Genomic DNA, 71,856 nt, shown 5'->3' on the forward strand with positions numbered 1-71,856 from the left:
GTGCTTGGAGTTAGTTGAGCTTCTTGGATAGGTGGTTTTATAGTTATGATCAAATTTGGAAAATTTTTGGCCATTATTATTTCTTCAAATATTTTTTCTGTCCCCCGTCCTTTCTTTCAGAGACTTCAGTTACTCATGTGTTATGCTGCTTGAGGCTGTCCTAGAGCTAGCTCAGTGATGCTCTTCACGTTTTTGTTTTGTTTTATGCTTTTTTCCTCTCTATTTCATTTTGGATAGTTTCTATTGCTATGCCTTTAAGTTCCTTAGCCTTTTCTTCTGTATTGTCTAAGTGGTGTTAATTCCATCTAGTGTATTTTTCATCTTAGACATGGTAGGGCTTTTTTTATGTTATTGAGGTCATAATAGTTTATAACACTGTGAAATTTCAGTTGTACATTATTATTTGTCAGTCACCATATAAATGTGCCCCTTTACCCCTTATGCCCCCCTAACCCCCTTCTCCTCTGGTAACCACCAATCTGTTCTCTTTGTCCATGTGTTAGTTTATCTTCCAGATATGAGTGAAATCATAGGGTGTGTGTCTTTCTCTGTCTGATTTATTTCACTTAACGCAATACCTTCAAAGTCCATCCATTTTGTTGCAAATGGGATGACTTTGTCTTTTTTCATGGCCGAGTAGTATTCCATTGTGTATATATTTACCACATCTTCTTTATCCATTCATCAGTCACTGGGCACTTGGATTGCTTCCATGGATTGGCTATTCTGAATAATGCCTCAGTGAACATAGGGTTGCATAAGTCTCTGAATTGTTGATTTCAAGTCCTTTGGATAAATACCCAGCAGTGGGATAGCTGGGTCATATGGTATTTCTATTTTCAGTTTTTTGAGGAATCTCCATACTGTTTTCTGTAGTGCCTGTACCAGTTTGCATTCCCATCAGCAGTGTATGAGGGTTCCCTTTTCTCCACATCCTCTCCAACATTTGTTATTTTTTGTCTTGGTGATTATAGCCATGCTAACGGGTGTAGTAAGGTGATAGCTCAGTAGTTTTTTGGTTTATTTTTTTTCTTAAAGATTGGCACCTGAGCTAACGTCTGTTGCCAATCTTTTTTCTTCTCCTCAAAGCCCCCCAGTACATAGTTGTATATCCTAATTATGAGTGCCTCTGGTTGTGCTGTGTGGGACGCCACCTCAGCATGGCCTGATGAGTGATGCCATGTCTGCGCCTAGGGTCTGAACTGGCAAAACCCTGGGCTGCTGAAGCAGAGTGCATGAACTTAACCAGTTGGCCACAGGGCCGGTCCCTCTCAGTGTAGTTTTGATTTGCATTTCCCTGATAATTAGTGATGTTGAACATCTTTTTAAGTGCCTATTCGCCATCTGTATATCTTTTTTGGAAAAGTGTGTGTTCATATCCTCTGCCCATTTTTTGATTGGGTGGCTTTTTTGTTGTTGAGCTGTATGAGTTCTTTATATATTTTGGAGATTAACCCCTTGTAGGATATATGATTTGCAAGTATTTTCTCCCAGTTTGTGTGTTGTCTTTTTGTTTTGTTTCTGGTTTCCTTTGCCTTGCAGAAGCTCTTTAGTCTGATGAAGTCCCCTTTGTTTGTTTTTTCTTCCGTTCCCCTGGCCCGAGTAGACATGGTATTCACAAAGATCCTACTAAGAGCCATGTCAGAGAGTGTACTGCCTATATTTTCTTCTAAGAGTTTTATAGTTTCATGTCTTACCTTCAATCTTCAGTCCACTTTTTTTTTTTCTTCCTTTTTCTCCCCAGAGCCCCCTGGTACGTAGTTGTATATTCTTCGTTGTGGGTCCTTCTAGTTGTGGCATGTGAGACGCTGCTTCAGTGTGGCCTGACGAGCAGTGCCATGTCCGCGCCCAGGATACGAACCAATGAAACACTGGGCCGCCTGCAGCGGACCACACGAACTTAACCACTCGGCCACCAGGCCAGCCCTATTAGTCCACTTTGAGTTAATTTTTGTGTATGGTGAAAGATAATGGTCTACTTTCATTCTTTTGCATGTGGCTGTCCAGTTCTCCCAATACCATTTAGTGAAGAGACTTTCCTTTCTCCATTGTATGTTCTTAGCTCCTTTGTCAAAGATTAGCTGTCCACAGATGTGTGGTTTTATTTCTGGGCTTTCAGTTCTGTTCCATTGATCTATGTGTCTGTTTTTGTACCACTGCCATGCTGTTTTGATTACTATAGCTTTGTAGTATATTCTGAAGTCAGGGATTGTGATGCCTCCAGCTTTCTTCTTTTTTCTCAGGATTGCTTTAGCTATTTGGGGCCTTTTGTTGCCCCATATGAATTTTAGGATTCTTTGTTCTATTTCTGTGAAGAATGTCATTGGGATTCTTTTTTTTATTTTTTTTTTGGAAGATTAGCCCTGAGCTCATGGCTGCTAATCCTCCTCTTTTTGCTGAGGAAGACTGGCCCTGAGCTAACATCTGTGCCCATCTTCCTGTACTTTGTATGTGGGATGCCTACCACAGCATGGCTTGCTGAGCAGTGCCATGTCCACACCCGGGATCCGAACTGGCAAACCCTGGGCTGGCGAAGTGGATTGTGTGAACTTAACTGCTGCACCACTGGGCCGGCCCCTGTCTTTGGGATTCTGATTGGGATTGCATTGAATCTGTAGATTGCTATAGGTAGTATGGACATTTTAACTATGTTTATTTTTCCAATCTGTGTGCATGGAATATCTCCATTTCTTTATGTCATCATCGATTTCTTTCAGTAATGTCTTATAGTTTTCATTGTATAGGTCTTTCACCTCTTTGGTTAAATTTATTCTACATATTTTATTCTTTTCATTGTGATTGTAAATGGGATTGTATTCTTGAGTTCTCTTTCTGCCAGTTTGTTATTAGAGTATAGAAATACAACTCATTTTTCTAAGTTGATTTTGTACCCTGCAACTTCGCTGTATATTATTTCTACTAGTTTTCTGATAGATTCTTTAGGGTTTTCTCTACATAAAATTCATGTTGTCTGCAAACAGCAAGAGTTTTACTTCTTCATTGTCAATTTGGATAACCTTTATTTCTTTTTCTTGCCTAATTATTCTGACCAAAACTTCCAGTACTATGTTGAATAAGATGGTGAGAGAGGACACCCTTGTCTCGTTCCTGTTCTCAGATGGATGGCTTTCAGTTTTCCCCCATTGAGTATGATATTTGACTGTTGGTTTGTCTTATATGGCTTTTATTATACTGAGGTACTTTCCTTCTAAACCCATTTTACTGAGTTTTCTTTTAACATCAGTGAATGTTGGATCCTGTCAAATGCTTTCTGTGTCTGTTGCAATGATCATGTGGTTTTTATTCCTCATTTTGTTAATGTGGTGTATCACATTGATTTGCAGATATTGAGCCATCCCTGCATCCCTGATCCTACTTGATCATGGTGTATGATCCTTTTAATGTATTTCTGTATTCAGTTTGCCAATATTTTGTTGAGGATTTTTGCATCTATGTTTGTCAGTGATATTGGCCTGTAATTTTTCTTCTTTGTGTTGTCCTTCTCTGGTTTTGGTGTCAGGGTGATGTTGGCCTTGTAGAATGTGTTAGGAAGTGTTCTGTCATCTTCAGTTTTTTGGACTAGTTTGAGAAGGACAGGTATTAAGTCTTCTTTGAATGTTTGATAGAATTCTCCAGAGAGGCCATCTGGTCCTGGACTTTGTTTCTTAGGAGGTTTTTGATTACTCTTTCAATCTCTTTACTTATCATTGGTCTGTTCAGATTCTGTATTTCTTCTTGATTCAGTTTTGTGAGGTGGTATGAATCTAAGAATTTATCCATTTCTTCTAGCTTATCCAATTTGTTGGCATATACTTTTTCATAGTATTCTCTTATAATCCTTTGTATTTCTGTGGTATCCATTGTAATTTCTCCTCTTTCATTTCTAATTTATTTGAGCCTCCTCTCTTCTTTTCTTAGTGAGTCTGGCTAAGGGTTTTCAATTTTATCTTCTCCAAGAACCAGCTTCATGTTTCATTGATCCTTTATACTTCTTTTTTTGTTTCAATTTCATTCATTTCTGCTCTCTTTTTTATTATTTCCCTCCATCTGCTGACTTTGGGCTTTATTTGTTCTTCTTTTACTAATTCTGTTAGGTGTAGTTTAAGATTGCTTATTTGAGATTTTTCTTCTTTGTTAAAGTGAGTTTGTTTTGCTATGAATTTCCCTCTTAGGACTGCTTTTGCTGCATCCTGTATGAATTGGTATGGTGTATTTTCATTTTCATTTGTCTCCAGGTATTTTATTATTTCTTCTTTAATTTTTTAAATGATCCATTGGTTGTTTAGTATCCTGTTGTTTAATCTCCACATATTTGTCATTTTTGCAGCTTTTTTCTTGTAGTTGATTTGTAGTTTCATAGCATTGTGGTCAGAAAAGACACTTGATATGATTTCAATATTCTCAAATTTACAGAGGCTTGCCTTGTTTCCCAACATATGGTCTATCTTTGAGAATGTCCCATGTGCACTTGAGAAGAATGTGGATTCTGCTGTCTTTGGATGCAGTGTTCTGTATATCTATTAAGTCCTTCTGGTCTACTTTTTCATTTAAGTCCACTATTTCCATGCTGAGTTTCTATCTGGACGATCTATCCATTGATGAAAGTGTGGTGTTAAGGTCCCCTACTATTATTATGTTGTTGTTAATATCTCCTTTGTCAGTAGTTGCTTCATGTACTTTGGTGCTCCTGTGTTTGGTGCATATATATTCATAAGTGTTATATCTTCTTGGTGGAGTGTCCCTTTTATTGTTATACACTGCCCTTCTTTGTCTTTCTTTACCTGTTTTACCTTGAAGTCTACTTTGTCTAATATAAGTATGGCAACACCTGCTTTCTTTTGTTTGCCATTTGCTTGGAGTATCATCTTCCATCTCTTCACTCTGAGCCCATATTTGTCTTTAGAGCTGAGATGTGTTATCTGGAGGTAGCATATTGTTGGGTCTTGTTTTTTAATCCATCCAGCCACTCTGTGTTTTTTTATTAGAAAATTCAATACATTTACATTTAGAGTGATTATTAATATATGAGTGCTTAATGCTGCCATTTTATCACTTGTTTTCCAGTTATTCTGTATATCCCTTGTTTCTCATCTTGTGTATTTTGGACTACCCATTCCATTTGGCAGTTATCTATTATGGTTTTCTCAGTTTTCTCTTTGTTTATCATTTGTGTCTCTGTTCTGATTATTTGTTTAGTGGTTGCCATGAGCTTTGTATGAAAAATCTTGTGGATGAGATAGTCCATCTTCTGATAGCCTCTTATTTCCTTAGTCTAAGCAGCTTCCATCTCTTTCCTCTTCCACTTCTAAGTTATCATTGTCACAACTTATTCCATTTTCTGTTGTGAGTTTGTGGTGAAAATGACGAGATTATAGTTATTTTTTATGTTTTCCTTCCCTTTATATTTAATGTTATAGTTAAGTGTTTGCTAACCTGTCCTCCTAGAGAATTGCATCTTTCTCATTTGTCTGCCTATTTATCTACTTTCTCAAGGCTTTGCAAACCCTTTCTTTTTTTTGAAGGCCTTCTTGATCATTTCTTCTGTGGGGTTCTTGTGGCGATGAACTCCCTCAGCTTAATTTACATCTTTCTTATGTCTTCCATGTCTCTAATTATTTACGATACCATCTGTGTGAGTTCTGAGTTGGTTTTGATTGATTATCTCATTATTATGGGTTATGTGTTCCTGCCTCTTTACATGCCTGATAATCTTAGGTCAGATGTCAGAATTTTACCTTGTTGGGTGTTGGATATTTTTGTAGTCTTTCTTCTTGAGCTTTGTTCTAGAGTGCACTAAAATTACTTGGAAACAGTTTGGTCCTTTCACTTCTTTTATCATTTCTTAGGTGGGTCTGAAGCAGTGCTCAGTGTAGACCTAATTATTCTTCATTACTGAGGCTTGACCTTCTTGAGTACACTCCCCACTATGCCATGAATTATGAGTTTTTTCAATCTGGCTGATAGGAACAGGCATTGTTCCCAACCAACCCTGGACACTGTTCACTTTCATCCTTTCTGATTGTTCTTTCCTTGGCTTTGGGTAGTTTCCTCACATGCATGTGGTAATCAGTATGCTGCTGAATACTCTAGGGGAACCCTCTGCAGATCTCTTTCTGTACAAGAGTTTTTTCTTTCTGTGTTGCTCTCTCCTCTTTGGGATGTTTTCCTAAAGTTTGGTTACACTAAGCGACTTTTCAGCTCAATGAGTTCACCAGGTTACCCCTCTGTTCCCCTTTCTATGCTGTGGCCTGGAAACACTCTCAAGGCAGTAAACTGGTGCACAAGCTGAGGGCTCACTGCATTTGTTTTCTTTCTTTCAGGAATCGTCCTTCATTGCCTGGTGTCTAGTGTTTTAAACCATTGTTTCATATATTTTGCCTGGTTTTATTTTTGTTTTTGATTATTTTAGTTGAGAGGATAAATTTGGTTCTTGTTACTTGATCTTGACTAGAAGTGAGAGTCCTAGCAATCTGGTTTTAACAAGCCCTCCAAAGAATTCTGATGTTAAAGTTTGAGAACCAAATAGATATATGACTTTTTGTGTGTGAAGAATACTGTCCCTGAGCTAACATCTGTTACCAATCTTCCTCTTTTTGCTTGAGGAAAATTGTTGCTCAGGTAATATCTGTGCCAGTCTTCCTCAGTTTTGTATGCGGCATGCCACCACAGCATGGCTTGATGAGAGGTGTATAGGTCCACAGCCAGGATCTGAACCGGTGAAGCCTGGGCTGCTGAAGTGGAGCATGTGAAGTTAACCACTACACCACTGGTCTGGCCCCAGAGATATATATGTTTAATCTTAGGTGTTTATTACATTAACACTATCAACCATCATTTACCATGAAGACAGGATTACATGAGTCAATAAATCTAAGTTTTGGAGTAAAAAGATTTTTGTAAATAAATTCTCTCATTTCTATGTTTTGTAGCATGGAAGATAGGTCATTAATTGTTAGATGTTTAAAATATTTATACAGTCAGGATAGATGGAGATTTGGTAAAGAGAGAAAGGTTTTGTGAAATAGCCATATTTCATTAATGTTGCTATGGTACATAGAAGCCTTTGACATTTAGCTGTAAGGTATCTAATAATTTCTTCAACTGTGAAACTTTTATAAATGTTAGATGGTATGTACAAATCTTAGTAGGATTAGTGGCCTCAAGCTATGTGCCCACCATAAAACCACTCTGCTTTAAAGCATCCAGAACACCCGAGTACCAGTACTGAAAGTTAGGAATGTGACTGCCGTAAACACTTTCAAGGAAACTAGTCAAGTAGTTGCATTCCTTAGTTTTAAAAAGTTTCCTGCAAGAAACTTTAAAATAGTTTAAGACTTAAGTATAAAATTGCTTAAGTAAGTGATGAAGGGAAGTGAGTAAGTGAATGTTGACTTAGTAAGTCAGGCAGACTTTATACTCTTCCAAGTGTGCAGTGTTTACCAAGATTATTAAAAAACAAACAAAACTCTGACTCCTAGGAAAGATGAGGGCAAAGATCCAGATATATAGACCCTCCCACAAAATCAAATGGAATAAATAAAACTTTTCTTTTTAAAGAAGACTTAATACAAGGCACCAAAGCTAAGGAAAGTTCTTAACTCCATGGCAGAGACTTTGAGTTGCTGAGAGGTAGCAGGTTGGGCCAAACTATCCAAAGACTCTGGGAATTCACATGCCACACCCTTCTGGAAGAGAAAGAATATGGACAAGATTCTTTAGTACTCTTCCTCTATTGCAGATAAATGACAGTGTTCAGTGAACGTGAACTTTAAGCAAGATCAGTGACAAACTAGAGTTAGAGAATGAAGTCTAAATGGAGTTTACAGAGGTTGGGAGGAAATGAGGGCAAAAATTATATTATTGAACAACTAACAAGTGGACTAGAAACAGAACCAAGTCATTTTTGCAGAGAACAAAATGAATGACATGGATTAAATTGTTGAAAGTATTAAATGGGATAACGCACGTTAAGCACAATGCTTGGCCTAAAGTAAGTGCTCAATAACATTCATTGTTGCTGTTAAATATTAGTACTATTTATAGAATGCTTTGAAAATTTCAAAGGAGGTGATAGTTTCCTTAAGAAGTTTGCATTCTTATGGGACAATCAGCAAAAATAATTACATTATTAAACCTAAGGGACTGGAACATAAATATACACATGCATGACTGAAAAGATGTCATTTAAAAAAGTCAGAGATGAGGAAAACATAATACCTAGTGTAGTGTGTTGTTAATGAGCACATGCCTTATTTGGGGCAAGCTTATAACACCTTCCTCAAAGTTGTTAGTATTAAATGAAGTATAGGACTTGGTACATGGTAAGTGACCAATAAACGATAGCAATTTTTTCCTTTGGGGCTGACTTTTCTCATATTTAAAAATAAGGCAGTAGCTATAGGGTTATGGGCATTGACATTAGAAGAAATGGTTTCTTACCCCAGTTGTACTGTTTCTTGGTTATGAGCCCTTAGGCAGGTTCTCTGTGACCCTCATTATCCGTATCTTTACAATAGAGACATTTCGTTCGTTCATCAACATCCTGTTTCATAGCCTCCCTTAGTTACTTAATGTGTAGCATATCTTAAATGGAAATCTGAAAAATCTATTCTAACCTTTCATTCGTTTTCTGTTTTTTTTTTGGTTTAGGTTTTGGAGGCTAGAGATAGACATCAGAATTTTTTCCATTTATTTTGCTTAACTAAACAGAAAACATGAATTAAGATTTGGAAGAAGTTATGAGGAAAGGGACCCATTTTCATTTGTCTTGAGAAATTAAGAATCAATTTGAGAAGACCCTCAGAATCAGGTGAGCATTGTTTTAAGGAATTCTATATAAAACTCAAAACAGACATAAAGGCTACTTAAAGGCTACAAGAATGTTTTGTATCTAGCAAGCTTCCAAAATGCAATTTTAACTTATTCAACTTCTAAGCAAGCCTTTACATGTCTCTCCAATGCAAAGGAAGGTTCTTCTCAAGGGACATCGAGTCTTTAATTCCATTTAAGTTAAATCCTAGCAAAATGTGTGGATCTCTTAGGTAATTGCATAGACTTTAAGTTGTTACAAAATTAAATAGTATTTTGCTTCACGTCCAAAATAAACATTTCTATTAAATTACTTAAAGAGCAGAAAACCACTTGCTTTCCCCTTAAAAATCTCTGGTGTTCTTTCTTTCTTTTTCTTTTTGGAAGATTAATCCTAAACTAACATCTGCTGCCAATCCTCCTCTTTTTGCTGACGCAGACTGGCCCTGAGCTAACATCTGTGCCAATCTTCCTCTACTTTATATGTGGGATGCCTACCACAGCATGGCATGCCAAGTGGTGCCATGTCCACACTCGGGATCCAAACCGGTGAACCCCAGGCTGCTGAAGTGGAATGTGTGTACTTAACTGCTGAGCCACTGGGCTGGCCCCTCTGGTGTTCTTTAAATGTTGTATATTTAATTACATTCAATTTCATCTTAAGAATGTTATTGGAATATTTTGATATTTTTAAAAAGGGCAGATTAAACCTAGTCTACGAAATGGCTTTACCTTATCCACCTGAGTAAAGAAGTTTTTGCTCGTTTGTCCGAGGTCACTCCTGAGAAATTAGAATTTCTGAAGTGTTGTTCTACCAAATGGAGCTTTACTCGGCAGGCCTTCAACAATACAAAATAGCTAACTTTTTTTTTTTTTTTCTGGTGAGTAAGATTGTCCCTGAGCTAACATATGTGCCAATCTTCTGCTATTTTGTATGTGCGACACTGCCACAGCATGGCCTGATAAGCAGTGTGCAGGTTCGTGCCCAGGATCTGAACCCCAGAACCCAGGCTACCAAAGCAGAGCGTGTGAACCCAACCACTACACCACCGGGCCAGCCCCAGCTTACTCTTTTTGAAACTTTGCAGATTTTTCTTTTTCATTCCCATCCTGAAGAATGCACCAGTTGGAATAAGCAACTACAGAACTGCCTAGGACAGCACTATTAGGAAATGAGATTAGATCTTTATCCTGTTAATGAATCTAATTACCGTCTTAATTTATCTTTGTTGTGAATTTATAAAACTGTAGCAAAGCAAAAGCAAAATTGGAATATCTGGCCTATGACCAGTGAGGGGAAGAGACAAAGGGGGATTTAAATTTTTTTTTTTTTTAAATTGACTTTTCCAGTTTTCTCCATTACAAAAAATGCTGTAATGAACATTGTTTGAAGATCTTACAAGTACCACATAGCAAATTTGAGGAAAAATTTTGTTATCATAAATTCCTGGAAGTAGAATTTTTGGATCAAAGAGTATGCACATTGGACAATTTGATAGATCAGTTAAATAAGTTATCTTACATGCACATGATGGAATGCAGCTCTTCAAAAGAATGAGTTAAGGGGCTGGCCTGGTGGCATAGTGGTTAAGTTCACATGCTCTGTTTCAGTGGCCCAGGGTTTGTGGGTTCGCATCCCGAGTGCAGTCCTATGCACCGCTCATCAAGCCACACTGTGGTGGCATCCCACATAAAGTATAGGAATATTGGCACAGATGTTAGCTCAGGGAAAATCTTCCTCAAGCAAAAAGAGGAAGATTGGCAACAGATGTTAGCTCAGTGCCAATCTTCCTCACCAAAAGAAAAAAAAGAGTTAAATTTATAAGTACTGATATTTTTAAATGTCCAGGGTATATTATTAAATTGAAAAAGAAGTTGCTTAGTAGGATAAGATCCCATTAACATATATAGAGAGATGTTAGTATTTCACAGAGGAAAATCTGGAATAATCTATGTCAAACAGTGCTTAACTCATTCATCAAATTCAAAGATTATTTTTAAAATTATATAAGTAGTGCATGAATAAGTTCATCTTGTAAAAATAAATTAATACAAATACACAAACACTTGTACTCAAATCTTCAAAGATTTATTCATAAAAGCTCAAAATTTTAAACTCAAAGCCCATCCATTGGTGAATGGATAAAGAAATCATAGTATATCCAAACAATGGAATACTACTCAGCAATAAAAAAAAAGAATGAACTATTGATAATCACTGTAACATGGATGAATCTCAAAATCATTATGCTAGGAGATAGAAGCCACACACAGAAGATTACGTACTGTATGATTCCATTTACATGAAATTTTGGGTAGAGCAAAGCTATAGTGATTAGAAATCAGTAGTTGGCCAGGGGCTGGAGGTCAGGGAAGAGGATGACTACAAAGGAGTATGAGGGAACTTTTGGGGGTAATAGAAATGATTTTTTTTTTAATTGCTTGCTTCTTTTTTTTTTTAAAGATTGGCACCTGAGCTAACATCTGTTGCCAATCTTTTCTAGGTCCTTTTGGTTGTGCTATGTGGGATGCGGCCTCAGCATGGCTTGACCAGTGGTGCTATGGTCTGCGCCCAGGGTCCGAACTGGAGAAACCCAGGGTACAAAAGTTGAGGGTGGGAACTTAACCGCTCAGCCATGGGGCCTGCCCCAGAAATGATGGATATCATGATTACGGTGTTGGCTACACTCCTGTATAGATTGTTAAAATTCATCAAATTGTACACTTAAAATGGTGGCTTTTATCGCTTGTAAATTATATCTCAATACAGTGGATTTTTAAAAGTACAGGTAGGGGCTAGCCTGGTGGCGCAGCGGTTAAGTGTGAACGTTCTGCTTTGGCGGCCTGGGGTCTGCCGGTTTGGATCCCGGGTGCAGATATGGCATTGCTCATCAAGCCATGCTGTGGTAGGCGTCCCACGTATAAAGCAGAGGAAGATGGGCATGGATGTTAGCTCAGGGCTAGTCTTCCTCAGCAAAAAGAGGAAGATTGGCAGCAGATGTTAGCTCAGGGCTGATCTTCCTCAAAAAAAAAAAAAAGTATAGGTAAAGCTCTCTTTTGACTGTCACTTCAAAACGAGTTCCCTTACTCCCTGGGAAGCTCCTCCCTCTACACAGATTAAACAGGTAACCACTAACTACGACTATTGCAGATTCTACTCCAAAGTTCTTGTTCTGCATTTTTACACACACACCAAGGGAAATCTACATTTTTATATTACTTTACAGTAGTCACTATTTAGCTTCTTCTATTAACTGTACATTGCAAATCTTTTCATTAGAATTTACAGTTCTACATCATTCTACCTCCTGATAGTATACCATAGTACGGATATACCAGTTTATCAGGCCTCCCTCTTATTCCAGGAAATACAATGGAATATGAAAACGGACTAATCTTACCTTTCTAGCACTTTCGGATAAGTGAGGGGGAGGAGGGTTGTCAATAGTAATATTAAATGTGAAATCATACCTACGAAGCGCAGTTACGGTTCTTTGAGCCTTAATTTAGCTAGTCAGGATGTCAATAAAGTATTTTTCACCAGTTAACCTTTAAAGAGAAAATGACATGACTAAGGTAAAGATGGAGGTTGGCGGCGCTACTAATCCTAAGCTGCACCAGCAGTGTGGAGGGAAAAGGTGGGAGGTGGCGAAGATTATGGGGAACTTGCTTTCTTATACCTTTTCTTTTTTTTACAAGAGGTATAGCTTATTTTGTAATCAGAAAAACATTAAGATCAGAAGTATTTCTAAAGTGAGGAAGTGGAAGGACTAAATCTTCCGTGCTTCTTCTGGGAGAGTAGAAGAAAAGCAAGCCTTCGTTGGGGGCTGCACTTCAAGAGCTGCAACAGTCGAAAGTCTCCTAGCTTTGTCGTCTTCACAGGTCAGGGATCTGACAGAGGATTAGACATGTGACCTGGCGTGGAGGTCGAAGGGTGTAGGCCTAGCTGCTTAATCGGTGGCCACAGCCTCTTCGCCTGCACGCTGGCTTTTAACCGCTTATCTCTTGGGAAAGCAGGGCACGCCTGCACCGCCGCGACTAGGGCAAGCGTCCGGCCCGCCGAGTGAAACGCGTCCGTGCGCAGGACCAGGGAAACGCCAACACGCGCTGCGTTTAACACGGGGGCGCCCAAAGGGCGGAAGGAACGGAGGTTCACGGCCTAACCCACAATGCACAGCCCGCCTTTCCGGAAGGAAGGACTACTGCCTCCTGGACGCCTTTACCCTGCGGCAGCGTCACGCTTTGAGTCTGATTGGAGGTGACGAAGCGAGGCATTGTGGGATTCCGACTGTCTCCCAGTACGCATGCGTTCACTGGCCTCGCCCTACTCCAGAAGCCACGTCCGGGAGGCGGCGGCGGCCAGATACGCACGTCAGCGGAGCTGGCCAATCCCTTCCGTGCGCAGGCGCAGTGGTTCGGGCAGCACCGGAAGCGCAGGGGGATGGGGCAACGGTGACGCGATTCTGTCCGCGTTGGAGGGGCCGGGCCGCCGCCAGTCGCCGCGGCTGCCGCGTGACGTGGCACAGCCGAAGCCTTAACACCGGAGCCGGAGCTGCCGCGCCAGTCGTCCAGCAGGTCCTCGCCCCGTTAATTCCTGTCCCGGAGCTTCGTCTGACGCGCCGGCTAGCGAGCCGCCGCTGCAGCCCTCTCTCCCTAGCTCCTCTCCCCTCTCGCTCACTTAGCCAGGAGCTTGAAAGGAGGCGGCCCGGGGACGTCCCAGACCCCGTCTGCTCCTGCCCATCGCAAGTGCCACTACCGCCATGGGCCTCACCATCTCCTCCCTTTTCTCCCGCCTCTTCGGCAAGAAGCAGATGCGCATTTTGATGGGTGAGTAAGGGGCCGAGAGGCGAGGCCAGGCTCCCGTGGGGATCGGCGAAGCCCGGGTGTCTACGCCTGGGGCGGCCTCGGGGCCTGTTTTCTTCTTCGCCCGCTGTGGTGGGGGAGGGGCGGCGGGCAGGGGGTCGGGAGGAATTCTTAAGGGGGAACAATGGGGCGAAGGGGGGCTGCCGGCCCGGATCTGTCGAAGAGGCCGGGGACAGGGCCGGGGACAGATCTCCGCCTCCTGGGTTTGGCTTTCTCTCCTTATCTTGTGGAAAGCCGGACGAGACTGGGCGGAGATCTGGGGGAAGCGAACTCCGGGATCTCGCAGAGCCCGGAAGACACTGGCGAGGCTCGTTCTGAGAGCGCGAGCTGGCTCCCGTCTCCCGCGGGTGTGGGCAGCGGGCGGGCGGGAGGAGAGCGGCTGCAGCCTTCCTCCTCCCCCTTTCCCCCCTTTCCGTTCCGGGTGCGCGCTGCACACTCCAGTGGTGTGTGAGCGAGCGGTCACCGGGAGCCGGGAGCCGGCTGGGGCAGGAAGTGACCGGCCCAGTGCGGTGGCAGGGGAGCGAGGAAGCGCCTAAGGTTTCGGAGGAGTCCGAGTCCTCCGCGCTCACTTCTCTCAACTTTCCTTCGCGCTGAATTCCGCTTCATGTTTTTTTCTTTTCCTTATTAATATCCTTGAAAGCTGAGTTTATCATGAGTATGTTTTTTTGGGCCACTCTCAAAAACTAAATGTATTTGGTTTACTCTCTTTGGTTTTCAAACTAATTTTTATTTGGCTGGCTAAGTTTTAATGAAAACAAACTTTTAGAAACTAGTTTTTTTTTTAAAGCCGATAACAGATTTTCAGTAACTGAACATCGTAACGCTTAATTTTAGGGTAGTTTTGTTAAATGATAATCACAGAGATTTTTTTTTTTTAATTCTTTTGGAAAATAGGCTTAAAAAACCCCCCTGATTTTCAGGGTTGGTTTTGTGCTCAGCTGGGGAAGAAGGGGCTTGTCACTTGGTGATGTAAGCAACCCCTCCCCCATGTAGTGTGCGCAGTGCCTACATCACAGCTGAGCTCCGTGGACCTCAATAATGCTAACAGGAGCCCCTCTAATTTTAAACATTGAAACTTGTTGGTTCATTAGTTTATTTTCTAGAGAGTGGGGAGGAGGTTTTATTTTCGAGTTCCACTACCACTGGAAGTTTCCCAAAGCAAAGTTCAGTAATATTTCAAGGTGTATAAAGATTCAGGGTATAGGTTCCTTTTTCACTTACTTGTTATTCTATCTTCTTCACAATTGATGAAACAATTATTAATGATTCATTCACAAGGATAAAATGTTTTCTCTTTCACAGTTTCTCAGGTTTTATAAATGAGGAAAGAATTTAGGAGGGCAAGCATGTTATTTGAGCTTTAAAAGTGGCCGAAAATTGGCAGTTTAAAAAAGAATCTGAAGTCAGTGGGAGGACTTTGGACTGTGGTAAATGAATTTCCAGCCCCTTCCTTAAAAGACATAACTAGTATGTGGTTGTGTTCCTGGAAATGTAGCATGTTGGCTCTTTTACTTAAGATTTACTGTAAATGAGTTGCTACTTTTCATTTCCTTAGTCTTTTGTGATGGCTGAAAGTTGCAGAGGGAGAAGAGAGGTAGAATTATGCTATAAGCACTTTCCTGTATTTACCGTATTAGGGGAACATTTCTCCCCCTACCCCCTCAAAATAATGATTGAAAGAAAACGGAAGAGAAGTATTTATCTTTGTGCATTTATGCAGGGGATAGAAGTTATGATTTGGAATTATTCTTTTTATGTTAAATGTTTTATTTCTCAAGTTTGCTATTCTTATTTTGCACTTCAATTTCGGAATAATCAGGTTTCCTTGATTAAAAACACTTCAGTCACACGGTCCACTTTTATAGTAACTCATCAAATGAACTCTAACCATATAAAGGGTATGTCCATAGATAGAGAAAGAGGTGATTTGGAAGTTTGGTAATTCTTAAATTTTTTTTGTCTAGCTTTAGGAGTGACTGCATAAATAATAGGTCACACTCTCTTGCTCTCTCTCTCTCTCTTTTTTTTTTTTGAGGAAGATTGGCCCTGAGCTAACATCTCTTGCCAATCTTCCTCTTTTTGCTTGAGGAAGATTGTCACTGAGCTAACATCTGTGCCAGTCGTCCTCTACTTTGTATGTGAGAGGCTGCCACAGCATGGCTTTCAGAGCAGTTGTGTAGATCTGCGCCTGGTGTGCGAACCCTGAGCCACCCAAGCAGAGCATGGGAACTTAACCACTACACCACCAGGCGGGCCCTAGGTCACTCTTACGGTGTCTGCCCCCATTCAAATATTAGAATTGCCAGTTGATGATTGTTTTTTCCATATTAATATTCTCTGGCAACTGTGTGTGCTTCCTTTTGCTTCATAAGGCTTAGATAAAATTTATGCCTTCTTGAGTTAGTGACTTTTTCAGACTGTACCATTTTAAAGTGTTCTTAAAAGGTAGCAGTTAGCTAATGAATCTGGTTTGCCAAATTACTGTGGAGGTGTTTTTAATTTTATTCCTATACTGGCTTTCCCAAAAGTTGAAGAAATTTAAAAAGGTGTTTGAAGTTACAGTTTGTAGTTAACTAATTAAAAAATTAAAAACCAACACAATGTGCCATTAATGTCATTTAAACTGTAGATTGACAGAAATTCTGTAGTAGGGTCTTTTAAAGAAGAAATCACTCATGTCAATGTTATTATTGTGCTTAAGTTCAAAGACAGTCAGTTTTCACCTTAGTTTCTCATGCAGCCCTCTTTTATCCTATTTTAAATCTGATCTCTGTATCTTGATCCATGATAAGATATAATTTTGGTAAATGACTCCCCAAATTTTGTTTATATCTGAAATCACTAATGTATTCTGTAGAGGAATTATTAATTCCACTTTCTTTGAACTTGCAGGTTCTTTCCTGTTGCAAAGCTGAAAAAGCATTGCTTTCTAACTGATTGCGAGTATTAGTTATAGTTCTATATTGCCTTATATGTGACTGTGGTTTTTTGGGACCAGAGAAGTTCAGGAGAAAGGATACTTCATTTGCCAATTTGAAAAATATTATCAGTGTTTTAAATGAGGCTTTAAGCTAGAGTGGCATTTCATACTTTCCATACATTTTCCCTAGCATATTTGGTTAATTCATTTATTATGTAATTTTAAGTGTTTTGTCCTGATTCTAAAAATAGTATGTAATTTTTGTTAAATTTAGAAAACACAAAAAAGAATGAAGTGATAATTACCTGTAATTCCACCATTCCACTGTTATTAATATTTGTTATACTTACTCTCAGCCTTTTAAGAGAAGGCTTTTGTCCCTCCAAATTTTACTTGTGTTAATATAGTTTTGTTCTTTTGTTTGTTTGTTTTGCTGAGGAAAAGTAGCTCTGAGCTAACATCTGTTGCCAATCTTCCTCTACTTTATATGTGGGTTGCTGCCACAGCTTGGCTGCCAACGAGTGGTGTAGGTCCGCACCTGGGAACTGAACCTGGGCTGCTGAAGTGGAACACGCTGAACTTAACCTCTAGGCCACAGGGTCAGCCCCTAAGCGTTTTTTTAATTAAGAAAAAAATTACATGGGGGCCAGCCTGGTGGTGTAGTGATTAGGTTTGTGTGCTCTACTTTGGTGGCCCAGGATTCACAAGTTCAAATCCCAGGTGTGGACCTACAACACCGCTCATCAAGCCATGCTGTGGTGCTGTCCCACATACAAAACAGAGGAAGATTGGCACAGGTGTTAGCTTAGGGCCGATCTTCCTCACCAAAAAAGAAAAAAGAAATTCACATAATCCCAATTTAGTCGTTTTTAATATATTCACAAAGCTGTGTAGCCATCACCACTCTCTAAATTCTAGAACATTTTTTTCAGCTGAGAACAAAACCCCATATCCATTAGCAGTCACTATCCCCTCAGACCCCCCCATTGCAACTGCTCATCTACTTTCTGTTTCCATGAGTTTGTCTATTCAGGATATTTCATATAATGAATTCATACAATATGTGGCCTTTAGTGTCTAGCTTCTTTCACTTAGCGTAATGTTTTCAAGGTTCATCCATATTATAGCATGTGTCAGTACTTCATTTTTATGGCTGAATAGTAATCCCATTCTTAGGATATACCACATTTTGTTTATTCATTCATCAGTTCATGGAAATGTGGTTGTTTCCACTTTTTGGCTCTTAGAAAAAATGCTCCTGTAAACATTTGTGAACCAGTTTTTGTGTGGGCATATGTATTTAAATCTCTTGCATAAATAAATACTTAGTAATGGGATTGTTGGGTCATATGTTAGCTGTGTTTAACATTTTGAGGAGCTGATAAACTGTTCCAAAGCAACTATACCATTTTACATTGCTACCAGCTATGTATGAGGGATCTAATTTCTCCATGAGACCTCTGGTTTTGAATATCTGTCGTACTCCTCTGATTCTGGGGACATTTCTGAACCTCAGATGCTGTAGCTGAAAAATGAAGGGTTATTGTGAAGATTGAATTAGAAAAATGTATGGAATCACTTAGTATTATCCTTGGAACACAGTAAGCACTCAACTTTAAATTATTTTTAAATTACCCTGGGAGCTGGCCCCCTGGCATGGTGGTTAAGTTTGGCATGCTCTGCTTCGGTGGCCTGGGTTTGTGGGTTCAGATCCTGGGCATGGACCTACACTGCTCATCAGCCATACTGTGGTGGCAGCCCGTATATAAAGTAGAGGAAGATTGGCACAGATTAGCTCAGGGCTGATCTTCCTCAAGCAGAATAGATGAAGATTGGCAGCAGATGTTGGCTCAGGGCTAATCTTCCTCAGCAAAAAAAATTATTATGAAGTTGTATTTCAGGCTTTCTTGTAGAAAATTTAAAAGATAAAGGAAAACAAGAAGAAAAATATCCTCTGAAGGTTTACCCATCTAAAAGTATACTTTTTTCCCGTAGTCTTTTTTGTTTCTGCATTTGTTTTTTCTCCAAGTTGAAATAATTGCAATCTGGCTTCTTTAACTTAAGATGTAAAGATTTCTTGCTGCCGTATTTTGGTAGACATACTTTTCAATGTTCGGCAAAGATTTTTGGGATCGTTTTGGTGCTAACACTTTGGTCAAAGTGCAGGTCCAGTAAAGGAGAACAAGTAATTCCAGTATATCTTTGAATACAATGGCTTGTTTATGGGAGTGAAAGGGAGGGAGGACATTACTGCACTGTACAGATTAGAGTCTTATCTTGGCCAGTTGAGAATTGGTTATAGTTTCATTTTGTGGAGAAATCTCATTGCCAGATATTGCAACATTAAGGAAATGCATACTTAAGAAATGACTAAAGTGGCACGAAATTGTTAAGCCAACACAGGTTTGAGTAAAGAACTATCTAAAGAGTTTTAAGTGATGGTATACATTATTTTGTGCGTCTTAAATCTCATAATAGAAATACCTTTAAAAAAAAACTTCTGGTTTGCATTTATACAGCACTATTATTTTGGGTGCAACTCAAAAGATATCTTCGTAATTTTTAGAATTTTGTATGTGGCTGTGAGCCAATTGACTGTTTTCTTAGAATTTTCATTTTAAGAGTAATTTGTGGATGCTTAGAAAACCTATGGCTGCATTATTTTGTCAATGCTTTCTTCTTCTCTCTTTTTTTTTTTTTTCAATAAAAGTAAGTATATAAAATATATTCAGGGGCCGGCCCGGTGGCACAGCGGTTAAGTGCGCATGTTCTGCTTCAGTGGCCTGGGGTTCGCCGGTTTGAATCCTGGGTGCGGACATGGCACCGCTTGGCACGCCATGCTGTGGTAGGCGTCCCACATAGAAAGTAGAGGAAGATGGGCACGGATGTTAGCTCAGGGCCAGTCTCCCTCAGCAAAAAGAGGAGGATTGGCAGCAGTTAGCTCAGGGCTAATCTCCCCCACCCAAAAAATAAATAAATAAAAGGATAAAATATATTCAAGGCTCTTAAGTGATTGTCTTTCTGATAGATAGGTGAGGAGGTCTAGCCAGCCCAACATTGTAATAAAGGAAATGGTGCTACTTGGGAAGTTTTTTCTTTTTTAATAGAGGTAACATTTATTGTGTTAAAAAAAATCCTAACGATATAGAAGTAGAAGAATATTAATTCTGTGTACAAATTTAAAACTTTAATTAAAAGAAAAATTGGATTACCTACATGCTTTTTTATAACTTGGCATGTGAGTAGTTATATAATCATAATTTGTCCTGGATTTCTTCCATTCCTTGTTAATATTTTTGGATTTACATTATGTTTAAATGGTGGTATGAGGTCCAGTTGGAGCTCCAGTGAGGACTTTCATATGCCATAGTTCTCCAGACCTAACTCTGGTGTTTTTTCTTTTTTTTTTTTTTTGAGGAAGATTAGCCCTGAGCTAACTACTGCCAGTCCTTCTCTTTTCGCTGAGGAAGCCTGGCCCTGAGCTAACATCCGTGCCCATCTTCCTCTACTTTCTATGTGGGTTGCCTACCACAGCATGGCATGCCAAGCAGTGCCATGTCCGCACCCGGGATCCAAACTAGCAAACCCCGGGCCGCTGAGAAGCGGAACGTGCGAACTTAACTGCTGCGCCACCCGGCTGGCCCCTCTGGTGTTTTTTCTAATCAACACCTCAGTTTCTGTTCCTCTGACTTGAGCTTAATTGTACTTGGATTTAGTTAAAGGTGAGTTTTGCTTTATTTTAAAATTTGATCAAAATCACCTGAGGAGGACTTATGTTCTCAAGAGACTTAGCTTTTTCAAACAATGAAAAGATCATATCGTTCATCCCTGTTTTCCGTATTTTTACTGAAGATGCCAAACTTTAAGGTTCCTACTTTTGTTTCTTTGTGTATTTTTTAGAATTATGTTTTCTGATCTTTTTTTTTCTTTGAGGAAGATTGGCTCTGTGCTAATGTCTGTGCCCATCTTCCTCTATTTTATATGTGGGATGCCTGCCACAGCATGGCTTGCTGAATGGTGCCTGGGTACGTGACCAGGATCCAAACTGGTGAGCCCCAGGCTGCTGAAGTGGAGCACGCAAACCTAATCTCTATGCCTCTGTGCCATCTCCTGTTTTCTGATCTTTTTAATATTGTTCCATACTCAAAAAATGAAACACTTCCTTGTAACAGTTGGTTTTTCTTATGCCCATGGGTGAGGGTTTAGAGTGGGCTTCTCACTCTGACTACTAAATGTCATAGTTTTTTTGGAAGAATCAACCTGAATCCCAGTATGAAGAAGTGGGGCACAGAATTCGATTAGAGGACACAGGAATAAGAAGGCATAAAATGCCCGCGTTTCCAGGGAGATCTTCAAGCTACATTTTTAGGGTACAGAGCAGAAATGGGTAAAAGGAGTCTGAATTCTCTGTGGCCTTTAGTTCTGTCTTGGACTAACTGATAAAAGTTAAACTTATTTGCATAGGAATGTAAATTAGATAAGTGAGGTGATTTTGTTTTTGTTTTTTGTTTTTTTAAACTTGATAGATTTGGTTTTATGTGCCAAGTCATGCTTTGATTTAAATAGTAAAAAGGCATCCTTGCTGAAATCAATACTCAGTTGAATTGATTTCAAAATCTGTGATAGCATAAATCCAGGTGGCCAAATGTGATGTCCTTAAAACGGTGTTGCATTCAATGGCATTATTAGATATTGACCTTCCATTTATGAAGGCTTTAGCAAACAATATAGAATATGCAGGTTTTGAGAGGTTCATACTTAAAACAAGTGTTTAATTTGCTTTTTGCTATCACTGTAATAAAAGAGGTATACCTTCTTGTTCTAGTATGGATTTTTTTCAAAAACAGGCACATTCCTCCCTACTTGTATCTGCTTCAAAGGAATCATTTTAAGAATTTAGACATTACTGACATTGGAGATGAATATGATAGGGCCATTTTTACAGCCCCAATTAACCACTCTTTTGTTCTCATTTCTGCACAGTTGATGTTGGAATGGATTTAGGTAGGGGTAAAATTGGCCTCACCTCCCTTGCTATATCATGTAACTAGGGCATAGTTATATATCCCCCCCTGAGCATCAGGACTTTTTACCCAAAATTTGCTCTTTATGTAAAAGGAATTTGAGTTTATGAATCTTAAAGATAATTCTTTACTCACTTGTTCTTATGTGTTCTGTGATCGAACTTCTTTTTCTTTTTTTGCTGAGGGAGATTCGCCCAGAGCTAAACATCTATGCCAGTCTTCCTCTGTTTTTTGGTGTGTGGGCCACCAGCACAGAATGGCTGCTAACAGAGCAGTGTAGGTCTGCACCTGGGAGCCAAATCTGGGCCGCCACATCAGAGCACGCTGAACTTAACCACTAGGCCACCAGGGCTGGCCCTGTGATTGAACTTATAATTTGTGTTTTTAAAAATGGTAGTAGTTCATAGAATTAATAAGAATTTAGGTTGGAAGAGATCTTAGATTATTTGAGGCAGTCCTCTTATTTTGTAGTTAATTTCTTTGGCCTCAGTTTCCTAAAGTGAATTGTTTAAAGGCACTTGACTAGTTGGTGGCAGAACACATCTAGAGATTACAGCCTGACTAAGCCAGATACTCTCTTCTTTTCACTATACCTGCTGTCTCTAGGTGTAGAAAGAAAAATGGAAAGGTTTTCTATAGAAAATGTTGCTTTTGGGAATCAGAAATGAGGTAATTTCATTTCTAACTCGTTTGTGCTTTGACCAGTGAACTTTTGCTTTCAAACTATAAATTTGTTGTAAAATTATTCCTTAGTGTGTGCTTTGGGTCTAGATTTAAAAGCTTTAATGTCTCTTTCTAGTTGGATTGGATGCTGCTGGCAAGACGACCATTCTGTATAAACTGAAGTTAGGGGAGATAGTCACCACCATTCCTACCATTGGTAAGAATTTTACTGATGACTTTAATTGATATCATAATATATTGTAAAGTGAAATTGAACACAGTTTAATTTTGAAAGTCTCCTTTTCTTTTTTTAAGGCTTTTTTAAAGAGCAGTTTTAGGTTCACAGAAAAACTGAGAGGAAACAGAGATTTCCCACCAGCCCCCTGCCCCTACACATGCATAGCTTCTCCCGTTATCAGTGTCACTCACTAGAGTGGTACCTTTGTTACGATTGATGAACCTACATTGACATAATCACCCAAAGTCCATAGTTTACCTTAGGGTTCGCTGTTGCTGTTGTACATTCTTTGGTTTTGGACAAATGTGCAATGACATGGATCCATCATTATAATATCTTAAGTTTGTTTATCTAGTAAGACTTTAAAAAAACAGTTCTGAGAGAATTATATAAGAAAGACGTTTATTTTCTTAATGACATTATGCACAACTTTTTTTTTTCTTTGTAGGTTTTAATGTGGAAACAGTAGAGTATAAAAACATTTGTTTCACAGTATGGGATGTTGGTGGTCAAGATAAAATCAGGCCTCTCTGGAGGCATTACTTCCAAAATACCCAGGTAAGCCATGCCATACATTTTTATAACTTTCCTTTATATGTTTCATACTCTGAAGTTTATCATCATCTACTGTTTAACTGGGTGTGTTGGTGTTTACTGTATGAGTTGGCATTCTTATCACTACTTCCATATTCTTCAGTGGACTCTCTCACTCCTGCCTCTGAAGGCTAAATTACCTAGGATGGAAGAGTTACATAGCCATCATAGTAATACTTTAGAAGATTGGGTGCAGGTGGAGGTGGTTCTCAAGATTGAATTAGATGTTTCATCAGTAGTTCTATTGGTTTCATTCTTAGCTTAGAAAATAAGATCTGTATAACTTTCTGTCTTTGTAGGTTTTAATGAATATAAGAAAATTAACAGTCCTTCATTTTGCCCAGTTAAGTGTTTACTTTATTAAAATATATTAAGAAAAAAATATTGAAGTAGATCTGCTTTGTTGATTTGTAAATTTTTAAAATATTATCATGCAATATATATAATACCGGCATGGAAGAGACTTTAGTGATCTTGTAGAGCAAGAGTTCTCAAATCTGGCTGCACGTTAGAATCACCTGGGAAGCTTTAAAAATCCCAAAGGCCTGATCAGAACCCCAGACCACTTGAAGCAGAATCTTTGGGCATATAAACTAGGCTTCAGTAGTGCTTCTCAAACTTTAATATGCATATGAATCACCTGGGTATTTGTTAAACTATAGATAATTCAGTAGGCCTAGCTGAGTAAGGTCTGAGATTCTGCACTTCTGGCAAGTTGTCAGGTTGTGGTGCTGATGCTGCTGGTTCGGGACCATACTTTGAGAAGCAAGGTTCTAGTACCATGTTTTTCAACACCAGCATTGTTGACATTCCGGGCTGAATATTTCTTTCCTGTTGGGTGAGGGGAGGGCTCTTGTTTACATTGTAGGATGTTTAGCAGCATCCTTGGCCTCTACCCCCCAGATGCCAGAAGCAAGCTACCCCCTCAACCCTGTTGCAACAATCACAATGTCTCCACATATTAGAAGATGTCCACTGGAGACAAAATTGCTCTGTCTCGAGAACGAGTGCTCTAGTCTAACTCTTACATATGAAGAAACTGAAGCTTGGAATGACTAGGAGAGCTGGTTCTTCTCCTCCATTTCTGTTTAACCTGATTCCAACTTAGTTGTGTTTTCTACCACGTGAGCGATTTCTCATCAGTTTTTGTTTACTACTGGAGTAGATAAATTTTTTTTCTTAAGTAATGTGTGATATTACAAACATTTCAGGGGGCTGGCCCCGTGCCCGAGTGGTTAAGTTTGTGTGCTCCGCTGTGGCTGCCCAGGGTTTCGTCAGTTCGGATCCTGGGTGTGGACATGGCACCGCTCATCAGGCCACCTTGAGGCAGCGTCCCACATTCCACAACTAGAAGGACCCAAAACTAATAAAATATACAACTGTGTGCTGGGGGGATTTGGGGAGGAAAAAAAGCAGAAAACAGAAGATTGGCAACAGTTGTTAGCTCAGGTGCCAATCTTAAAAAAAAAAAATTTCATATGTTTAAGATTTGCAGATGTCATTCTTGGTCTCCAATTATTATAACATTATATACAAGTGAGGTATATTTGTATGGCAATGAATACCCTAGCTGAGTGGCTGGAACAACCAGATTTAAGTAGTATGTCGGGGGCCGGCCCGGTGGCGCAGCGGTTAAGTGCACACGTTCCGCTTCTTGGCAGCCCGAGGTTCGCCGGTTTGGGTCCCGGGTGCAGACGTGGCACCGCTTGGCAAAAGCCATGCTGTTGTAGGTGTCCCACGTATAAAGTAGAGGAAGATGGGCACAGATTTTAGCTCAGGGCCAGTCTTCCTCAGTAAAAAGAGAAGGATTGGCAATAGTTAGCTCACAGCTAATCTTCCTTAAAAAAGAAAAAAAATTAAGTAGTATGTCATGTTAAGTAAGTGGCATGCTTTTTTATTAAAAATTAGAATATTTCTGTTCATTAGCATAGCTGTGATAGAAAAGATGATATGAGTAACATGCTTTAAAAAACTTTATTATGGAAATTTGCATATATACACAAAAGTAGAATAGCATAATAAACTTGTACATATCTGTTACGGAACTTCAGTTATTAGGATATGACCAGTATTGTTTAATTAATACTCCTGTCTCATGTACTTCACCTTTTGGGTTTATTTTAAAGTAAGTCATAGTCATTTCATTTAGGAAACATACTTTTGAACTATATCTAGGTATGAAGTAAACCTTTGCTAATCTTAAGCTTTATAATTTTTGACTAAGAGTAACCCTGGTCTTATCCTTAGGTTTGTTTAGAGTGCTTTGTAATTTACTTTGAGTTCTTGAGATTATGCCCATTCCTGGCCTCTGTGGATCACCGTAGAGTCAAAATTCCAACTTCTTCCTAAAGAGCTCATGCCTGCTGGCAAAAGCTTTATGTTACGTGGTGTAATCCCAGCCAAGCTCTTACAGCTAGCTGGTCAGTTCTTTTAGCTATAAAATTTAAAAGAAACTAAGTATGCCATTTAACCATGTTTCTTACTTATATTAACAATCCTGGACACAATGCATATTGTAGTAAATTCTTCTTCCCTCATTAGATAATTCCAGTTATTTTGCTGTTTTACATAATTAAGTAAATATTTGGCCTTTACTCTTTTCTTATAATAATAGCCAGGCTTATCTTTGGAATCCTAGCTTTTCTACACTCTTTATTCTAGGCCATCCCAGGAAATGCATAATGTAGAATTTTTCTTTTGGAGGAAGATTAGCCCTGAGCTAACTACTGCCAATCCTCCTCTTTTTGCTGAGGAAGACTGGCCCTGAGCTAACATCCGTGCCCATCTTCCTCTCCTTTATACGTGGGATGCCTACCACAGCATGGCTTTTGCCAAGTGGTGCCATGTCCACACCCGGGATCGGAACTGGTGAACCCTGAGTGCCTGAGAAGCGGAATGTGCAAACTTAACCGCTGCACCACCAGGCTGGCCGCCATAATGTAGAATTTATTCCTAAAATAAATCTCCCACTCAATAATGTTACTTTGGGACTGATAGCATTCTTTTTACATTTTAAAACAATAAAAATGAATTGTTAGTCCAAATAAAGTTAGATCCCTTTTAGAGGCATTACCTCTTCTAAAGGGGTACATCTAAAAAGGAATAGCCTTGGAATAGGAGGGAAAAGAGGATACAGCATTTGCTCAATGCCTGTGATAAGCCAAGCACAATGCTAGATTCTTTTATACCTCTATGATTACATTTAATCTTTAATCTCATAAAAAGTTGGTGGTATTTTTTATTTTATAGAAGAGGAGGCATGTTCAAGGATTAGGTAATTTATGTAACTAATAAGTAGTCCTGAGATGTGAATTTGGATATCTTTCCACTATGCGATACTGGCCATCCTAGCACCAAAAATTTTTTTCAAAGGTTGGGATGTTTCAAATGATGATTTCCAGTAGAGATAAAGGAAATAGGTTCGAAATTTGCTAAACCAAGGGAAGTTATGTCATTTAATGACTAGCCTAAAATAAGTGTTAGGTACCCTGCTAAGGTCAGTGCTGTGGTAATACTAAGGGGTAAATACAAAATGGTGCAGCTCTTTGCCTTCAGCAGTTTTAATTTAGTTAGTTGTATAAATAAGTAATAGTGTAAGAGTTTGTGATAAAGTGACAAATGATCAAAAATACTTCAGTGGTCAGGGTTGTGAGGAGAATAATATTTAGTCACTTTAGTATTAATAGGAATAGATTTTAGCAAAGTTTAAAAAATTAATCTGCCCTCTCTTGCCAATTTAAAGTTCTTTCCCCTTTGAAAGTTTTTAGAAAAGTCTTAATTCAACTAATTCCTCCCCAATTCCATTTCTTTTGTAGAATAGAATTCTAATATTTGTGAATATCTTAATGGTTACTACCTTCCTTTTTGTTAAGAATTTTTTATTTGATCAAGTCAACCTTGAATTTTTCTTGATAAATTTTGCTTAAGACTTCCTTCCCCTGATTTTAGAGTTGGCAGTCAGCATTCTGGAGCAAGGCTGTCTTTTCCAGATGAAGCATATAAAAACTACTGTAGTATGGCCCCTCCTTCTTTTTATTTTTTTATGCTTTGTGCATAGCTTTGACTGAATAGAATAGCTAATTTAGTTAGTAAACTCATGAATCTTGAGGATCTTTACTTTATTCTTTTTCCTTTTGTCCCCATTTTGTGACTCGTTACTTACACTTATCTGCACTTAGACATGCGAGGGCAGAGGGAATGAGAAAGAGATAAAATTTGTTCTTAGCGTAGTTGAGAAAAATGATCAGTTGGTTAAGAGTAAATTTTTTTTTTTAATTTGAAATAACATTGATAAATTACAGTCACAAATAGTGCCTCAGATCTGTTTTTGGTACTTAGAGCCCTGTTTTCTATTTTTTTTAGTAAGGAGACATTTTCTTTCTAAGATTTAACTCTTGATATGGTTTTGCTGCCTATACCTGTGTTTCATATTTAGTGTGTCCTTTAACTGTTATCATTTATTTAAGCAATTTTTCCCCAGGGTCTTATTTTTGTGGTAGATAGCAATGATCGTGAAAGAATTCAGGAAGGAGCAGAAGAGCTGCAGAAAATGGTAAGAATATGTTGAAAATGTATCCTTTCCAAGATGTGTTTTTCTGGGTGACAGTGGTAGTGTTAGTGGCTGGTACATTTTAACTGTGATTAGATTATACAAATGAACTTTTTGGAGTTGGAACCTTGAGGAACTATCATCACAGGTTCTTAAGAATGCTCCTAAAAATCACTTGTAGTGCTTTTTAAAAAGCTCACAGGAGAGTAGCTACTTCAGTAAGTTGGGAGGAAGGCCCAGCTTGATTTTAGAATGCTCTTTGGGTGATTCTGATGCATATCTCTGGTTGAGGATGTTTGTATTAGTCCAGTCTTTTATTTTGTAGATATAAAATCTATAGTTTTGAAACTTTTGTGACCTAGGAATCCTGGCTCAAATCTCTTGTTCCCAAGGTTATCGGGTTCCGTTTTCTCTATGCTGTGCCTGTAATATATACTTTGAAATGTTTTGTGATAGCAACCATGATAAAGAATGCCACCTGAAGGTAGTAGCATTTGGGTTGATGGTCGCATTTTGGTCTTCCCATATGTTGGATTAATGTTTTCATATATTCATATTGTTAAAAATACTGAGGGGGAAAGTTGTTGAGCAACCTTGCCATGGTTTCAGATATTTACTGAAGTGAGATCTTCTCCTTCATTGCTCCTAGGACTGGAGAGCAGTTTGTAAAACCATTGTGCCAGTGTATGAGTAATGAAGTCACTGGAGGTTTTTTGTCTAACAAGTTAAATATCATCCTTTCTACTCCTTTGTAAACAGCTTCATTGAGATATAATTCACATACCATAAACTTCACTATTTAAAATGTATAAATCAAGGGTTTTCAGTATACAATATTGTACAACCATTACCACAGTCTAATTTTAGAACATTTTCATCACCTCAAAAAGAAATCGTAGAACCATTAGTATTCATTTGCCATTACTTCCCCAACTCCAGCCCACAGCCCTAACAACCACTTACCTACTTTCTGTCTCTATACACATGCCTATTTGGACATTCATATAAATGGAGTCATGCAGTATGTGGTGTTTTTTTCACTTTTTGTTACTTTTCACTTAGTGTTAATTTTCCAGATTCGTCCATGTTGTGTCATGTATCAGTACTTAATTCCTACTGGCTTCTGCTCTTGGTAGTATTCTTGTATTTTTCATGATACTGCTGATGCCCTAATCATTTCATTGTTGTCCTGCTGTAGTCTTGTCCAGCTGGCTGGAAAGGATAAAAGTCCAAAAAGAATCATCATCTAAATACTTTTACTACTAAGTACCATAGATCTTGCCATAAGTATTTATTCCCATATGTGTTTGTTATCCTTGCCAGTCCTAACCGTCAATGAATGATCATACAGGCTGAATGAATGACTTGCCTTAATGGAGTAATCCTTGCCAGTCCTAACCGTCAATGAATGATCATGCAGGCTGAATGAATGACTTGCCTTAATGGAGTAGAGGATGTTTGGCTTGAAAAACAGTTTTGCATTACTTGAAGGCATGTGATTATTTGCTTTGGATTTAAAAATTGATGGATATGAGATTTAAGTTGTAAGAGTACCAGAACTTCATGTAGAGAAATGGGGTTGATATTTAATAATGTACTTAATGTTGAATAAATGATATATATAGGAAGCCAATGTTTTACATAATTTGTTAGAATAATTGGATTCCAGTTTGGTAGTTGTTAATGTCTTAGTTTTTATTTCCAGCTTCAGGAAGATGAGTTGAGAGATGCAGTGTTACTGCTTTTTGCAAACAAACAGGATCTGCCAAATGCTATGGCTATCAGTGAAATGACAGATAAATTAGGTCTTCAGTCTCTTCGTAACAGAACAGTAAGTATTTGGAGGTTCGGATTAACCTCCTGACTCTTAGAATTTTAGGATAATTGTTTAAGCTTGTATTCAGTTTAAATATTTATTAACCAGTTGTCTCCATTTAACAGATGATGTGCACATCATATAAAAAAATACAGTAATATATTCTTGCTTATACAAACATGAGCCCTTTCAGGCTTTATTTCATACCTTTATAAATGTATTCAATTTTACTTCAAAGTGTGTTGATATCGTCTCTATTTTAAAACTTTAAAAATATATCCTTTAAAAATCCAAAGGTTTAAATATCTATTTCATTTGATTTTTGTTAACTTTGTCCTCAAAATGTTTAGTATTGATAAAGATGTGGAAAACTACCATATGAGAATTGTAATATCTAAAGATTATTAATATTCTTACTTTTAAACCTTTTAGGTAGCTCTGCAGCAAATGTTTTGTAATTTGGTTTCCTTATTAAAACACCAATATTTAGCTGCCATATTTTAGATAATATTGTTTTCTATTGTTTACATGTTAACACCAAAAGCTTGTGGAGGGACCTATAATTATGGTATCAAACAAATTTTTTTTCAAATTTATTTTTTTGAGGAAAAGTAGCCCTGAGCTAACATCTACCCCCAATCCTTCTTTTTTTATTGAGGAAGATAGGCCCTGAGCTAACATCTGTGGCCATCTTCCTCTATTTTATATGTGAGACGCCTAGCACAGCACGGCTTGATAAGCAGTGCGTAGGTCCGTGTTCAGGATTCAAACCGGAGTGCCCTGGGCCGCCAAAGCAGAGTGCGTAAACTTAACTGCTGTGCCGCTGGACTGGCCCTTAAACAAAATTTCAATTTAAAGTTATAAGAAATATTATACTTGTGCTCCAGTAGCTTATCATTTTAAATCAGTGATGTAAATATTGGCAAACACAATATACTGTTTTATATATGAAGAGGTATTATAAAGTATTAGTATGGCTTGTGCTTTACAGGTTTTTCACTAACTTGTCAACAAGGCAAATACTGTACTGTGGCATTAACTATGTAGACTGTTTGAGATGTCCCAGGACAATTTAAATAAGGTAAACTGTGAATGATACCGGTTTTCAATGCTGTGAAGATATGAATTCGTGCTTTTTGGCAGCCTTCTAGATTACTGGGGTGTTTGGTATTCAAATAATAATTTGGCAGCATGGTATACTTGCAGTGGCCTTGCAACATTTAAAGCAAGGTCTTCCTACTAAGGCAAAGTACAACTGGTCAATAAAGAAAATTAATAAGAATAAGCTGTCCCTTAAAGGTAATTAAATTGCTTTCTAGGTCTTTTTCTTGGTACTTGTAACTTTTCATGGCATTTCATACAGTTACTGAAGATAAGAATCATTACCATTTTAAAAAGTGGAACATTTTGGGGCTGGCCTTGTGGCCTGGTAGTTAAGTTTGGCACGCTCTGCTTCAGTGGCCTGGGTTTAGTTCCCAGGTGTGGACCTACACCACTCGTTGGCAGCCATGCTGTGGTGGTGACCTACATACAAAATAGAGGAAGATTGACACGATGTTGGCTCAGGGCAAATCTTCCTCACTAAAAAAAGTGGAACTTTTTTTAATGCATGAGATTAAAGATAGTAAAATTATCTGAAAAGCTTGCCTTTAATCAGCAATCCCTGCTCTTTCAAAATTTTGCCTCTTCTACTCTGAACTTATTTTTATGGGAAACGAGGGTTATTAGGACCAGGGGGGTAGTTTATTAGTTGCCATGAATGTTCTTTTCAGATTAACTAGTGGTTAGTTGATTAAATCGAATCGATGAGTTGGAGTAGCTTTAAATATGAGAGGAGTTTTGTGAGAAGCAAGGGGTATGAAAACACTCCCAATCTGTACACTTACTGAGATCATTAAATATAAAACCAATGATTTGTGAGATGTAATACTTTAACACATTTATTTATGCTTAAGGTTGTATATATATATTTTTTGTTTCCTTTTTTCCTATACATTTATGGTAACTGTGGACTAAGTAATACCCCTGGGCAATTGGGAGAAAATATTTAGTTTACTTATTAAGAAATTTTAAACATTGTCGTTATACGTAGTCTTATGTTAATCAAGTAATTTTGTGTTGTCCTTTCTTTACAGTGGTATGTTCAAGCCACTTGTGCTACACAAGGAACTGGTCTGTATGAGGGACTTGACTGGCTGTCAAATGAGCTTTCAAAACGTTAAATGAAACTGGATTCTCTAACCAAGGACATGTTTGATAGAATTGGTCTAGGCTTGTTACCACAAAATTAGTTTGCATCTTGGTTATTAAACAGTATCTGGGACTGGTTTGGGCAGAATATTACAGCGTTTCAACTTATTTTGTTGCCAATTATTGTTTACCAAGTATAATGTTGCTGTTTAGCAATATGCTTGGTTTTAAAGAAATTGTCCTGAACTTGGGAAAAAAAGTGTCCTCTTAATTTTACTTCCCTTAAGCCTAAATGCCTGGACATAGCTATTGTGACACCTTTAAATAAATCTGTTTTGAATGTTTTTTGAGCCCACAACAAATAATGTTTTAAAGTTATCCCCTTGCTACTTTACTGATACCTTTATCATTCCTGGGACAGTCTGCTGATTTTAAAACATGTAGCATTCCATTTGTATTTATTTTTCTCCCTTGCCAAAAAGATTTTCTAATACTGCTTGAACCAGCCAGGGAAATGCTCCAAAACACTATTCAGATCTCTTGCACTGAGGAACTTATTTTTTTCCCCCATTATTGACTCTGGCTTCCATCAGCCAAGCTTACCTTGGTGTGGTTTGGATTTGATAGCTAATTAGTTTTGTGCTGGTTGCGAAGAGTTCATATTGAGATAATTTTTAATATTCAGCAGATTGTCTTCCTTTATATTATATCTTTTTTATGTTGCATGTTGCTTTTGGTATCAGCCTGACTCTTTGCCCAGTATATGATAGTTCTGCTGATGTTTTATTGTTTATTGGTGAACATATCTTCATTAAGAGTTTTTGGAAAACTCATCAAACTCAGTAAGTTTTCTTCATAATCCATTTGGAATTATTCCTAATAAAATGATAAAATATGTAATTGTGTGTGTTCTTATTGAGTCTTGAAAATGTTTGAAATAGATTTTCCTATTTAGCAAAGCTGATTTACATATTTTACATACTGTGAACAATAATGCAGATCCCAGAGAGTTTACTAATTGTTTAAATTGGAAATAAAACATGGGTTGCTGTCATGTGTATAACAAAGTGGGGTGCAACTTCAAAAATTTAGTTTTCTTCGATAAAATACCATTTTGATGCTGTACATTTCTAAAGTCAGATCAAGAGTAAAAAGCTGTAATAAAATGAATTGCCCAAAAAATATGTATGCATGTGTTTGTTTCACAGCTAATGGTAGTTTAAAAAAAAAGAAATTCAGGTGCTGTTTGCATGGCAGAATATAGACTGATGTGCTCTCCTACATAGAAGAATAAAATTCACAAGTACTTTTCTTTTTAGTTTCACAAATTTCAGAACTTCTGCTGAAAGCTGCAGGTGACTAATTCTCAGTAAGGCAGTAAAGGTATATACCTCATGAATTATATCTATTAAGTTATTAGAGACTCAGCTGGACAGTCTTATGAGTATCTTAGTTTTTGTCTATAATGTTTTATGTATTTTATAAACCTTGCTTTTTTATGATTCTTAATTGCTTGTATGGATTGAGATAAATTTGTGGATTAAAATTTTCAAAACTAATGCTTTTAAAATAAGGGATGTTTTTGAATTGTAAAAACAGACACTACTGGATCAGGTGAAAGGAAATTGGAATTAAGTAGTTGATGATTGTCAAACAGGTTACTAAACAGGTGTGTTTAACTTGTGTCATTTGATGTCAGTGCACCTTTCCTCGCCCACTGGATGAATTCTCCTTTCTTCCCTTCAAATAAGAAAGGTCTCACTTCCTGTTGGATAAAACTAAGATACGGAATAGTATGTGTGGTTTTTATGGGGTTCAACTAGGAGATATAAGACTTCAGTAGGTTCAGTGTGAGGATCCTAGTTAAATTACCACTGTTGTGTTCATTTAAAAAACTAAATCAGGTAAATCAAAGGTGCCTTCATGGGCTCTGAAGAGGGCGTAAAGAGAATCCATATAATCTTACTTGTGACCTGAGGCAGCTCTTAGTACCATTGTTGGGAGTGACTACATTAAGAAACTAAAATTGCCTGATTTTCACTAAATGGGTTAAAAAAAAGATTTGCAGGATTTCTTATTCCTTTTTTTTTAAGCATTAACTTGGCAACTTGGCATGTTTTTTACCCCCAAGAAATTACTTTTTCTTCAGTCCTAGTGGTGGTAGTTTTTTTAAAGTCAAATTGAGAAGTTCCTGTTTTTTTTCAAATAGAAGTGAGTAAATGCTTTGGGGAAAAGTATAAATTTAGAGGTAACCCCTAGAATCCTTTCCCTGTTTTAACATTCTTTGCAAGCAATGCAAACATAAAATCACTGTCACTCTCCTGATTGATTGACATGTTCAGTACTCTTATGAAATACTTGACACTATCAAGAATGCTTACTGTTAACACAAATGTTAAACCTAGTGTTGGTCAATCAATAAGAGGTCTCTGTGACCTCCCCTATTATACAGAACAGTTGATTATATCCCTAGATTAAGAAGTATTCTGTCAAATAATTGCTAAGTATGTTAATAGAGAAACTGTAGAGGAATTGTGGTTCCCCTCAGCATCAGAGTTGAGGATAGAGCCATTGTCTGGTTTCTCTCCCTTTTTCCAGTAAGCTTTTGTTGTTGTTGTTTCATAATGTTCCCCATTGTCTTTTGTCTAACTTAGCATTCATTTGCTTTTCTGTGATGTAATTTATTGCTATTTTGTTATGTATTTCTATTTCCATGGGTTTTTTTCCCCCTTTACCTTATCTATATTCTCTATTAAAAATAAAACTTAAGTAAAATGTTATCTTAATTTTCCAGAATATTAGTGTCTCATTCGTTGAGACTTTTCTTTAGCATATGTACAGAATTAGCTTCTATGTAGTAGTAATAACTTCCAGATCATTTACTGGAATCAGACTGTCTTAAAATCCATGATATCTGTAGCCATGTCCCCACTTTCATTTCTGATATTAGTAATTTGTATCCTCTCTTTCTTAAAGTCTGGCTAGAGGCTTATCAATTTTATTCATCTTTTCAAAGAACCAGCTTTTAGTTTAGTTGATTTTCTCTATTGATTTCTTGTTTTTAATATCATTGATTTCTGCTCTAAGTTTTATTTTTTCTCTTCTTGCTTTGGATTTAATTTGCTCCTCTTTTTCAAGTTTCCTAAGGTGGAGGCTTAGATGATTGGTTTTAAATCCTTTCTAATATATGAATTCAATGTTATAAATTTCCCTCTAAGTACTTCTTTAACTACATTCCACAAATTTTGATAAGTTGTGTTTTTATTTTCATTTAGTTCAAAATACTTTTAAGTTTCTCTAAGATTTCTTTTTTGACTTGTATTATTTAGAAGTGTGTTAATCTCAAGTGTTGGGGGTTTTCCAGCTATCTTTCTGCTGACTTCTCGTATACAGTCATGCTTCCCTTAATGACGGGGATATGTTCTGAGAAATGCTTCATTAGGTGATTTTGTTGTACAAACAAAATCATAGAGTGTACTTAGACAAACCTAGATGCTATGGCTTACTGCAAACCTGGGTTATATGGTACTAATCTTATGGGACCATTGTATATGCGGTTTGTCATTGACTGAAAAATCATATGGCTGATGACTAATTACATTGTGGTGTTAGAGCAGACTGTATGATTTCTATTTTAAATTTTCAGGGTGTGTTTTATGGCCCAGAATGTGGTCTGTCTTGGTGAATGTTCCATGTGAGCTTGAGAAGAAAGTGTATTCTGCTGTTGTGGATGAAGTAGTCTATAGACATCAATCATATCCAGTTGATTGTTGGTGATGTTGATTTCAACTATGTCTGTACTGATTGTCCGCCTGCTGGATCAATCCATTTTGATAGAGGGGTATTGAAGTCTCCAGCTATAGTGGATTATTTCTCCTTGCGATTCTGTCAGCTTTTGCCTCACCACATGTTTGAAGCTCTGTTGAAAGGTACAGAGATTTCCCATATACCTCCCTGCCCCTACACATGTGTAACATCCCTCATTATCAACATCCCCCAACAAAGTGGTACATTTCTTACAGTTGATGAACCTATATTGACGTAGTCACCCCAAATCCATAGTTTACATTAGGGTTCACTCTTGATGGTGTACATTCTATGAGTTTGGACAAAGTATAATGATATGTATTCATCATTATAGTACATAGAGTATTTTCACTTCCCTAAAAATCCTTTGCTCCACCCATTCATCCCTTCCCTCACCCTTAAACCGTGGTAAACACTGATCTTTTCATTGCTTCCATAGTTTTGCTTTTCCCAGGATGTTATATACTGGAAATCATACAGTATGTAGCCTTTTCAGATGGGTTGCTTTCACTTTTTTTTTTTTTTTGAGGAAGATTAGCCCTGAGCTAACATCTGCTGCCATTCCTCCTATTTTTGCTGAGGAAGACTGGCCCTGAGCTAACATCCATGCCCATCTTCCTCTACTTTCTATGTGGGACACCTACCACAGCATGGCTTGACAAGTGGTGCCATCTCCACACCAGGGATCTGAACTGGCAAACCCGGGGCCACCAAAGTGGAATGTGTGAACTTAACTGCTGTGCCACCAGGCCAGCCCTTCTTTTACTTAATAATATGAATTTAAGGTTCCTCCATGTCTTTTCATGGCTTAATAGCTCGTGTACCACAGTTTGTTTATCCCTTTACCTACTCAAGGACATCTTGGTTGCTTCCAAGTTTTGGCAGTTGTGAATAAAGGAGCTATAATTCTATGGACAGAAAGTTTCAACTGCTTTGGGTAAATACCAAGGAGCACGATTGCTAGATTGTATGGTACGAGTATGTTTAGTCTTGTAAGAAACCACCAAACTGTCTTGCAAAGTGGCTGTACCATTTTGTGTTCTCAGCAGCAATGAGTGAGAGTTCCCATTGCTCCACATACCAGCATTTGGTGGTGTCAGTGTTCTGGATTTGGGCCATTCTGATAGGTGTGTAGTGGTATCTCGTTGTGTGTTTTCCTGGTGACATATGATAAGTATCTTTTCATATGCTTATTTGCCATCTGTGTGTCTTTGGTGAGGTTTAGGTCTTTGGCCCATTTTTACTTGGGCTTTCTTATTGTGGAGTTTGAATAGTTCTTTGTCTATTTTGGATAACAGTTGTTCATCAGATAAGTCTTTTGCAGATACTTCCTTCCAGTCTTTGGCTTGTCTTCTCATTCTCTTGAAAACCATTTACTTTTAATCTATATATGTCTTTATATTTACAGTTAAAGTGGGCTTTTTGTAGACAATATATAGTTGGGTCTTGTTTTTTGATCCATCTGACAGTGTCTTATAATTGGTGCATTCAGACCGTTGACATTTAAAGTGATTAGTGGTTGGTTGCCCTGGAGTTTGTGATACACATTTACAACTAATCCGAGTTCACTTTCAAACCACTGTCTGTTTCATGGGTAGTGTGAGTACCTTGTAACAACAAAGTAATTCTAATCCTTCCGGTTCTTGTATTATTGCAGTCATTCACTTAAGCATATAAATATACATAAGTATACATAGTTAAATACACTGTTGCTATTCTTTTGAACAAACTATGTTAGATTCAAGTTTTTATTACCCGTTTACTTAATCCTTTGATGCCCTTCCTTTCTATCTGTAGATCTCAGTTTCTGACTTGTGTTGTTTTCCCTCTCTTTAAAGAACTTAACATTTCTTTCAAGGACAGTTCTGGCAACATTCCCTCAACTTTTGTTTGAGAGTCTTTATTTCTCTTTCACTTTTGAAAGATAATTTTGCAGGGTACAGAATTCTAGGTTGGTGGTGGGGGGGGTCTTTTTCTCTCAATATTTTAAATATGTCACTTCACTCTTGTTTGCATGGTTTCTGAGACGTCAAATGTAATTATCTTTGCTCCTCTTTGGGTAAGGTTTTTTTTTCCTCTGGCTTCTTTCAGCATTTTAAAAATTTTATTGGCTTAGTTATTTTTAGGAAAATATTAGGAATGAAATACTAGCTTTGCATTCTTAATCTCATTAAGGTAATTAAATATTTAAATTTAAAGGCTAGGATATTAATATAAACATGGAATTGATTAGGACTTGGCTCTAAAATTACTCCTGAGCATGATTTAAGCTCAAGTATATTCTTGATAAATTTCTTCTAGCATATATGTTGTGACATATTCAGGTGCCTGACTTAAAGGAAATTGTGACTACTGGAAGGTCACTTGGCTGCTTTTGTTTCTTACTGTGTTACTTTTAGGCAAATACCCCTTTATCTTAAAATTATTTCTACAAACCGTATAAAATGTCTAAGTGATTATATTCTAGTAACTGAAAAATGAATAGCAAAAGCAACAGTCTGGACTCAGGTACAGAATAATTAAGGCAGCTGTGCTAGATAGTAGATGCTTGCAAGGTCCTTCGTGTTTCCAGACAGTGGAGTCAGGTGCCTTCCTGACCTTGTTTTGGGGATTTCTGCACTGTTCTATGGTATGCTTTCGATTACACTGGGCATTTGAGTACTCACTTGGTGGTGTGGGGCTGAGCACTGCCATCTGCAGGCAGGGAGCTGGCTCTCAGGAATTAACCAGTAGTTTGGTGGCAGTGGTTCTTTTTTAGGCTGGGTTGAGTGCCATTCAGTAGGGATGTACGAAGCACAGACTGAGAAAGGTTTGCCTCCTGGATAGCCCTGAAGAGGGTGAGGGATGATGATGTTTAAAAACGGTGGGTACTCAACAATAGAAAGACAACTCAGTTTAAAAAGTAAGCTCCAAAGATAGACAAATGGCCAATAAGTACATAAAAAGCTGCTTAACATCATTATCCACCAGGGAAATGCAAATCAAAACCACAGTGAGATGCCACTTCACACTAGGCTAGCAGTAATCAAAAAGATGGTAAGTGTTGGTGATGATGTGGAGAATGCTGGTGGGAATGCAAAATGGTGCAACTACTTTGGGTAACAGTCTGGCAGTTCCTTAAAAGGTTAAACATTTTCCATAGGACCCAGCAACTCTACTCCTAGATATATGCCCAAGAGAAGTGGAAACCTGTGTCCACTCAGAAACTTGTACACCAATGTACAACAGCATTCTTAGAAGCTAATAAGTGGAAGCAATCCTAATGTCAACTGATTAAATCATTATCAACTGATAAATGGATACATGTGGTAGTGTGTCCATACAATGGAATATTATTCATCATAAAAAGGAATGAAATACTGTTACATACTACAACATGGAAGAACCTTAACATACTAAGTGAAAGAAGCTAGTCACAAAAGACTACATGGTTGTATGACTCCATTTATATGAAATGTCCAGAACAGGCAAATCCATAGAGACAAAAAGTAGATAAGTGGTTGCCAGAAGCTGAGGGGGGAGGGGGAATGGAGAGTGACTCTAATGAGTATGGGGTTTCTTCTGGGGGGATGGTCCTTGTAAGTAGATTTGACATGCACAAAAAGCCCTTAAAGAGAATAAAGATCTATTTTGGATTGAAGAACCAAAGTATCATGGGATTCTTTCATTTAGGATGAAGAAAAAGGTCAAAAACCAGAATGCAAAAACCAGATTTCTTTAGGTATGTAATAAAAGGACAAAAAAGGGGTAATGTAATTCCATTATTTACAATACTTAAAAATTCTGCAGCTTCAGCAGAAATATTCTTTGGTTTAAGATACCCAAAACACTATACTTAACCTAGCTTCTCTGAGGAAGGCCAGTTTTATTTCTAAATTATTTTTATCCCTGGATACGCCATTTCTCCAAACTATTCCACAGGGAAAATAAAGATTATATGCAATAAATTTCTTTTTACAAAGTGTATATTGTTCATCCAATATTAAAAAAATCCAACTAAATAAAGCCTATCCAATTCCCTAGTGAACCATTTTCAATTATAGAAAGAATACAAATGAAACCAGCAAAAATGCAAACTCGGAATACTTCAATACAGTAAGGAGATGTACATTAGCAACACTAGTACATCATCAAAGTGATTTACTGGGCAAAATTGATGGCATTATATAAACCCTTTGACAACACAAAATGGACAGAAGATGGAGATGAATGATTCAGTCTGTTTTTAGTGAAGTTTCTCAAAGAAATTGAAAATTGTAAAAACCTAACACTGACAATATGGACAGGGATTTTGACAACGTAGAGTTTGTCTTCATAGCAGAATGAATCCAGCTGGTAGCTCCTATTTATATTGAGGGTGGCATCACCTAACTGAACTAAGATTGAGTATTTTTAAGGTCTACAACTTAAAAGTTACTTTATCACATATATAAAATGTTAATCATAGCAACTGGCTTCAATATGATTCAATACACTGTGCAGATGGCCAACTTGAAAATTTTTTCCATATTATAATTTTTAATATTATATTAACAATGGTTTTTTAAAGTATTTTTAAAGCTAATCTTGATTTTAAGGTTTTCTTTCCAAAACCTAACATTTTTAATAAGCAGAGTTGAGTCCTTTTTTTTTTTTTACAATTATGCATTATAACTTGGTAAGTTATCTTCAGCCACAGCTATCTCAGTTTCTCAGGAAGGAGTATTTAGGCATTCTTGCTGTCTGCTACTCTGTACCTAAACTGGAATTTAAAAAGTGGTAGGTAATAGTGGAGCCATGGCTAAGCCATTTAAAAAGCCAACGTTAATAAGCAAGTTCAATCTCTGAAACAAATCGCTAAAGTAGACGTACATTTTTAAAAAATTTATTTTTTATTTTTTTGAGGAAGATTAGCCCTGAGCTAACATCTGCTGCCAATCTTCCTCTTTTTGCTAAGGAAGACTGGCCCTGAGCTAACATCCATGCCCATCTTCCTCAATATGTGGGACACCTACCACAGCATGGCTTGCTAATTGGGCCATGTCCGCACCTGGGATGCGAACCAGCGAACTCCAGGCCACCGAAACAGAACGTGCGCACTTAACCACTGCGCCACCAGGCCAGCCCCTAGATGCACATTTTTAAAGTGACTATTTTGATAGGCTTCTTATTCTGTCCAATTTATTTACAATCCAGGGCTTTGGTACTTTTTGCAATGTTTTTCTTCCCAAATCTCTTCAAAAGAAGCAATGAGACTGACCTTTCCAACTTGACACAAGCTTGTAAAAATAAGAAGGAATTGCTGAAGATGAGCTCTCTAGAAAAAAATAAAGGAGATTGGGTAATCCATTGTGAATAATCTAGTTCATGACTGCAACATAACTAGACTAAACAAGTTAAAAATGCATTGGTAGGGGCTGGCCCGGTGGCGCAGTGGTTAAGTGCACACATTACGCTTTGGCGGCCCGGGGTTCGCTGGTTTGGATCCCGGGTGTGGACATGGCACCGCTCCTGTGGCAGCCGTCCCGTATATAAAGTAGATGAAGATGGGCACAGATGTTAGCTCAGGGCCAGCCTTTCTCAGCACAAAGAGGAGTATCGGCAGCAGACGTTAGCTCAGGGCTAATCTTCCTAAAACAAAAACAAAAATAAAAACACTTCGGTAGAGATACCACTTCACACCCACTTGGATGACTATAATAATAATAATAAAAAAAATAAGTTGGTGAGGATGTAGAGAAACTTGAACTCTCTCATACATTGCTGGTGGAATGTAAACTGGTGCAGCTGCTGTGGAAAACATTTTGGCAGTTTCTCAAAAAAGGTAAACAGAATTGCCATATGGCCCAAGAATCCACCCCTAGGTATACAACCAAAAGAATTGAGAACAGGTGTTCAAACAAAAGCTTGTACATGAATGTTCACAGCAGCAGCATTCACAATAGCCAAAAGGTGCAAACAACCCAAATACCCAATTGGATCAACAAAATGTGGTATAACCATACAATGGAACATTATTCAGCCATACAAAGGAATGAAGTCTTGATACATACGACATGCATGAGCCTTAAAAACATTGTGCTAAGTGAAAGAAGCCACACATAAAAGGTCATATATTATATGATTCCATTTATATGAAATATTCAGAATAGGGAAATCCAGTGAGGCGGAAAGCAGATGAGTAGTCGCCAGGGGCTGGAGGGGAGGAGGGAATGGGGGGTGGCTGCTTAATGAGTATGTGGTTTCCTTCTGGGGTGATGAAAATGCTTTGGAACTAGTTAGAGATGATAGTTGCACAGCATTGTGAATGACTAAACGCAAGAGAATCATACACTTTAAAATGGTTAACCGTATGTGAATTTCACTTCAATTTAAAAAATGCTTTGGTATTCTCATTTCAGAGTGTAGTACAGTTACTCTGAAGTTAGCGCTAAAAAAGTCACCCAAATTAATACAGCTCCAAAATCTTCAATAAGTTAAAGCATGTCCCTTCTCATAAAGTGGGACCACAGAATTTGATTACCCAAATCAATTAAAGCTCTTAAAATTTTCTTCTCCCCAAATAAAATCTAGATGTTTCCTTCTAGTACTATATTGAGCAAAATAATAAAATTTTCAAAACATTGAAATGCTTTTGAATTATGTTTAGAAAATTAGCATTGCTATAATTTTTTAGAGGAAAGATTTCCTCTATTGAGTTGTCATGTGGGTCTTGTGATAAACTAAGAGTGCAAACTTTTACCTTTCATTATGTATATGGGTTTTGGTTTTGTCTCAGTCATATTAGTTTGCAGAGAATCTCTGCCTGTATTTTATAGCCGGAGAGTAAGAGATCTAACGGTGTCAGTTTCCGCCAGGGAGACCTTCCCACAGCAGTCTTCTCTGGACCCGCTCCCCTTGTATTATGTTCCTCGAAGATGGACCTCGGGACTGAAACCACCGCTTTCTAGTGATATCAGGCCTCAGTTCTCACAGAAAAAGTCATCACCCAATGAAATTCCTATAAATTTGAAACAACTGATTGTAGTATTCAGAATTTTAAAGAACATCACATTATAGCCAGAAATGATTTGTTTGCTAATGAATTATGTACTACCTGTGTATATGTCTATAGTGGCAACTGTGCAAGAGGAGTTTATTTAATAGGATAATGTATGTTCCATAACATTCTTAGTTGTTTATAATCAATGATATAAAATTTTGGAATGTTAATTTCTACAGTAAGAACTTGTGACATCATAAAATGTCATTCACCATAGAAAGAGCTGCTAAACTTTCCATGTTTTATTAAAATTAAATGTACTAAAAAATCCAAATGTAATAGAAAAATTCAACTACACAGATGGCTTTAAACATTTAAACATTTTTCAATAACACTTATTCTGACTCATGGAAACAAGGAAATTTTGGTATGCTATTTATACAATTTTCTTAGTGTCCCCTACCTTTGGACTCCAATCATACTGACATGTTTGTATACAGTCATGTGTCGCTTAATGACAGGGATGTTCTGAGAAATGCTTTGTTGGGTGATTTTGTCGTTGTGTGAACATCACGGAATATACTTACACAAACCTAGACGGTATAGCCTACTGTACACCTAGGCTGTATGGTACTAACCTTGTGGGACCAGTCCTATATGTGGTCCATTGTTGACCAAAACTCATTAAGCGGTACATGACTGCAATGGAGATTTACCAGAGTATATGGCACTTCACAATAATATTCTATTTCTAATATTCTGAAATGCCTCTATACAATCTGATCAGTTTAGTCAGCAAATATAGGACCTGTATGTTTTTCTCATGAGTGAGTATGTCATGTTACAAGTTTTTCTTTCAAGATGTTTCTCAACTTTTTGCTTAGGAACTTTTTGTTTTCTCTCAAGAGTCCTGTCAACATTTTTTTTGAAAGCAGACCAAAACCAAATTTTAAAAAGGAAGAAAAAAATACATATTTTTCAAAAGAATGAGATTCTGGCTTTAATATATTATTTATGCATTTGTAACTGATGTTAAAACACTTTAAAGGAGCTGGCCTGGTGGTGTAGCGCTTAAGTCTGCACACTCTGCTTTGGTGGCCTGGGGTTCACAGGTTCAGATCTTGAGCATGGACCTATGCACTACTCATCAAGCCATGCTATGGCGGTGTTCCACGTACAAAACAGAGGAAGGGTGGCACAGATGGTAGCTCAGTGACAATCTTCCTCAAGCAAAAAGAAGAAGATTGACAACAGATGTTAGTTCAGGGCCAATCTTCCTCACCAAAAAAAACAAAAAACAAAAAACAAAAAAAACTTTAAAAAATGTTATTTAGGAAGGCACAACTCGGTAGCATCAATTTTTCATTTACAGCCTTTTCTAAACAAGATCCCAAGAAAGTGTCACCTTAATTTTTCCCGTCAAGTACTCTTAAGTACTTCAAGGTTCAATCTGAAGTACAGGTAAAAGCCTCTCAGTCTCAAACTTACTAAACTAAGAGTTAAAAATACATTGGATAGTGAGCAGAATATGAAAGTAAAGGCTACTTTATCAAACGAGAAAAGATCTTACAGCATTGGGTTTAGAGATTAAAGAATTGGAACAAAGGCTCTTATGACTGGAAAATCAGAACTCTTCTTGAAGTGGGTAGGCTTTTAATATCTAAGCTAGAAATTAAATGAAATGCAGAAGTATGACATAACATTATGGCTATCCTGAACATCAAAAAAGCAACAGCTAAAGCATTGCAAATAAGGTATGGTGACAAGTGAGTCAGAAAAACTTTCTGGGTAGGACACTAATCAGTAACTCTTTAACTTCTAATTTTAAAAAGTTTGGCTTCATATTTAAATTTTTACAGTATATAAATTATATATACAATGTTTTCCTGTAACTCAAACTATAACGCTCAAGTCTACAAAAAGAACAGTTTATGTCAAAAGCTCCACTACTCCTCTTTCTCCTATTTATAAAAACCAACAATTTTGAAAATATTGCTAGCATAGAAATGCTCAATGGTAAATCCAAAATTTCAAGCCCGTATCAGTACGCAGTTTCTCATAAAGTAACACATTGTGCTTTATTCTCTATCATATGGTCAAATACCCTGTTGATTTATGAACATTTTTCATGGGCAAGAGTAATTAAAGACAATGGGATCAAGTTGACTATGTTGCTATTCACTTTGAATACGAAATTGTGCTTACATCCTAAAAGTTAAAATGAGCTGCAATAAGAATGACAATACAAATATGTCCATTTGTAACATCATGAAAAACTAAAATCCTAAAAATAAGTGAATGAAAATACCTTATGTTAATTGAAAAATGAAAAACGAGAAGCAATAACAATGGATGATGGTATATTTTAAACTTCTGTTAAAGCTCCGAAAGGTCTATTAAATTACTAAGCAAATTGAGGTAGAAGTAGACCCTAATGTCAGCCTTCCATGTGTTGGAACTTCAGCCTCTCACCTTAACGTGTATGCATTTTCCCCTAATTATATAAACATGATTCAATTTGAAATGTGTGTTATGATAGAAAAACTACAGCATCATTCAAATTGTTTTTTACAAAATTCTTAATTACTAGCTAAAAAAAAAAGTACTTATAAAACATACACAATAATTCAACGTTCTTCCTGCCAGTCATAAATATATTTGTTTTTCCTCCAAGTGTAGGGGAAAAAAAGGGTAGAGAACTCTATTATGCAAACATTATAAACAGTCATGTAATGAAGACACTGGAACATAACTAGTAGGTTAGGATCACTTTACCTTAGTCTCTAGTTTTCCTCTTTGAAGGTTACACAGAAGCTTTGATTCATATGAAGTTTCCTACTAAAACTGACAAATTCCATTAAACACAAATCTACTTCCATTTTAAATCACATACAAGTGCTATGTGATCAGAGGGATGGGAAACACTGGGTAAGGCCTGGTGGGTGGTAACTTCTTCGTGACTAGGTAAGGGAATCACCTGTTCAACCTCTAAAGCATTTAAGTCAATGAAAATGTAATCCAGACATCCGTGAAAGCCACCAACATAATTCGTGTAAGCAGGTTCATCACAAGCACTTTTCAGTTTGAAGAAATGGGCAAGAGACATGTTGCATCGTTCTTCTTCCCCATTGGAAGCCCAGTCTTCATGATCCTCTGGAATGTTGCCATTGATGACAAAATGATACATTCCCGTTGATGGGGTACTATTAAAGTCCCCACAAAATATAACTGGTATGCCAGGATACAGATCACATGAGACATGTCTAATGTGAGCCAAGGCTACTGCCATTTGAATGAGACGAATGTACCCACCTATGAAAAGAACAAACATTAATGTAAGTACTTCTTAAAGTTGCTTTTAAGTAAAAAAATAAATAAACTCACAAACTATAGTATCCAGGTGACATTCAAGATATATATTTGTGCGTGTGAGGGGGATTTGGAGGAAGGTGGTCAAAAGGTAAAACTTCCAGTTATAAATAAATATTGGGATGTAATGCACAACATGATGACTATAGTTAACACTGCTGTATGGTATATTGGAAAGTTGTTAAGAAAGTAAATCTACAAGTTCTCATCACAAGGAAAAAATTTCTTTTTGTTTTGGTATCTGTTTGAGGTAATGGATGTTAACTAAACTTTCCGTGGTAATCATTTCCCAATATCTGTAAGTCAAGTCATTATGCTGTCAACCTTAAGCTTGTACAGTGCCCTATGTCAATTATGACTGAAAGAAAAAAGAGACACGTTAGTGTAAAACAGCTTTACTGACTTTAAGTTGTTATGTTTAAGTCACTTGTGAAAACCAATAAAACCTACCTTTGGGATGCCAGTAGAGATGGGTATTAGCAACACATATCTTTTTAGAAGAGTCCTGTCTCGACTGAAGAACTGAAACCTAAAATAAACAGAAAGTGCCATGAGTTCAGTTGCTATCTGCCAGTCTCCTGAATGCTTTTTTCCTTCCCTTACTGATAAAGTAGGATTGCAATTATGAAATTTACCTTTGTTCTAAGTTTTAGAATATACATGAATAGGACTTAGTGTAACAGTTTTGTTTTTGTTTTTTAAAGATTGGCCCTGAGCTAACATCTATTGCCAATCTCTTTTTTTTTTCTTCTTCTTCCCAAAGCCCCCCAGTACATAGTTGTATATGCTAGTTGCAAGTCCTTCTAGTTCCGCTATGTGGGACACCACTTCAGCATGGCTTGACCAGCGGTGCCAGGTCCTCACCCAGGATCGGAACAGGCAAAACCCTGGGCCGCCAAAGTGGAGCACAAACTTAACCACTCGGCCACGGGGCCAGCCCCCTGAACATGTTTTAATAACAACCCAACATATACAGATACATGAAAAGAAGACATTCTAGATGACAACACTAACGTCAGAGACAGTATTTTCACGTGGATAAGCAAGCACAGGCTTCGGATTGAGGCAGGTCTAGGCTGGAATATTCACTCTACCATTTACAGCAGTGGGACCTGGAGAGAGAGACTTTTTTTTCTAAATCAGCTTCCTCATTGGTAAAAGAGACAATATCACCCACCTCAAGGGGGACTGCTGTGTGGATTCAATTAAATGAGCTTACACAGAAGTGTATGAAACACAGCAGGTGCTCAAAAAAATGGTAGCTGCTCTTCTTACTATAAACAAAACCAATTACCTAAAAACTCTGGACAAACACACAATGAACATGTTTTTAAAAACTAAGATAGCTTAAAATAGCTTAAGCTAAGTAGCATTTAACACCCTGTCCAGTGATGATGGAATATATAACTAACTGGGTAAGAATCCTGGCTCCACACTTGTGTGAACCTGGAAAAGTAAACTTGACCATTTCCCCATTTATAAAATGGGAAGAATGACATCTATAAAACGGGGATAGCAGGATTACTATGAGCCAAAAATTAAAATAATAGCACCTAGTAAAACATGCCAGACACTTAAATTTAGATATTTTAAAATGTGTCAAACAGTGCTTGGCAAGTAGTAAAAAAAATTAGATATTACTATTATTCTTGTATTTAGCATGTCTCTCCCACTAGATTGTAAGCACTATGAAAGTTCCTGTTTGCTTTGTTCAAGGCAACCTGCAGCATGCCTGCCACAGTGGAGATGTTCAGTAAGTATTTTCTCAAAGAATGAATGAAAGATAAACTTTGTGCTGAAGACAGGGCCAGCCTAGGTGGCCTATTGGTTAAACTCAGCGCGCTGGGCTTTGGAGGCCTGGTTCCGTTCTCAGGCGGGGACATAGACCGCTCTGAAAGCAGCCATGCTGTGCTGGTGGGCCACATACTAAAACATAGAGGAAGACTGGCATGATGTTAACTCAGGCTGAATCTTCCTCAGGGAAGAAAAACAAGCATCCCACCCCCCTCTCCTTCCAGGGCCCTAGAAATGGACAAGTATGTGAAGATACTGGCGCAGCCACTTTACCTGAAGGACAGATGATCTCTGGAGCACCCTCTCCTGCGCCGATGGGTACAAAACTAGTTTCTCCAGTAGTTCTTTGTGAAGCGGGTCGGACTCCAGGGCTTCATGGAAAGAAATGTCATGCTGGCTAAGGAGGCTGAACTTGGACTTTCGGTAGAAAGTGGCCAGGCCCTCGTGCTGCTTGATTCTAAACACGCCCTCCAGCCCAAAGGCCTCGAGGGCCGGCACCAAACTGTCTGTAAACACGCTGCGGTCAACCTCTTGCAAACAGATGAGGTCGGCATTGTAGCCCGTGAGTTCCTTCTGGATGAGGTTCTGGCGGTAGTCGAGCTCCAAAGCGTAAGGGGCACAGTACGGGTACAGGACCGTCCGGGAGAACTCAGTCTGGGCGTACGTGTCGGCCAGGATGTTGTAGGAGACAGTGCGGATGAGAGCGTCGTCCGTCACCTTCTTGGTGTAGAGATGCCGGTGGTCAAAGGTGCAGGTGCCGGGCCCGGCCTCCACTAGACACACACTTTCCAACTCTCGGCTCGGCCCAAAGCGCTGCCCATTGCCTGGGGTGCAATGAAGCTTGAGCCGTAGCCCGATGTCGGCATTGGACGGCGTGTAGACGCGCTCGTCCACACCCGTCTCCGTCCAACCAGGAGAGGAAGAAGAGGGAGACAATGACGAGGGGCCCCCGCCCTCAGGCTCCGCCGCTCCGGGTTTGGCTTCCTTGTACCAGCGGAAGAGGGAGCTGGCGGGATCTCCAAATTCCAGGCTGAGCTTGGGGCACACCGGGAAGCCGGCCATGATGTAGCGTGGCAACTGCAGCTCGGTGAAGGCGGGCGGGTTGCGCTCCACCTTGTATTTGACGTCGCCAATCTGCAGCACCGCGCCATCCTGCCAGGCGTCCACATTGAGCACGTCTTCAGCCACTGCCTCCTCCCGGTAGTACAGCTTCACCACCGGCTCGCAGGCTGCAGCCGGCTCGGACCCAGGCCCCGCACAGGCCACGCCGCCGCTTGCGTTTGGCCGGTTCTTCCTGCTCTTCTTGGCGGCGGCCGCCTTAGCGTGGCCTTTGAGGGCGTTGGTAGCGATTCGGCTGAGGACCCGACCCAGCGGCTCGCTCTGGTCGCGCTGCATGTTCTTGTGGCTGCCGTCGGCTAGCGCGAACGACAGGCTTAGCTTAGGCTCCGAGGGCACACAGCGCACTACAGCGCGCTCCATCGCGCCCGTCCCGGTCTCCGTCGCCGCCTCGGCCCGACTGTGCCGCTCCACCGCCGTGCGGACCCCACGAAGCGCGGCGCGGGCGCCTGGGAGCCTCCACATGAACCTGGTAACCCAGCGGCAGACGACACCGGCGGCCGAGCGGCCACCAAGCGTCAGGGGGAGACAGAGGAGCCGCAGCCGCCGGCTCCGGGACCCATTCAGTCCCACGACTTCCGGCCGGCGAGGAGAAAGCGCACGGTGCTTCCGCCACGCACTTTCGCCACCCGCTTACCTGCTCCTTTTTCCCATAGCCACGCCTATCTCCAATCCTTCCCAGAGAAATTTTTATTTTCAACTAGAGTCGCAAAGAGGGGAAATTAAGAAGATAGAAGTGCCAGAGGGAAATATGAGACGCAAGGGTTTTATCGAAAGCGCAGTTAGGGAGCGGAAGGGAAGGTGCTCCAAGCCGGAAGTGGCTGAGGCGGTGTCACGGGTTCCGCTGCCTGGAAGAAGGCGGGCGGCCTGCGTGGACCGTGCTACCTGCCTGTGTTATTCTCGCGCTGCGTGGGGCGAACAGCGCGAGGGCATAGGGAACTCCAGTCAGATCGCCGGCCGGCTCCAGGCGTGGAAGATGTTGCTCAATTCCTCCCCACGGCAGTCCCGACGCTGCCTGCCCTCTTCCGGGGTGTGGGTTGGCCGCAGCCCGGCCAGCGCCGACGCGCGGAGCTGAGCCTTTGTGGTAGCTAATAGCGCGCAGTGTATAATAATTCGCACTTAGTGAGCGATGACTGTGTTTATATCGTCTTCTACAGATACGAGGTCTGGGCAGATTAAGTTACTTGCTCAAGGTCACACAGACATTACTGAATGAATGGCTGGAGGCTGAGAAATAGCCAGTGAGTAGGAGGAAATGAAAAACGTAGCTTTACAGAAGCCAGGTGAAGAAGGTATTTCAAGAAACAGTAGTTTTGTGTTGAATATAATTAATATTCTGTGATTAACTGAAGGAAAAAAACCCTTGAAAATTCAAAGAACAAATTGAGAAGTTGCTTCTCTGGACAACTGATCTGCTTGTATGCACATTTTCTTGTCCTACAACTAGAACGTTTATTTATTGGGTATCCGATAATGAGCCATACCTTTTCCCCTGGCTTACGATGAGGAAAATAAGCCTTTTGAATTGTGTTCTAAAAGGGTGAATTTTACCGTCATTTGAAATTTCTGTCCCCCTCTTCTCTCCACCTGCCCACCAGGCATTTGACAAAGTGACTGGATATTGATGATATGTATGTAGTCCAGGACTGCAGTATAGGGATAGAAGTCATTACATTATACCAACTGACTAACTGACCTAAGGAACGAAGAAAATAAGTCTCAGTACCTCAGTTTATTGTACCCACGTTAACAAATTTGAATTTTGAAATGGCATTTTTCTTATCCCCAGCATTTTCCTTCATGCAACTTTATAGAACTTAATCTTAAATCAGCTTATTTAGAGAAAAATAAAAGCACTATTAGAAAATGTGACTTTGGGCCAGACTCAGTGGCCTAGTGGTTAAGTTCGGTGTGCTCTGCTTTGGCAGCCCCCAGCGGTTCCAGGTGCTGACCTACACCACTCGTCTCTCAGTGGCCATGCTGTGGCAGCGTCTCACATACGAAAAGAGGAATGTTGGCAACAGATGTTAGCTCAGGGCGAATCTTCCTCAGCCAAAAAGAAAAAAGAAAATGTGACTTTCCTTTAAGCAAGCTGATTTAACCCTGTGGCAGAGTCCTAATCCTGGGTGTAAGACAGATGCCTTAAAGGTCATACTGATACTGAACCTCTTAATCTCAAACTCGTGTGTCTGATGCTCAGTAAGCCAATCACAGAGACGTCAGTACCTGGAGATGGAGAAAGGTGTATTCAAATTGGCTGAAAGGAAAGGGTGGGAGGATAGGTTCTCTCAAATCCACTTTAACAAGAGAAGAAAGCAGGAGGTTTTATAGAGCTAAGGGGCTTGGCAGGAGGAGTTTTGGCGTTTAAAGAAACAAAGGGGTAACCCCTGTTTCTTTCACTCCAGATAAGCCCTTGGGCAGTCTGACTTCTGGGGATCCATAGCAGCTGGGGGCTGGTTATCTGATGATGGTAACTTCCTTAAAGGCATTTTTTCTCTTCTGCAAAGCAAGTTCATAAATCCTTGTTACCCTTGAGTCACCCTTCAGGTTAAACAGGAAAACAGCAAATTAATAAGATTAACTTCTTTTCATCTATGTTTGTGTCAGGAGCAAGATGAAAGGTAATCATTTTCTTATTGAATATTTACAGTAGTAATTAAATGCTTATTAAATTATTGAAGCCCCAGGTGCCTGGCTTCAATAATTCTTTCTTTTAGTTTTTTTTTTCAATATTTTAATTTTTTTGAAAGGGTAAGACATACCCATAGTGAAAAAATTGTTCCACCCCTGACTCCTGTGCATACATGAACATTTATGAGTATATACACTTCTTCCCATTTCTTTACACAAATAGGAATGCAGTATATCCATGGTTCAGTACCTTCCTCTTTTCACTATCTTCTGTCAGTTCTTTCAAGAGAAGGTGTCTGAAAGTGTTCTGAAAGTGTCACAAATTCCCATAAAAAGTTTAATTTGAACTCAACAGATTTGAAAATAATACATAAATGGTGAAGCTATATTTTTATGAGGGTAAATTATAGCATAATTATATACATTATAATTATACAATTAAAATTTGAGATTGGAAGACTGATCCAATACTGTGTTTTCCCTGATGCTAAAAGAAGTGGCTAATAGAAATCATTTTATTCATCCATTCTTACTCCATTCCAAGAAACACAGGCTAACTTTCACTAGTCAAAAGTTATGATTGATAGAGTTCTTGTTACTGATACATATAGCTGCAAAGATTAGTGTGTGAAGACTAGTTTCTTGTGATTACCTTCACTTTGGTTAATAACATTGGCAGTTAACAGCATAGATCATTAATATACCTCTATCTTTTTTTACTTAAAGTCAGCATAATACTGTAGTTTTGAGTGATAGCACTCAGAAATTTTTGTAGTACCAGGTGATACCTCTTCAGGTTAATATGCTACTGCCTCATATATTCAAAATTTAATAATTTCCATTTGCTTTTTATTTAAGGGACCAATCTATTTTTTTGTTTCTTTAGAAATTTTTTCTAATTTTTACTTTTTCCAAGTTTTATTGAGATGTAATTGGCATATAACATTGTACTAGTTCAAGGTGTACAACATAATGACTTGATACATGTATATATTGCCAAATGATTACCACAGTGTTTACTTAACATCTGTCTCCTCACATAGTTCCAAATTTTTTTCCTTGTGCTGAGATGTATTCAGCACAAGATCTATTCTCATAGCAACTTTCAAATATACAATATAGTATTGTTAATTATAGTCACCATGCTATCCATTATATCCCCTGAACTTGTTTATCTCAAAAACTGGAAGTTTTTACCTTTTTGGACAGCCACCAATCTGTTCTCTTTCTATGAATTCAGTATTTTAGTTTCCACATATAATTGAGATCATACAATATTTGTCTTTGTCTGACTTATTTCACTTAGTATAATGCCCTCAATGTCCATGTATGTTGTCACAAATGGCAGATTTCCTTCCTTTTTTATGGCTGAATAATTTCCCAATATCTGTGTATCTATATATCTCATTTTCTTTATCCATTTATCCATCGATGAGCACTTACACTTAGGTGGTTGTAAATAATGCTGCAGTGAACATGCAGGTGCAGATATCTTTTTGAGATAGTGATTTCATTTCTTTTGGATATATAGCCAGAAGTAGAATTGCTGGATATGGTAGTTCTATTTTTAATTTTTTTTATTGAGTTCATAATAGTTTACATCATTGTGAAATTTCAGTTGTACATTATTTCTTGTCTGTCACCACATAAGTGCTCCCCTTCACCCTGTCCCCACCCCACTCCCGCCTTCCCCTGGTAACCACTGAACTGTTTTCTTTGTCTGTGTGTTTGTTTATATTCCACACGAATGAAATCATATGGTGTTTGTCTTTCTCAGTCTTGTTTATTTTGCTTAACATCATTCCTTCCAGGTCCATCCATGTTGTTACAAATGGGATGATTTTGTCTTTTTTAATGGCTGAGTGGTATTCCATTGTATATATATACTATTTTTAATTTTTTGAGGAACTTCTATACTGTTTTCCATGGTGGCTGCACCAATTTACATTCCAACCAACAGTTCTATATGTTTCTTTTAATTTAAAACATTTATTGTAATTTATAATGATTACATTATGTGTTATATATTCAATCATGCATTGTTTAACAATGGGGATACATTTTGATAAATGTATCATTAGGTGATTTCATTGTTGTGTGAATATCATAGTGTGTACTTACACAAATGTAGATGATATAGCCTACTACACGCCTGGGGTATATGGTACTAATGTTATGAGACCACTGTCATATATTCAGTCTGTCATTGACTGAAACATTGTTATGCAGCATATGACTGTATTTATACTACATAACATAGTATATATAATATATGATACAGTTATATCATTTAATGTAAGATATAATTGATGTTACTGTAACAGCAATCAAAAAATTAGCTGTTTTTAAAAATGTTTTGTCCTTTTTTGCTTTTAGAAATAAGATCTTTTTTTCTCTTTTTAAAGATTTTTTATTTTTCCTTTTTCTCCCTAAAGCCCCCTGGTACATAGTTATATATATTTTTTAGTTGTGTGTCCTTCTAGTTGTGGCATGTGGGATGCCGCCTCATCATGGCTTGATGAGTGGTGCCATGTCCACACCCAGGATCTGAACTGACAAAACCCTGGGCCACTGAAATGGAGCACGCGAACTTAACCACTCAGCCATGGGGCCCACCCCAAAAAATTAGTTTGAAGAAAAGAAATTCAATCAAAGAACCTGTGTAAAACCTATCACGGTTTAGCTCCAAAAGAACTCAAGCATATGGACCCCTTTCTTTTCCCTGCACTCCCATTTTTAATTTGAAATGAACAATGAATAGTATAAAGCACAGTAAGTTAGTCTTGGGCCGGCCGGGTGGCGCAGCAGTTAAGTTCGCACATTCCACTTCGGTGGCCCAGGGTTCAGTGGTTCGGATCCCGGGTGTGGACATGGCACCACTTGGCAAGCCATGCTGTGGCAGGCGTCCCTCATATAAAGTGGAAGAAGATGGGCACAGATGTTAGCTCAGGGCCAGTCTTCCTCAGCAAAAAGAGGAGGATTGGCAGCAGATTGGCAGGACTAATCTTCCTAAAAAAATAAACAAATAAGTTAGTCTCATAAGTTCTATTAGCATCTTCAACATTTCTATGAAGAAGTAGAAGAAACTTTTTTTTTTATAATATTAGAGAATCACATTTTGGTGTCATATCCATAAGTGCTTTTAAATAATCAAGGCTTTGTGAAATAAACTTATCTGCTCTCGTAAATAATATTTCTAACCCTTAGACTCAGAAGTAGAGCCTTTAAGGAAGGATTTTAAGTTGCAAATTAAATATGTTAGGTAGTTAACATATTTTTTCCTTTCTTTCAAACTAAACGATTTATTAAAATCCTGGCTGGCTCTTTTGCAGAAATTGACAAACTGATCCTAAAATTTATATGAAAATGCAAAAGACCTAGAACAGTCAAAATTACTTCTTTCTATAAAAGAAGAACAAAGTTAGAGGACTAACACTACCCAATTTTAAAACTATAACCAAAAAATTTTTTTTTAAAAATAAAACTATAACCATTTGTACAAAAGGTAAATAATCAAGACAGTGTGGTGTTGGTATAAAGATAGACAAGTAGATGAATGAAACAGAATTGAGTGTCCAGAAATAAACCCTTACATTACGGCCAATTGATTTTTCAACAAAGATGCCAAGGCAATTCTGTGGGGAAAGGACAACCTTTTCAGCCAATGGTACTGGAACAATTCTATATTTATATGCAAAAAAATGAACTTGGATCCATATCTCTCACTACAAACAGAAATTAATTCTAAATGAATCAAAGACCTAAATGTAAAACCTAAAACTAGAAGAAAACAAAACATAGAAGAAAATCTTCATGATCTTATCTATCTTTCATAGATAGCAACCTCAAAAGCACAATCCATAAAAGAAAAAAATAAGTTTGAGGGGCTGGCCCCGTGGCTGAGTGGTTAAGTTCGCGCGCTCCGCTGCAGGCGGCCCAGTGTTTCGTTGGTTCGAATCCTGGGCGCGGACATGGCACTGCTCGTCGGGCCACGCTGAGGCAGCGTCCCACATGCCACAACTACAAGGACCCACAGCGAAGAATATACAACCATGTACCAGGGGGCTTTGGGGAGAAAAAGGAAAAAAAAAAAAAATAAGTTTGACTTCATAAAAATTAAAAACTTTTGCTCTTCAAAAGACACCATTATGAAAGTGAAAAGAGAGGATATAGACCAAGAGAATATATTTGCAAATTATCTATCTGATAAAGGACTTGCATCCAGAATATAAAGAACTCTTACAACTCAACAATAAAAAGTTAAGTAATCCAATTTAAAAATAGATAAAATATTTGAAAAGACATTTCATCAAAAAATATATATTATCGGATCATAAGCACACGAAAAGATGTTCGACAGCATCAGTATTTAGGGAAATACAAAACCACAGTGAGATACCACTATACGCCCACTAGAATGACTGTAATAAAAAAGACAGACAATACCAAGTGTTGACAAGGATGTGGAGAAATTGGAACCCTTATATATTGCTGGTAGGAATGTAAAATCTTTCAGCCACTTTGGGAAACAGTTTCACAGTTTCTTAAAAGGTTAAAGATAGACTTACCATTCAACCCAGTAATTCCACTTTAGGTTTCTGTCGATGAGAAATGAAAATGTATGTTCATCCAAAGACTAGTACAGGAATGTTCATGGCAGGATTATTCATAATAGCCCCAAACTGGAAGCAATCCAAATGTCCATCAATTAGTGAATGCATAAACCAAATGTGATATATCCATATAATGGAAGACTGTGCAGCAATAAAAAGGCATGAACTTCTGTTGCATACTACACATGGATGAATCTCAAACACGTTATTATTAAGTGAAAGAAGCCAAACAAAAAAGACTACATAATATATGATTCAATTTATATGAGATTGCAAACCTACAGGGACCAAAAGCAAAGCAGTGGTTCCCAGGGGCTGGAGGTGGGAGTGGGGATTGACTCCATATGAGCCCAAGGGAACATTTGGCAGTGATGGAAATGTTTTAGAACTGGATCTTGGTAATCGTTGCACAACTCTATAAATTTATGAAAAAATCGTTGAATTGTATACTTTAAAATGGTGAATTTTACAGTATGTAAATCATACCTACATAAACCTGTTAAAAAAAGATACACATTGGGGCCAGCCCTGGGGCCAAGTGGTTAAAGTTCCACACACTCTGCTTTGGTGGCCCCAGGGTTTGCAGGTTTGGATCCTGGGTGTGGACCTACTGCACTCATCAGCCATGCTGTAGAGGCATCCTATGTACAAAGCAGAGGAAGATTGGCACAGATGTTAGCTCAGGGCTAAGCTTCCTCAAGCAAAAAAAGAGGAGGATTGGCAACAGATGTTAGCTCAGGGCAAATCTTCCTCACTCACACCCACAAAAGATAACATTATATTAGTCAGGGTTTAATGAGGGAAGCAGAAATAGCAGGTTATATATATTCCCTATATATCATATGTATGTGTGTATATATATGTGGATTCATTACAGGGAATTGGCTTAGGCAGTGGTGGGGGCTGGTTAAGCAAGTCCAAGGTCTGTAGGACAGGCTATCAGGAACAGAAGATCCAGAAAGGGGACAGCAATTGTAGACCTAGCTGAACTGGGGCTCAGGGCATGTCTAAACCTTCTTTTTAAAAGGACTTTCACTGATTGAGCCAGGCCCACCCAGATAATCTCCCTAGATTAACAGTAGTTTACTAGAGACTTGAATTACATTTGCAAAATCTCTTCACAGCAGCACTAGATTAGTGTTCGATTGAATAACTGGTAGAAGGTGTGTGTATGATGTAAAGGACTGCTGTCCTCCCTTCAGTCCTTGTAGTTTAGCCTAACCAAATTGACATATCAAAAAACCATTACATACTTACGCAGGTATTTTGTTTTCTACAGAAAGAGCATTTGGATTTGAAAGCTATGATGATGTTTAGTTTGTTCATTCAGTCAAATGATGTTTTTGGAGGACCTACTGTGTGCCAGATACAATAGTCTGGGCTGTACTCTCATTAAAAAAATATTTTTTACATGGTGACTGGCACATACAAGAGGCTCAAATATTTGTTAAATGAATATGCCATCAATACACCACCAGGATTTATTCATCCTCCAATTTCATTTATGCACATAGTATTTGTATAGGCTATTATCATTTAGACGGAGTATCCATTGTGCAGCCTCAAATAGCAAAGTTTCACGTTTCTCTTTCCAAGAATACTCACAAAATTTACACACCTTAAACCTTTTTTGCCAAGGGATTGCTAAAGGAAAAGTGCTCTATAAACAAACACCACACGTAGAAACAAAATAAATTAGATTGTTGATTAGTTACAATATTTACAGGGAAGTACTATGGGGACGCTTGAAGACTTGATCCTCCTTTGAAAGCGAGTGTTTACATAAATCTATTTTCCAACACATCCAAATTTCCGGTCTTGCGGTTTCCCACAATTTGCAGATTCTGATTCCGTGGACCCCTTCCGAGGATAGGCAGTTAGGTAAACAAAATCTCATTTACCCACCCTCCACTTACTTGAGCAATGAATTATTGTTGACAGGTAATCCTAATCTGTTGCAGCCCAGCAACTGCCTCTCCAGGCAACCTTCACGCAGTCTCTCCAGCTGCGATCGCGACCGTTCCCATGGCAACAACTTTGTTTCTTCGCTACAGGCGACCGCCGGGCTCGGCCGGGAGCCGCTGGGGTTTCTGAGGTTTCACTTCGTTTTCTGTCTTCCTTTCGCCAGAGAAGAAGCTCATTGAACGTTTTCCTCTTATCTGTGCAGCCGGGAAGAGGTGAAAAACAGCCACACAGGTACTTCCTTGTCCTCAGCTTTTCTTTTCACCCCTCTTCCAGGGCAGGAGATGGTGACTTCGGTGCCAGCGGAAATACTCTTTTTTCAGGCCAGGAATCTCCAAATTCTGTGGGCATCCACGACAAATGCGGTTGGTATCACAGCTGATTGTTCAGCATTTACATGACATTTGAGATTTCCTATGCGTTAAGAATGCCTATTTTTGCTTCATCGTAGTATCACTTTCTAGGAAGGTGGTAAGACTAAGATATGATACTGATGTTTAAAAATATTAATGATGTTAAATATCAGCTTTTTTTGGGAGAGGGATTGTACCTCAACAACTGGATTTTGTTGTTGTTGTGATTTGCATTTTAGGGAAAAATTTGAACCCAGAATTTGAGAACTGTAAGGCTATTTAGAGAGCATCGAATCCCGTTCCTTAGTTTCATCCATGAGGAAACTGAAGCCCTAATCAGGAAGTGACTGGCTTCATTTCTTCATAGCAAGTAGGTGGTAGAGCTCTGATGGAATCCTCCCCACTCATCTCAACTGCCATTCTTTAGACTAATACCATACTTGAGAGGAAAACCTAAAAAGGCCTAGAATTTTTGGCATTGTATGTAAGAGATGTTATGTATATATCGATGCCAGCTTTTCCAATAATGACTTTAAGGACTTTTTCTCCTCAGAGTATATTTTAATCTTCAGGGGACCAAGATGTCGGATTCAAACAAAGCTGCCATTGCAGCAGAAAAGGAGGCTCTGAACTTGAAGTTACCTCCCATTGTCCGTCCCCCTGAAGACATAGGTGTTGACACACCAACACAAAGTAAACTGCTGAATTACAGAAGATCCAAGGAGCAGCAGAAGACAATTAATCAGTTAGTGTAAGTAGCATAGTAGTAAATAATTCTCATTTGGAATTCAAGTGAAATGATTAGTGTTCAGGGCAAAATACCGCTTTCAAGTTCAATTAGGGACACAACTGAAAAAGTAATCATAATGGCTGTGAATGTTACATAGTGCTTATGCTAATCAGTGCTTACTCTAAGCATTGTTTTTATCGCTTCACCTGTACTTCTCACAACAACACTATAAGATGGGAACTATTGTTTTCTCTATTTTACAGATGAGTAAATTGAGGTGCAGAGAAGTTAAGTAACTTGCCCAAGGTACATAGCTGGGGTTTAGACCCTGACAGTCTAGTTCTAGAGTTCATATCTTTTTTTTTTGGAGGAAGATCAGCCCTGAGCTAACATCTACTGCCAATCCTCCTCTTTTTGCTGAGGAAGACTGGCCCTGAGCTAACATCGGTGCCTGTCTTCCTCTACTTTATATGTGGGACGCCTGCCTCAGCATGGCTTGATGAGCGGTGCCATGTCCGCACCCAGGATCCTAACTGATGGACCCCGGGCTGCTGAAGTGGAACATGCGAACTTAACCACTGCACTATCAGGCCGGCCCCTCTTTTGTTTTTTTAAAGATTGGGCCTTGAGCTAACATCTGTTGTCAATCTTCTTTTTTTTGTTTTTTTTTTCTGCTTTTTCTCCCCAAATTCCCCCAGTACATAGTTGCTTATTCTAGTTGTAGGTCCTTCTGGTTGTGGCATGTGGGATGCCACCTCAGCGTGGCCTGATGAGTGGTGCCATGTCTGCCTCCAGGATCCGGACCTGCAAAACCCTGGGCCTCTGAAGTGGAGCACGCGAACTTAACCACTTGGCCGTGGGGACAGACCCTAGAGTTCACATCTTTAAGCACCACACTATTCCTCCTCTCAATGTGTTATAACCATACTGGTCCCTGAAAGTAAAACCAAGTAATTGGGCCTCCACAAACAGCATTGCATTTGAACAAATTCTTAATAAAATATCGTGAAACTCTTGTACTTAAAATTTTTTCTATACAAAAGAAAATATAGTCCAACATCTTGCCCTTCCCCCCTTCAATTTGATGGAAATTAAAGCTAATTTAGGTACCAGTTACCAAAAGCTGTGATAAGGATGGTTTGGTTCAATTCGGCAATTACTGAGAATTTCCTAGGTAGTTGACGTGGGTAGGCTCTGGACATAAATAAGGAGAAAAAGACATTGATCTCATCTGTAAGATGCCAACCTAGCATTGAATTATAAAATGGGGAATTTCTCTATGGTGGATTTCTGCTTCTCTTTCTGCATTCTCTTTCCCTTCTTGGTCTGCCTTACTTATACATATTTTTACAACAGACTGTGTTTTACTGTCTGTTCCATTGTTGATGATCATATTGTTGCTAGTTTAATAATTTAAATTTGTGCTGATTTTACTTTACTTACAAATAAATGGGTCTGTTAATCATATAACATTTTTTCTTTTTTTTTTAGATTTCTTTTTAATTTTTCCTTTTTCTCCCCAGAGCCCCCCAGTACATAGTTTTATTTGTTTAGTTGTGGGTCCTTCCAGTTGTGGCATGTGGGACGCCACCTCAGCATGGGCTGACAAACAGTGCCATGTCCATGCCCAGGATCCAAACCAGCAAAACCCTGCACCGCCAAAGCGGAGCACGCGAACTTAACCACTTGGCAATGGGGCTGGTCCCCTCTTTTTTTTCTTGTGAGGAAGATTTGCCTGAGCTAACATTCGTTGCCAATTCTCCTCTTTTTTTGCTTGAGGAAGATTAGCCCTGAGCTAACATCTGTGCCAGTCTTCGTCTACTTTATACGTGGGATGCCTTCACAGCGTGGCGGAGGAGTGGAGTAGATCTGCACCCGGAATCTGAATCTGCAAACCCAAATCACCGAAGTGGAGAGTGTGGAACCTTATCCACTTCAGCCTCGGGGCTGGCCCCAATCATATAACTTTTTTAGATTTATATTTTTATTAGTCTGTCAATCATCTAATCATATTTAAAACCAAATTTATAAGATATGTTAACTAATGTCATTATATGTATTATTGGAGATCTTTATCCTCTCCATTTCTAAGACTCTACTCAATGTTTCAGTAGACTTAGAGAATAGAGAAGGGAGTTCCCTAGGAGTTACATATTGTTCTTACTCCAAAACCTTCCCTTATCTCACATTGCCATGTTGAACTACTTGCAGTTCTGTGAATATATTTTTCACAGTTTAGTGAAAAATAAATTTCACAATTGCTCTCTGCAATTTCCTTCACTGAAAAATATTTGTCTGCCTGCATATCTATACTAGTTCTCCCATGCTTAGTTTATGGATCACTTCTTCTGAAAAGCCTTCTCCTAATCTCCTTCCTGCAGCTTTAACTCTTTCTACGTATTTCTCTCACATCAGTTAATTTATCAGATATTAAGTACCTACTGTTACACAGACACGTCTTACTGGGGAGACCATAGAGAACACAATAGAAAGCACTGTGTCTTTAAGAAGCTTATGGCCCAGTGGTTAAGTTAGGGCACTCCGCTTTGGGGCTCAGGTTTCACTGGTTCAGATCCTGAGCTAGGACCTAGCACCGCTCATCAAGCCACGCTGAAGTGGTGTCCCACATAGCAGAACTAGAAGGACCTACAACTAGAATGTACAACTATGTACTGGGGGGTTTGGGGAGAAGAAGAAGCAGAAAAGATTGGCAACAGATGTTAGCTCAGGTGCCAATATTAAAAAAAAAGCTTATATTCTAGTGGGAGGAGACAGACAGTAAACATGTTTAAAAAAAAAAAGAGTATGTTAACCTTTTAAATGATGATGGGTACTATGAAGAAATAAGATAGTGGGATAGAGAGTGACAGGGAAGATGTTCCTAGGAACATTGCAGGAAAGGCCTGTGGAGTTGATGTTTAGGTAGAGATCTAAAGAATAAGAAGCACATCGCTTAAATAAACATGGGAGCAGCACTCTAGCAAAGAGAATAGCAAGCATGAAAGCTTTCAAATCTGAATGCTTTTAGTGTGCTCTAGGAATTGATGAAGGCCCATGACACTGGAGTATCAGGAGCCTGGGGAAGAGTGGGATCAGGCGAAGGTGGAGAGAAAGGTGGGGGGATTGTGAAAGGCTTTGTAGGCCATGATAAGGAATTCAGATTCTATTTTAAGTGCAATGGAAGCCACTGAAATGTTTTAAACTGGGAAATGACGTGAAATCCAACTTACGTTTAAAACCCATCACTCTGGCTATTAGAAATAGACTGAGGAGGAGGGGAAGAGGACAAGAATAGAAGGAAGCAAGGAGACCAGGCAGGATGCTTTGGAAGTAGCATCGGTGGTTGGAGACAGACTGGGGACAGTGGAGGAGGAGAGAAATAGATTTAAAGGGATGTGTTTTGGATCCAGAGTCGATGGGACTTTCTGTTGGATTGGCTTTGGTAACCAGGTAGATGACAGTGTCTGTATTTATAGAGAATTGGAAGTCCAGGAGATGAGAGGAATAAAAAGCAGTAATTCTCTTTCGGAGTTGAGGTGGCTATGTGACATTTAAGGGGAAATATGTTAAGTAGGCAGTTGGACTTAGAAGACGTCTAGGCTAAAGATACAAATTTAGGGGTCAGCAGAATGTAGATGATTTTTAAAGCTATGGGGAATAGTTGAAATCACCTAGGGAGAGAGAAAAAAAATTGAGAGGAGGCAGAACGAAGAGCAGAAGAGCAGGATGTCTTAAGCAGAGAGAACAGAGCATGTTGTAACACAGTATGTTGTCATTTATTTTCTTAGTTGTCGTTCTTTTCTACTTTGACATGCTTAAGGGCAGAGATCTCAACACTAAGCACATTCTGGCATGTTATTCTTGGTGAGTGAATGAGCGAATGAAAGAATCTTTTTAAGGAGGAACTTTATCTCTTAGTGTGTTTCATACAGATCTGCAAGTAGTACCTCTCTCATTTGGGTGCTTAATAAAAAATACTGCCTCAAAATTACCTGAAGCAGAGTGCTGTATTAATACTGAGATTAGAATTGTCATGTTTTGTTTGAGAAAAATGCCTCTGGAAATAAAGGTTTTTATACCAGAAACACGTTTTTCTGGGTGGCCATGGATTTTGTGATTCTCTGTCCCTTGCTACCTCTACATGTTAGGCAATAGGAGTGTGGACTTGCCTGTTTCCAAGGCAGAGTGAGGTCTGTGGATAGTGAGACTTCCAGGGGTAAGGTAGGATGTAAGGAGTCGTGGGCAGAATTGGATCTCCTCCTGGAATCAGTTCCTGGGAACACTCGGCTGAGCCAAAATCATTGTCTAGCTTTCCAGAGTCCCAGGAATGAGCCACTTCTTCCATGGTCACTACCTCCCTCTTGATTCAAACTAGCCTTTCTCTTCTTATGGCACATAGCCTCTCACACAGTCCTTTGAAATTATTTAGTTTTTGTGTGTTTATTTATTCTTGATATTTAACATGCAAAGCAAAAACAGAGTGCGAAAAGGCTCACTCTTATGTTCTTCTCGGTTCTTTTTATTTATAGCCATGCTCCAGAAAATTGTTGCTGTATTCAAGGTGGCATTTATATAAAAAGAGCTCAAGAAAGTCAGACATATTTATATTGGGATAACTGCAGTGCAAGCCAACTGGTGCCAACTAGCATACCAAAGTATAAGGCAAATTCCTTGAAAGTATCCATCACTGAGAGCTGGGTTGTTGATGGAGATAATGACGCGTGAAGGGAAGTCTGGCCTGGGCCTTGATGATTAACAAAAAAAAAAGAGAGGAAGGAGGATATTCCAGGCACAGTTTTTACTTTATGTGAAAAACTCTTTGGAATTTTAGTTTAGTTGGGCTCAGAAAGATTCAGCAGGAAAATGTGGCTACTCAAACAAAGCGAATTCAGTTTTAGGCTGCTTTCATAAATGGAGAATGTCTAGAATAGGGGAGAGAAAATTTTCACTCTGCACTGGTCACACAACTCTGGAATTCTGGGATCACACTTTAAGAGGGGCATTGATAAACCATAGTAGCTAGAAAGAAGAGTGAGGAATTTTAAAACTACTTCATTTGAAAGAATCTAATTCACTTAATGAGTGAGAGTATAGACTCTGGCATCAGACAGGCATGAATTCGTATGTATTCATGCATCAATTAAGGTACTGAACTAGACATGTGAGTTTTTTTCCAAATCCACTATTCTGATCATTCATTCCACAGATATTTATTGACCTTGATGGATGCTATCTATGCAGTGTGGATAGAGCAGTGTGCAAAACAGACATGGTCATTAACTTTATGGAGAGTACCAGTCTCTGCTTTTATTATTCCAGTGGCCATCTTTTCCCTGAAATTTCTTTTGCTTCTCCTCTTACCTTTCTGACCAAATCTCCTTTGCCTCCTTCAACTTTTCTTCATTCCTGTCATGCTTTGCATCCTCCAATCTTCTTTCTCAGGTCTCTCTTCTTTTTCTTAGGTACTCTCTCCTTTGGTCATTTCTTCCAGTGTATTTAGCCTTTACCAACTTGTAGATTTGTCTTCCTAAAAATGTTCCTGTGCTCAGAAACTCTCAGTCACTCCCCATTGTCTATTGAATAAAAAAGCTTGCTATTTGAGGCTCTTAGCTGGGTATTCCAGTCCACTTCTCCAAACTTATCTCCATCTGGTCCCGTAGACTCTGGGAAACTGGACAACTCCCTACTCCTTGTCTTTTCCTTTGATCATTCCCTTGCTTTCTTGTTTCCCAGGGTCTTTGTTTTTTCAGATCCATCTACCCAGGAAAACCACATCTCAATCTGAAATTCTCTTCTTCATTTAAAGCTCATTGCAAATGCTAACTTGTTCACGCAGCCTTCATAGATACCTCCAGGTGGGAGTGAACTTGTCCCTCCTCTGAACCATCAGGATCCATACCTTTCATATGGCACTCTGTTTTTTATCTTCTCACTCTTTTAGTTTATAAATTCCTTGAGATTTGTTGCTGCTGTATTTTAATAAAACCTAACCAAGTATCTTGCATAATATAAGCATTCAATAAATATTTGGTGACAGATGAATGGATTATGTGATGGTATAACTTTACTTAAAGAGGAAATTATATTTTATGGATGATAAATTCCTACATTCAGAACTGTTTATTGAGCACCTACTATGTGCTAGGTACTGTTCTGGGCATTGGGGATAAGGTAATGAATAAAACAGTCTACAACATGTAATATATCAAATGGTGGTAAATGCTATGAAACAGGCTAAGTGAAGGTAAAAGGGATGGATAGTGAAGGAAGTGCTGCCTAATATAAGTGGTAAGGGAAGGCTTTTCTGATAAGGTGGCATTTGAACAGAGATAATACATAGAATGGCCCACTATACGTCAGGATTAATTTTAAAATTGTCAAGTTATAATTGACAAAATTTGATTTTTATTTTTAGTCTCATCCTTTTAAATTACACATGAATAACTTGAAAATTAAGGTCTCCTTGATAATGGTTGGGATTTGTTTCTCAGAAAATTCAGAAAGAAAGAATTCTTGAATATCTCTTCTTTAAGTATAGTTGAAAAAGTGTTAAAATTATAATGTTTTAATAATATATCCTAATGTTATATTCAAGAGTCATACAGTTTTATAACTATAAATTTCAGAATTGATGGAGCCAAAAGAAATATAGACAGAACACTGAGTAAAAGAATACCTTCATCACCAGAGCCAGATTATCCTCCAACTGTAAGTTTATATTTTCTCTTTAAAAACTTTATCCTTATGATATTTCAATTCTTAATAATTTTGAGTCAATCTCAATATAATTCTTATTTTAAAAAGAATAATACATATATTTTATATTTTTACATATATTTACATATATTTTTTATATTTTTAATTAAAAAAATTTAAATTACTTAAAAATTTCCATTTAATCATTTCTCATTTGTTTGCTTTTGACAGATGACCAGTGAAATTAAAAAGAAAGGAGTGAGTTCAATTTTTTATATTTCTTGTTTTGAAATTTCAAAGAAATTATTACAAAGTAGGTTCTTCTAAGAATACCTGCTAAGTCTCATTCTAGAAAGGAATGACATTTAAAAACTGAGGTTTTTATTTTCTCTGCCCAAAGGAACAAGCATGTCATGGATGACAATATGGGTTTTAAGAGTTATATTTTTGTTACCATTCCTTATTTGAGGATTAGTTATAAATATTTTAGTTCTTACTCCTAACAAATGGAAAAAAATGTTCAAAGTGGCAGTTATAAAGGAAATGCATCTCCCTTTTTATTGTCCTAATATTGATATAATGATAATTACTTATTGAGAATCGATTGTGTGCTAGCCACATGCTAGATGCTTTAAAAAGAAAAAAGACTGCATGGGTGACAACATGGGACTGTTGTCATATGATTGGTGGAAAGATGAAAACTTAACAGCAAAGGACATGGAAACTTGTGAAGCTGATTACTTAAAAGAGGAATTTATGTAGCATGTTCTCAGATGGGGGCACAGGGTTTCCAAGTTCCTTAAAGTTTCCTTTGGGGATAGAGGGCTGAGGATACCTCCCTATGGACTGAGGATCTTTGGAAGAACCTCATTTTAGGTTCTCCAAGTTTTTTGTTTTTTTAAACTACTCTTCCTCCTCTCTCTGCCTCCCAACTTTTCTGGAAACTTTGGCTGTGAATTTGCCTCTTTACTAGGTGTAAGAATTGATACAAAATAATCCTAAAATATTTGTAAATATTTTATGTGACTGGTGAATTGCAAGACATGTTAGTGTGTATGTGTTTAGCATCCTCACTCTTCTTCCACAGTTCTTGCCTTCTAGTGTCTTGCAATCTAAAAATAGGTAGCTGAGGGGCCAGCCGGCGGCGCAGCGGTTAAGTTCGCACATTCCACTGCGGGTGGCCTGGGGTTCGCTGGTTCGGATCCTGGGTGCAGACATGGCACCACTCAGCAAGCCATGCTGTGGCAGGCATCCCACATATAAAGTAGAGGAAAATGGGCATGGATGTTAGCTCAGGGCCAGGCTTCCTCAGCAAAAAGAGGAGGATTGGCAGCAGATGTTAGCTCAGGGCTAATCTTCCTAAAAAAATAAAAAATAAATAAAAATAGGTAGCTGAGCATGAAAACAGTCATTCACTCCTGAACCCATTGCTTTTGGCATTCTGGCTTCTGGGAAGCCTTACCCTATTCCTGTGGGTTTGGATACATGACTTCTTTTTTGCTCCCAGTATACCTGTTCACCACTTTGTCATTAATGTCACCAGTGACCACTAATTTCCAAATCTAAAGGATATTTTTTCATTGCTTCTCTCAATAGACTTCCAGTTGACTTTTTAAAAACCTTTTTAGTATTAAGTAATTAGACACATGGATCAGTGGAATGGAATAGATGACCCAGAAATAGACCCACACAAGTACACCCAATTGGTTTTTGACAAAGATGCAAAAATCAATTCAATGGAGGAAGGCTAGTCTTTTCAACAAATGAGGTAGAGCAATTGGACATCCATAAAAAAACAAAACAAATCAACAACAACAAAAAACCCCCAAACTTCAGACTAATCCTTGCACCTTGTACAAAAATTAGCTAAAAATTTATCATAGATTTAAATGTAAAATATAAAATTATTAAAAAACTTTTAGAAGAAAACACAGGAGAAATGTAAAGCTATAAAAATTTTAGAAGAAAACCAAGGGCTAGACAAAGAGTTCTTAGACATGCCACCAAAAGGCACAATCCTTAAAAGAAAAAAAACCCAATAAATTATTTCATCAAAATTAAAAACTATTGCTCAGTGAAAGATCCTAAGAGAATGAAAAGAGAAGCTACACACTGGAAGGAAATATTCGCAAATCACATATCCACCAAAGGACTTGTATGTAGGATATATGAAGAACTCTCAACACTCTACAGTAAACAATAAAGACAAGCAATCCAAATATAAAATGGATAAAAGACATGAATAGACATTTTACCAGAGGACAGATGGATGGCAAATAAGCATATGAAAGATTTCAACATCATTAGTCTTTAGGGAAATGCAAATTAAAACCATGATGACTTATTACTACAGACCCATTAGAATGGCTAAAATAAAAAATAGTGACAATTCTAGCTGGTTTTTGGCATTGCTGACCATTCATTTCCTTTTTATTCCCTTATATTTATTCTTCTGGTCTTCTAACAATTATTCCTCTGTCATCTTCATGGATTTCTCTTCCCTGCCTGACTGTGGCCTGCCTTTCCTTGAATCTCCCTGGATTGTTCTCTCCTTTTCTGATTTCAACTACCTTCCATAAATTGATGACTCCCAGAGATTTTTATGCATAAATACGTCAAATTCAATTTGTCAAAAAAAAGAACTCATTAGCTTCCTTCATAAGACTCCTCTTCCTCTTTATTCTCTATTCTAGTTGTTGTTATCACCATCTATCCAGTCACTCATGCTTAAAACATCTGAGTCTTGACTTCTTTTTCTCCCTCCCTAACTACCCATCTGCCATGCAGTTGGTCCCCAAGTGCTGTGAATATTTCTCCAATCAGTTCTCTTCTTGTCTTAGCCTTAGATCAGGCCTTCATCTCTTCCCTTGACTACAGTAGCCATCAGTGGCTTCCCATAACCTATAGAATTAAAGCTTAATGTGGCATGCAAGGCTTTCTGTAATATGACCCCTGCCTATTCTCCAAATTCTCCTCTCACCATGCTCTGTATCATACTTTGTGCTTCACCAACATAGACTTGCTTATTAATCTTTGAGAATATATGACATTTCTCACCTCACTGCTTTTGCCTGGCATATGTCCTCACCCTCTATGCTTCCTTGTACCTGGCTGTCTCTGATTCAGCTCAGTCATCACCCCCAGGAAGACTTACCCTTTTCCTATGGGTTTAGATATATGACTTCCTTTTTGCTCCCAGAATATCTGTTCATTTTTATTATTTTACTTAGCACATTGTTTTAGGTATTCTGTTGATCCTCTTTTTTTGGTTTTTGGTGAGAAAGATTTGCTCTGAGCTAACATCTGTTGCAAATCTTCCTCTTTTTTTTTTTCTTGAGGAAGATTAGCCCTGAGCTAACATCTGTGCTAATTTTCCTCTATTTTGTATGTGGGTTGGCACCACAGCGTGGTTTGACATGTGGTGTAGGTCTGCCTCTGAGATCTGAACCAATGAACCTGAACCACCAAAGCAGAGCATGCCAGACCCAACCACTCCGCCATGGGGCTGGCCCCTCTGTTGATCTTTTTATGTATTAAAGTGGTCTATTTCCTAGTCTTGATGCTAGGAATTGCTTCCTAATCATCTCTGTATCTTTAGCAGCTATGGTGTTGAGTACCAGTAGTGGATACTCAATAAATGCTTGATGAATGAATAAATAGAAACACTTCAGTTTAGTACAATATAACAGATGTTGTGATAGAAGTATGAAGAGACTACAGTGAGGGCATAAAATAGGAAGTTTTCAAAAAAGACTTTGAAAGCACATAGTTTCACCCAGAATAGATGGATATCTTTTTGCTAAAGGAAGAATACATACTTCAATTCTAAGGGTCAAATATAGATAGATAGATAGATAGATAGATAGATAGATAGATAGTTAGATAGATAGATAGATATAATTGACATATAACATATATTTTTATTTTAGGAGATGAAAGAGTTAGAACACAAAAGGTGTAAGTTAAGGATGCGTAATTAGAATAATGAATTTCAAACTTCCTGTCACTATGTAGTCATGTAATAATTTTATTCATGCTTAGTTTTTTATGTATTTCAGAGCTTGACCCTGACCTACTTTATAGAAGTGCTGTAGATTTAGGGGATTGAGAAAATATCTTCCTTGTCCATAATGAATTCATTTATTCATGAGATACTTAATAAATGTTGATTTATTGATCCTGTGCTAGATACTGAAGATTGATGAACGAGATGAACATAGTTTTTGCCCTTATGGAGCTTAAACTCTAAAGGGGAAGACATACAGTAATCAAGTAAACAAATAAATAACTAAAATAATTGTGATAAGTACTATGAAGGAATTACAGGTATTTTGATAGAGAGGGACTGGTGAGGGAGTGAGGCCGCATATAATGGGTGATTGGAGATGGCATCCCTGAGGTGGTAATATTTTGAGACCTGAATAATAGGAAGGAACCAGCAGTGAGAAGATGTGGGGTTGAGAATTTCCCAACAAAAATAACAGCTAAGTTTAAAATCCCTGAAAGAGAAAAAAATTTGTTATATTCCAGGAACTGAAAGAAGACCAGCCTAACTTGAGCATACTGACTTAGCTCATGGGAGGGTAGAAAGTGAATTGAAGGGGGAGTCAGGGGACAGATTGTGAGGGCCTTGTAGGCTACGGTAAGAAGTTTGGATTTTTTTCAAAGTGCAGTGGGAAGTCATTGGAAGATTCTACTCATGGGAGTATTATAATTTGATTTATGATTTAATGATAAAAAACCACTTGACAGTGACATGAGAAAAACCACGTTGACACTTTAGAGAGTGGATTGTGGCCAGGGCAAGAGTAAAAAGCAGGAAGAGCCAGTTAGTTGTAGAAGACAGCAATCTAGGTGAGAGATGATTGTAGTTTAGACTAGAGTGATAGTAATAAAGCTAGAAGAAATTGATAGATTTAGGATGTATTCTGGATGTAGAAATGATAGGACTTGCTGACATATTGGATGTGGAGGAACCAAGGATGACTCTAGGGTTTTAGCCTGATTTTACAGGGTAATTGGTGCTGTTTATTGAGATAGCTAAGACTGAAGAAGGAACAGACTAGGAGCAGGGGAGATGGAGAGGTCTCGTTTGGCTGTTCTAGAGAGTTCAGGAAGAGCTCAGTTTTAGAGAAATAGATTTAGGACCTATTGACATATATAAATGATATTTATAGTTTTAGAGAAATAGATTTAGGACCTATTGACATATATAAATGATATTTATAGTCATGGGACTAGATGAGATCACCTAAGGAGGTAGGGAAGAGAAAGAGGGTGGAGGAGATCAAGTTCATTACTAGACAGATGTCAGTCCATTGATACAGTGAAGAATTGGGAACCATCACAGGACTTTTAAGATTGAGCAGCACATTAATGGAGTTGACATAGAAAATGACCCTCTGGAAGAATTTTGGAGGAAGCAACTAATTGAAAAAAAAAATTTAAGTAAGAGACAAAAGAAAAAATGTCCAATTAGGCCATTTGTTTTTTAAAAAAACTTTTTATTTTGAGTTAATTCCAGACTTACAGAAAAAAACATAAAAAGAGTACAAAGAATTACCCTATATGTTTTAACTATTCCCGTAATGTTAACATCTTGCTTAAAACAAGAATTACTATGGTGGTTGCCAAATAGTAATTTTTCCATCATTCCTTGTACATTTTTTACTTGGAATTTTGTAGTAAGGAAGAACTTCATCCGTTCTATGTATGCATGTATGTATTTATATCAGTATGGGCTATGGAGTCTTGTTTTAGCCATTGAGTTATAATGTGTTATAATTATTGTTGATTTTTATGTTTAATTGTCCCAGATGTGCCAGTGGGAGCCTTTCTGGTTGACTCTTGAGTTCTTTTTTACTTATCCCTTTTTTGCTTATTCTTTGAGCTCTGATATTCTAACACAATAAGATGTTCTAGGCTTATCCTATACTTTTCCTGTTCTAACCCTGAAATCAGTCATTTCTCCAAGGATTCTTGGCTCTTTTTAGTAGAGTATGGTGTTTAAAAACCATGATATGGGCGTTATGTGTGTTCCTTGACACTGGATGTAATTATTTCTTGGCTCTCTCAACAGAAAGAGCTAGGAAATAATTTATTTATCAATCCTATCTATCTATCTATCTATCTATCTATCTATCTATCTATCTATCTATC

General features: G+C 38.3%; 3 protein-coding genes across 14 annotated transcripts in view; 2 read left to right on the forward strand and 1 right to left on the reverse strand.

Moving 5' to 3' along the window:
- The first annotated feature begins 13,298 nt into the window (after positions 1 to 13,298).
- Positions 13,299 to 32,565, forward strand: ARF4 (ADP ribosylation factor 4). Its single transcript, XM_046676736.1, has 6 exons — positions 13,299 to 13,635; positions 22,415 to 22,495; positions 22,965 to 23,074; positions 27,591 to 27,662; positions 29,365 to 29,490; positions 31,611 to 32,565. The coding sequence occupies exons 1-6, from the start codon at positions 13,569 to 13,571 to the stop codon at positions 31,695 to 31,697; spliced, it is 543 nt and encodes a 180-aa protein (XP_046532692.1). The 5' UTR covers positions 13,299 to 13,568; the 3' UTR covers positions 31,698 to 32,565.
- An 11,099-nt stretch (positions 32,566 to 43,664) lies between these two features.
- PDE12 (phosphodiesterase 12) lies at positions 43,665 to 49,263 on the reverse strand. Its single transcript, XM_046662336.1, has 3 exons — positions 47,870 to 49,263; positions 46,253 to 46,331; positions 43,665 to 45,745 (listed from the first exon to the last, which is right to left on the reverse strand). The coding sequence occupies exons 1-3, from the start codon at positions 49,175 to 49,177 to the stop codon at positions 45,303 to 45,305; spliced, it is 1,830 nt and encodes a 609-aa protein (XP_046518292.1). The 5' UTR covers positions 49,178 to 49,263; the 3' UTR covers positions 43,665 to 45,302.
- Positions 49,264 to 58,017: 8,754 nt separating this feature from the next.
- DNAH12 (dynein axonemal heavy chain 12) overlaps positions 58,018 to 71,856 on the forward strand; it is a 205,102-nt gene continuing 191,263 nt past the window's right edge. For 9 of the 12 annotated variants that reach the window (XR_006886240.1, XM_046646798.1, XM_046646851.1 and 6 more), the window contains exons 1-4: positions 58,156 to 58,283; positions 58,844 to 59,022; positions 65,628 to 65,709; positions 65,929 to 65,955. Coding sequence is in view for 11 of the 12 variants with exons in the window: in XM_046646798.1 (XP_046502754.1) it covers positions 58,203 to 58,283; positions 58,844 to 59,022; positions 65,628 to 65,709; positions 65,929 to 65,955 (369 nt within the window). In the remaining variant the exon portion in view is untranslated. Of the gene's footprint in view, positions 58,284 to 58,824; positions 59,023 to 65,627; positions 65,710 to 65,928; positions 65,956 to 71,856 lie in introns of all 12 variants that reach the window. The other 3 variants (XM_046646842.1, XM_046646833.1, XM_046646822.1) reach the window with 3 other exon arrangements.

Source organism: Equus quagga, chromosome 1, assembly GCF_021613505.1.
Source record: "Equus quagga isolate Etosha38 chromosome 1, UCLA_HA_Equagga_1.0, whole genome shotgun sequence".
In the NCBI taxonomy this organism is placed as follows: Eukaryota; Metazoa; Chordata; class Mammalia; order Perissodactyla; family Equidae; genus Equus; species Equus quagga.

Excerpts from the sequence above, each read along its gene's own strand:
- PDE12 (XM_046662336.1), bottom strand. The coding sequence starts at position 49,177 with ATGTGGAGGCTCCCAGGCGCCCGCGCCGCGCTTCGTGGGGTCCGCACG. Across the intron at positions 46,332-47,869 it reads AGAGATCATCTGTCCTTCAG|GTTTCAGTTCTTCAGTCGAG; the intron begins GTAAAGTGGCTG and ends TGTTTATTTTAG. Across the intron at positions 45,746-46,252 it reads TCTCTACTGGCATCCCAAAG|GTGGGTACATTCGTCTCATT; the intron begins GTAGGTTTTATT and ends TTCTTTTCATAG.
- ARF4 (XM_046676736.1), top strand. The coding sequence starts at position 13,569 with ATGGGCCTCACCATCTCCTCCCTTTTCTCCCGCCTCTTCGGCAAGAAG. Across the intron at positions 22,496-22,964 it reads CACCACCATTCCTACCATTG|GTTTTAATGTGGAAACAGTA; the intron begins GTAAGAATTTTA and ends TTTTCTTTGTAG. Across the intron at positions 29,491-31,610 it reads AGTCTCTTCGTAACAGAACA|TGGTATGTTCAAGCCACTTG; the intron begins GTAAGTATTTGG and ends CTTTCTTTACAG.